This window comes from Scyliorhinus torazame, chromosome 5, assembly GCF_047496885.1.
Source record: "Scyliorhinus torazame isolate Kashiwa2021f chromosome 5, sScyTor2.1, whole genome shotgun sequence".
Taxonomy (NCBI): Eukaryota; Metazoa; Chordata; class Chondrichthyes; order Carcharhiniformes; family Scyliorhinidae; genus Scyliorhinus; species Scyliorhinus torazame.
This window is the reverse complement of record NC_092711.1, coordinates 234,904,478-234,976,566: the sequence shown is the minus strand read 5'-3', so window position 1 is coordinate 234,976,566 and position 72,089 is coordinate 234,904,478.

Below are 72,089 nucleotides of genomic sequence, written 5' to 3'. Positions count from 1 at the left end.
AAACCCGAGAGCACAGCCTCAGACTGAAGGGACAATCCTTTAGAACAGAGATGAGAAGGAATTTCTTCAGCCAGAGGGTGGTGAATCTGTGGAATGTACTGCTGCAGAAGGCTGTGGAGGGCAAGTCAAATAATGTCTTTAAGACAGAGATAAATAGGTTCTTGACTATTACGAGGATCAAGGGTCATGGGAGAAGGCATGAGAATGGGGATGAGAAACATATCAGCCATGTTTGAATGGCTGAGCAGCATCGATGGGTCAAATGGCCTAATTCTGCTCCTATGTCTTATGGTCTTATAGGGTGGTCGACGGGGCTATTAAGGTTTGGAGGACAATCTGCGTGTGGATGAGAGGTTGTAGGATGTGGTTTGGGTGGGGGAGCTATGATTGCGGGGGTGGTGGGGGGGGGGGGGGGTGGCCCGGGGGCTAACCAGGAGGGAGTCAGCTGATCGGAGTTTGGGCGGTCAGGGTGGATCGGGTGAGATGGATCAGGGAGTAGTAGTGGGAGTAAGGTGGGATAAGAATGGTTTACTGGTAACCATTCTTCTAAGAGGGTTGGGACTATCCGGAGTCCGTGCAGTGTGATTGCCATCGGAAGTTTAAACTTACAGTCAATTTCTGCACAGTCCTTGCGTGTAGACTTGTAGTTTGCAAACTTGTTGTCGTAATTGACCCAGAGATGAGCTCCCAACCTGATGCACGATCAATTATTGCGAAAGCGAGATTAGAGAATAATCGAAGGCTTTATTAAACAAGATGTGTTCCCCAGCAGCTCGTAACAGAAAATGGCTGCAGCCGGGGATGAACACCTCTTTATACCGTCCACTGGGCGGAGCCAGCAGACAGGGATTTACCCACGTATCTCCAATACAGTAGTACCTCCAACACAGGTACCGTAATACATATAATACGGTATACCACATTCACCCCCTGTTGAAAAAAGAGTCCGGCGGGGGTGGTGACAAAGCCTTTAACAGTAACAATAACAACCACAGTAATAATTACAACAAAGAAATCAATTGATCGTGGTCCTTGATGGTCCTCTGCGACCGTCGCAGTCTCGGTGGTGATGCAGGTGCCGACTCAGGCATTTTCGACTCCCGGAGTGTGCAGTCCTCTGCTTCGTTACCTCCGGGTGGAACCAGTGGGAGGACGGATCCTCCTGGGGTGGGGGCTGCGGTGAGGTGCGCTGGTGGGGAAGTGGGTGGAGCAGAGAAGAGTGGTTCAGGTGGAGGGGTTGGTGAGGGGGCCGTGGGTGGGGATCCAGCGGGTGCCAGATCCCGGAGGGAGACCGTGTCCTGGCGTCCGTCGGGACGTGTCACGTAGGCATACTGCGGGCTAGCATGATGAAGGTGGACCCTCTCAACCGACAGGTCAGACTTATGGGTCCACGCATGTCTCCAGAGCAGGATGGGTCCAGGATCTGCCAGCCATGTTGGGAGTGATGTCCCGGAGGTGGACCTCCTGGGACAAACAAGAAGACGTTCATGGGGGGTTTCATTAGTTGTGGTACACAGGAGTGACCGTATGGAATGGAGTGCATCGGGGAGGACCTCCTACCAGTGGGAGACCGGAGATTTCTAGACCATAGGGCCAGCAGAACGGCCTTCCAGACCGTCCCGTTCTCCCTCTCCACCTGCTCGTTTCCCCAGGGGTTGTGGCTGGTAGTCCTGCTTGAGGCACTGCCCTTGCTGAGCAGGAATTGAGGCAGCTCGTCACTCATAAAGGAGGACCCCCAGTCGCTGTGTACGTAGGTGGGGAAACTGAACAGTGTGAATATACTGTGGTGGGCTTTAATGACGGTGGCAGCAGTCATGTCGGGACAGGGGGTGGCGAAGGGGAACCGGGAGAACTCATCGACCACGTTCAGAAAGTACGTGTTGCGGTTGGTGGAGGAGAGGGGCCCTTTGAAGTCCATATTGATGCGCTCAAAGGTGCGGGAGGCCTTCACCAGGTGTGCTTTATCTGGCCGGTAGAAGTGCGGCTTGCACTCTGCGCAGATTTGGCAGTTTCTGGTGACGGTCCTGACCTGCTCTATGGAGTAGCGCAGGTTGCGGGTTTTGACGAAGTGGAAGAACCGGGTGACCCCCGGGTGGCAGAGGTCATCGTGTAGGGTCCTGAATCGGTCCACTTGTGCGCTGGCACATGTACCGCGGGATAGGCCGTCAGGAGGCTCGTTGAGCTTCCCAGGACGAAACAAGATCTCATAATTGTAGGTGGAGAGCTCGATCCTCCACCTCAGGTTCTTATCATTTTTTATCTTGTCCCGCTGCGTATTACTAAACATGAAGGCAACCGACCGTTTGTCAGTGAGGAGCGTGAATCTCCTGCCGGCCAGGTAATGCCTCCAATGCCGCACAGCTCCTACAATGGTCTGGGCCTCCTTTTCGACAGAGGAGTGTCGGATTTCAGAGGCATGGAGGGTGCGGGAAAGAAGGCAACCGGCCTGCCCTCCTGGTTGAGGGCGGCCGCCAGAGCTACGTCCGATGCGTCGCTCTCGACCTGGAAGTGGAGGGACTCATCGACAGTGTGCATCGTAGCCTTTGCGATGTCCGCCTTGATGCGGTTGAAGGAAAAACTGTGGATTGGATTAGTGGGCGGGCCTTGTCCGTGTAATTCGGGACCCACTGGGCGTAATAAGAGAAAAACCCCAGGCATCGTTTCAGGGCCTTGAGGCAGTGGGGAAGAGGGAATTCCATAAGGGGGTGCATGCGGCCGGGGTCGGGCCCTATTACTCCATTTTGCACTACATAGCCAAGGATGGCTAGGCGATCTGTGCTGAACACGCATTTCTCCTTGTGATAAGTGAGATTAAGGCGTTTGGCGGTATGGAGAAATTTGCGGAGGTTGGCGTCGTGGTCCTGCTGATCGTGGCCGCAGATAGTGACGTTATCTAGGTACGGGAAGATGGCCCGCAATCCGTACCGGTCACCCATTCGGTCCGTCTCCCGTTGGAAGATCGAGACCCCATTAGTGATACCGAAGGGGACCCTCAGGAAGTGAAAGAGCCGGCAATCTGCTTCGAAAGCAGTGTATTGCCGGTCGTCCGGGCGGCTGGGGAGCTGGTGGTAGGCAGACTTTAGGTCCACTGTGGAGAAGACCCGGTACTGTGCAATCTGATTGACCATATCAGATATGCGTGGGAGGGGGTACGCGTCGAGCTGCGTGTACCGGTTGGTGGTCTGACTGTAGTCAATGACCATCCCGCGCTTCTCCCCGGTCTTTACAACTATCATTTGGGCTCTCCAGGGGCTGTTGCTGGCCTCGATGATGCCTTCCTTCAGCAGCCGTTGGACTTCCGACCTAATGAAGGTCCTGTCCTGGATACTGTACCGTCTGCTCCTGGTAGTAATGGATTTGCAATCCGGGGTGAGGTTCGCAAACAGGGAAGGCGGGTCGACCTTAAGGGTCGTGAGGCCGCAGATGGTGAGGGGGGGTATGGGTCCACCGAATTTAAAAGTCAGGCTCTGGAGGTAGCACTGGAAGTCCAGGCCCAGGAGTGGGGCAGCGCAGAGGTGGGGGAGGATGTAGAGCCGGAAGTTGTTAAACTCTACGCCCTGGATAGTGAGGTTCGCAATGCAGTGCCACCGGATTTACACAGAATGGGATCCGGAGGCCAGGGAGACTTTCTGCTTAACGGGGTGTACCATGAGGGAGCAGCGCCTTACCGTGGTGGGGTGAACAAAGCTCTCCGTGCTCCCGGCGTCGAAAAGGCAGGACGTCTTGTGCCCGTTGAGTTCCACCATCGTCGTTGCGGTCGCGAGGTTCCGTGGCTGAGACTGGTCCAGAGTAATGGAGGCGAGATGCGGCAGATGCTGGGAGGCCCGGGTTCAACAGCGGTGAAGGAGGTTGCAGCAGGCGATAAACGGCCAGTCGGGTCGGGGTCCTGCGGCGCCGTCCAAAATGGCCGCCCCCATGGCAATCGGTGAACAAGATGGCAGTGACCACGGGCCACACGCGGCCTACGGAGTCCGAGATGGTGGCGCCCACAGGCTGCACATGACTTGTGAGGGGGAGAATGGTGGTGGGACCAGGTAGCCCGCGGGGTGTGCGGAGACGGTGGCGGCCAACCGGGCCTGGCATACAACCACAAAGTGCCCCTTCTGCCCACAAAAGTAGCATCTGGGCCCCCCCGGAGTTTACCGGCTGCTGCGCGGCGCAGGCTTGCGGTGAATTGGAGGATGAGGTCGGGTCAGAAGCAGGTGGGGTCCACGCTGTCCATGGGCGTGCCGCGCTGCCGGGGGCCTACGCCTGGGTGTTACGGGAGGCCAACTCTAAAGAGTTCGCGAGTCTCCTAGCCTCCTTAAGATCTAGTGTATCTCCTTCTAACAGCCGCTGGCGGATCTGTGTGGACAGCATGTCTGTGACGAAGGCATCCCGAATGAAAAGTTCAGTGTGCTCGGTAGCCGAAAATTGCCGACAGTCGCAGTTCCTATCGAGGGCTAGCAGGGCGCGGTAGAAGTCATCCAGGGATACCCAGAAGATGTCTCGCATATACTTGGTTCACTGGGTGTATATAAGGCCCTTTCAGCAGTGCCATAGCTTCAGCGTAGTTAGGGGCGTCCCTGATGAGTGGAAAAATTTCAGGACTCACCCTCGAGTAGAGGATCTGTAACTTTTGGTCCTCGGTGGGTGGGTCTGTGGACGTCCTGATGTAGCTCTGGAAGCAAGCCAGCCAGTGATCAAAGGTGGCCGAAGCGTTTGCCGCATGAGGGCTCAGTTGCTGACGGTGCGGCTTGATGCGGAGTTCCAACTTTCGATATCTTGTTGAATAAATTGATGCACCATCAATTATTGCGAAAGCGAGATTAGAGAATAATCGAAGGCTTTAATAGACAAGATGTGTTCCCCAGCAGCTCATAACAGAAAATGGCTGCAGCCGGAGATGAATACCTCTTTATACCGTCCACTGGGCGGAGCCAGCAGACAAGGATTTACCCACGTATCTCCAATATAGTAGTACCTCCAACACAGGTACCGTAATACATATCATATGGTCTACCACACAATCTCATATCTGCACCATCATTACCTGCCAACTTTCACTTTCGTAATATTGTTCAACTCAGCCTTTACCTCTAAACACCTGCTCATTCATGCCATGGTCCCTGAGACTTGACTGTTTGAATGGACTGTTGGTCAGACTTTCATCTTCTACCCTCCATAAATGTAAGTTACCCACAACTCTATTGCCCCTATCCTGTGACCTCATCGTTCATTGCCCTGTTATCGTTGACATATGCTTATTCCCACTTAATCAGTGCCTCAATTTCAAAAGTCTTCGGCGGGTTTCTACGTTCTTGAGACTACGTGTTGACGCTGGGGTGGAATTTGTGGGCATCCATAACCGCAAAACTGGTGCCGCACCTGGACCGATTCAGCAATCTCTGAGGGGCTAGCACCGGCACCACATGAAACACAATTGATTCCAATGGGAAACAGTGTCGGTCTGTGATTGACACTCAGGAGGCTGACAAACTGTAGTCGTTATGCACACTTCACTCCCCACACACACCATCCCAGCCAACAAGATGGCACTGGAACCCGTCCATCCTGCTGATGGGTCAGCAGTGGCCAAAGGGCCTCAAGGGGGGTGGCCTGGGGGGACATCCAATAGACATGTGACCCTAAATTCACAGTGGACAGTCATCGGCATGCACAGCTGCATGGTTGCCTTGCAGGCTGCGGCAATGGTGTTCCATCCTGACCCCACAACCCAGCTCCTGGCCAAACCCCGGTACTCCCCCCCGGCCCTGGAAGAAGCCGCCCCACCAGCAGCACAACTGTCAGCAAACTATGGTGATATTGGACACTTTCCGTACCGCCTCTTTCCCTCAGTATGCCTGTTTCACAATTTTTAAAAGCACAAGTGAACCTCGCCATCAGGAATTCAGCCCACTGGAGGCGGAGAATCGCAGAGGCCCCAGAGAATAATGGGTAAGGCCGGCTAATAATATGTAAACGCCGTTTACTGTCCATGCATTCTGGAATGGAGGCACCAGGTAATTGCAATTTGCCTCGAAACCGGTGCCGGCCATGATTTTGGCGTCAAACCCGATTCTCTGCCCAATCGCATTCCCGCGGATCCGCCATCGGCCGACGGAGAATTCCGCCCCTTCCCTTTGTTTTCAAAACTTTCCTTTCCTTCACCCCTCCCGTCTCACAACCTCCTGTAACCCCACAGCAGTCCTGCAAGATATTTACATTCCTCCAATCCTGGTCTCTTTCTCAGCTCCAATTTTAATTGCTCCACCATTGGCAGCCATGCCTTCGACTGCCAAGGACTTGAACTCTTTTGATCTTGACCTCTCTTTCATCCTTTACAACACTCCTTTAAATCCATCCCTTTGAAAACATTTTGATAATTGCCCTAATATCTCCTTCTTGACTCAGTGCTCAACCTTGTTTGCTGATGTTCATGTGAAGCACCTTGGGATGTTTTACTGCCTTAAAGGTGTTGCACAACGGCAAGTTATTTTTATGGTATTGTTTAGTGTATCAGTAGGCTGAATTTTGTGGTCAGTGATGAAGCTAGGAAGGGTAAAGTTAGCTAAACTACAGTGCTCATTTCTGACAGTGAAGAAAGTTGCCTGCAAAGATCGAGGGTGGAATCTTACCAGAATATGGTGAAGTGTCGGGATCAGACTGGAAATTGGTTCACAACTCTGCAAGTTGCAAGAGCCTCGTTCATGAAAAATAATGAGTGGACATGGTTTTTATGCCATCACTTTGGCACAGGGGACCGGATAGAGCTGGCAACCGGCTCCACAGAGTTCGGGTCGCCATCTTTAAAAGTTCCCCGATCAGCACCGAAATTTAACGGCCTCAGTTCCCACCACGGAGGGCAGGGCTCTTCCCTGCCTCCACACAATCATTGCCAGCATTCCCCTCCCCCCTCCCGCCCCCACCACTGTGGAAGTTCCAGCAGCATTCACCCACAGTGCCCACTCTCCCCCCTCTTGCCAAACACACAAATGAATTCCCCCCATGGGACTTCCAAAAGGGCCCACCCCTGGCACTGCCCCCTGGCACTGCCCCCTGGCATAGTTAGGCACTGTCAGCTTGGCACAATGCAAATTGACAGTGCCAGGCTGTGCTAGGAGGCATTGCCAGGGAACTACCTGGGAATTCACCTCCCTCCCCCTCTCCCTCCAGGGGCTATAATTATCTCTGTGCTCCCAGAAGGGTCCCCTCGATTGATTCCCCACCTCGGCGAGTTATGACTATTTAGTGAGGGGGAGATCATGTGGCCGGGGCTCATTACTGATATTTAAATTAATTAAAGTCTATTTAAATGAGTTTCCTACCCTTTGTAGGCATGAACCTCGTGACATCGCAGCCGAGGAAAATCGGGAACCGCGACCTCTCCGGAGAGAATTGCATTTCTCCATACGCTTCGGACTTCCCGCCCGCGTCACCAGTCCAGAGCGCTGGCTGGTGTGGGCTCAAAATCATCCCCCTAGTGATCCACATGCTATGGATCTCACGTTTCCTTATCTGCATCCAAGCAGTGTAAGCAGCCAGTCACATTGAAATATTCTCACAGACAGCAAAGCAGGAAGTGAAAAGCATAACTGTTCTTCACTTTTTATTGAATTTTTCAGGAGCTGATTTATTGGATCAAGGTAAGGCTGAAATATAATAAACATAAATATATATTTCAAAAATGTGTGGATTTTTTAATCATAAAGAACCTTGATGTTCCACCAATATAAAATTAATTTTGCAGAGACAGGACTGAGTGTTTAGCGGTGATTATAAACTTAACATGTCATTGCACCTCATAAAACAAGGTTTAACATCGATTGTTTTGGGATTGCTCTCTGGAGGGAACCTCAGCAAACACACACTCTGGAGGAATCTGAAACATTTTGCCACCTCTACCATGTAAAATCCAAGATGTGAATTTTTGTTAATGCAAGGTGGATAAAATAGACAATTACATTCCAAAGCACTGCCCAATTACACTGGATTATGCAAAATGGTACATCTGCGATAATGGAAATTAGTTTGAGTGGAATCTTGAACCATATTTTCACTTAGGAAAACCAATGCAATTTGCATTCAGGTTGACAAATGCGCCCATAGTGAAACATCAAATGTTGAACAGAATAAACTGCAAGTTAACTCTCTTAATCGCAACTGTGTGTCAATTCTAGCAAGTACGTGACATGGGAGATTTTCAGCTTTCAAAAAAGATTATGGTGACTTAGTTTTTGTTCTTTGAGAAGAATGGTAGCCAGATGTTATTGTTTGAGTTGCTCACTCAATCCTTCAGTTGCTTAATTAAAGTGAAATAAATTAATAAACAAATGTTTAGTTGAATTAGCAGTCAGCTTTGCTGGGAAGTTTTAAAATATATACTGGTACCAGTAATGCACTCACAGTGACCAGTAGATCACAATGGAAATTTAATTACTTTTGTTACCAATCAGAAATTGATGTGACTGTAACATGTGACTTGTTTACCAAATATTGTCCATTGTGCTATATAAGAAAAAATAATTAGACATGTATGGAACCAGGTGAACAAGAATAAACCCTGCAAATCAAAGGACACCTGAAACATCGGCTCTGTTCCTCTCTTCACCGATGCTGCCTGACCTGTTGAGTATTTCAAGAATTTTCCGTTTTTATTCAAGAAAATATTTTTGTGCAAACAATCCAAACCCACTCCCCTAAAGATTGAAGTTTAAATTTAAGTCTTGAAACTATGATGAAATGTACAGGGACTGGAGTTGTCCCAATTTAAAATGTCTCAATTAAAGATGGCTGGAATACACATCTGTTTTTACAATTGATGGTGATGTTTTTTTTCAGGGAGATTAGCCTAAGGGTTGGCACCCTGGGAACAGGGCAACAGTATGCAAATAGTAGTCAGTGCTCTGAAATTGATAGCTGAGGATGCTAACAAGGCACATAACGCAGCGGACCTCTGCAACAGTTAAACGTGCCAACTTAGTTCCTCGTCCGGGTATGCCTACAATATATTCCTTCTTCATGATTTGTCAGAAGTTGCAAAACATATCCTCACATGTTTGATGCCTGCAGAGAACTAAGATAATGACTTGTGCAGTAAGTTTGAGGTCGGAGGTTAGGGAACATTGCATGTTGTGACACACAGGCTAGTTCAACCTGAATCTAGCCCTTGTTGCAATTGTCAGCATTGGATTCCTCACATTGATAAAAATAAGCTCATTTTAAAATGTTGAAAAACACACGGACACATACAAATTAGCAGTGCCGAGAGGCAAGCATGTCTATCCACATCTGTGAATATTGCTTATTGTGTATTTAAGGAATAAGACCATTTCAGATTTGCTGACATCTCTGTCACACACAAACAGATGCCATTCAATTGTATGCGATTACAGTTGTGTTTCTCCACACAGATTTAGCATTGCTTGTCATTGTGTCAATAGTGTGTCAGAGCTTAAAAAGATTAATGGGAGGAGTAAGTTTTGTTTTGCAGCACAAGTGATCAAGAATGATTTCTAGGGGGGGGCGGATAAAGGAATGAAAAGCTGCTTGGAGTTCATCATAAAAGTCAACTTTTAAAACGTCAAAATAATGACCACTTAACAATGGCTTCAGGTAATTGAAATAAGTGTTTCTCGAGCCGTGAGCTGGATGGTTGTGAATTATTTCCCAGGAATATCTTCACTTTACTTTATCAACTGAATTGTATCAATTTGTATTCTGGATCCCAGGTGATGTATTGTGTTCAACCAAAACGCTCCACTTCTGGAAGGCGAGAAACCCACACATCCTGGGGCTCAATCTGCTTGAACGGCATCTCTTGATGCCTATTAGTGAAGCAGCATCAACAGTGAACGTGATGACATCTGTGGCCTAGAATTTTTAAAAAAACTTTAAAAGTCACATTATAATTGTATTTTCCAAATGCTCGATCTTCCATAATATGCAACAAAAGTTCTTCCATAGAACAAAAAGTCAGTAATTTAATACTCAAAGTTTTGACTGCCCTTCTTGTCTGCCCAGTAATATCTGTACTGATCCTTCCCTATGATGGTGACATTTATATCACAGCTTTTTCTTCAAAACCAAAATCTGTTAGACCTCCCTGATCCTTGAGATTTGCTATGGATAACCTCCACAATTAAATTTAATAGTTTTGGACTTAAGGCATATGTCAATATGACTGCTTACCAAACATAGTTATTTCCCCCTCAACTAGTTTCCCAAATGGGAGCAGATAAACATTCACAAACAACTAGTATTTCCACGTTGAGGTTTGACTAATCCTCTTTGCTCAGTTTAGTTATTGCAGAATTAGAAACTCAGCACTATAGAGTGATTGGCTCCCACACTAGGCTTCAGCTTAAAGGAAAATACAATAATCAGAGGAGCAAACAATAATCCATGAACTAATCTATCAGACGCCGAAGGAAAGTTAAAGCTTGAAATTCTTCAGTCTATCACACATAATTGTTAAACGGGCAGTTAAACTCAGCACATAGTATGTGCCTACTTTAGGGGTTCAGGATGTTATTAGTAGGTGAACGAAGTGAACTATTTAATTCGCCAGAACTTACATCCCTTACTTCAATGAATACCATCGAGGAAGATTTGCTCTGGAGAGAAGCGATGTGCTAAAATAATTTATCTCTCTTTCCCGTTTTCATTTTCAATTTAGATTCTGGACAGCATTATTTGATTACACATCGGTTGTAGCCACTTTTAGCCCTATTTTAACCCTGCCCACTTGGTGGGAATGGTGCTAATGGGAGGGTTGAAATGCAGATTAGGCATGAACTGTGTTGCACTGATACATTTGCGCAAACGCAGTAATTCAGATCAAGGAGCAACATGTGGCAGGTTGATAGGTACCCCATCTATTGTTAAATATTGGGGAATGATGACGCCATATTTGGACATTTATTTGTGGGGCAGAATGAGTGGAGTGCTCTTCCAGTTCCCACAATTAAACCATCTGCCTCCCCCTCCTTAGACTACCCCCCCCCCCCCCCCCCCACTTCCTCTCCCACTTGTCCTCCCTATTCCATTGGACACAAGAACAATCCTTCCTCAAATATCTTCTGCCAGGAACTGTTCCCTCAGGTCTTCAGTGGCAGACATCGACCACCCTAAATCCCGTTCAGCGCATCAGCCAATGATTCTTATTGAGTTTAGACAAAAGCCAATTTCTATCATTTGAAGCAGCCCTTGGGTTTATTGCATGTCCTATGTTTTTCATATATGGAACAAACTGCCTGGACTGTATGCAGAACAATACTTTTCACGGGCCAGTAAATAAATAAATCTAAATGGTCAATGCTTCATGCTGGTACATTATGCGTGCTTCTCTCCTCCACGTTATGTTTGAAATGTTTAGCTGTCTGGTTTGCACTTTTAAAGCTGATACTAAGTGAACCTCGAGAAAGGAGAGGATGTAATTGTGGGAGACACACACCGCTGCCCTGTCTTAGAGTTAGTGTGTAGTGGAATGTACTTAAGGGTAATTTTAGGTACCAGAGACAACTTCATAACTTGTCAACAAACTATCTCATGGAAGTATCTTGTTCATGAGTTTCATATGTTAGATGGAGATCATTGTCGAGAAATAAATAACTTGCTTCATGGGATTCTCCATTCCTGAGACTAACTTGATTTGTGGACTTCCATGACAACAAAACTGGCGCCGCACCTGGTTCAGCGATTGTCAAGGAGCTAGCACCAGCGCCACGTCGAGCACAATCGACTCCAATGAGAACTGGCGCCGAATTTACTGGATTCGTGATTGACACTCAGGAGGCTGACAAGCTGCAGCTGGATATACAGACTTCACGACCCACACACACGATCCCAGGCAACAAGATGGCAGCAAGACGCGTGGCCCCATGTTTCGTGTATGCCAAGTTTGAGACCCTCCTGGATGCCATGGAGGAGGGGCAGGGCACACTGTACCCCGGTCCAGCAGCTGCTGCCATTCGCCTTGCCTGGGCGTAGGTGGCAGAGGCGGTGAATGCCAGGAGCCACACCTTCCAGACCGGCCAGCAGTGCAGGAAAAAACTGCACGAACTGCTCAAGGCAGCCAGGGTGAGTAGTCAGCACTGTGCCCCTGGCACCAACCCTCATTCCACACTCCCGTAACCCCACCCCGAGGTCAGCCGAGACCACGCCTTGCACTACATGTCAGCACCCATACTGGCCGCCATGGCAGGGTGCCCTGGCCATTGAGGCCACCGGCTATCACCACCCCATCGCCCGGGCTGCATGGTTTATACTGTCTAACACTGTCGTTTTTTGTTCCTCGCCCCTCCTCCAGAAGATGGTTGCCCATGATCGGCAGGAGCGGGAGAAAACTGTAGGGGGTCCACCGGAACTGCTGCCCATCACCGTGGCTGAGCAGCGGGCCCTGGAAATGGTCGGCGGGCCAGAAGAAAGGGAAGTCACCGGGGTGGAGGTCGTCCATGGGCAAGCACCCCGCCTAGTTGCGCTTCTCCGTGAGACGTGTGTCAACTTCCCCAACACCAGCTTTACCAACCTCACTCCCACCCTCACCCCACACCACGCTTACCCCCATACCAGCCTCACTGCCAGTCTGTGGTCTAATCATGCGTCTTGTCTTGTTTCTTGCAGGACCTGCTGGTGTTGGGATGTGTCCATCTGGTGACCTCCGCCCCTAGCCAGTGCCACAACTGTAGCTGACCAGCGACGAGGATAGCAGCACGGATGGGAGCCATATTATGCAGGACACCACGGAGCTCGAGTCCGGGGATGACACTGATTTCCCATTATAGCTGTATATCCAATACCCTCCACCATCCCAGAGACACTCGTCTCGGTTGGGCACCTGAGTGAAGAGGCTCCCTCTGGTACACACCACAAAGCAGCTCCGGTACATCAGGTGGAGGTCAGAACTCCCGAGGGATGGATGGTCGGATGCCGTCTTGACCCTACAAACTAGCTACCATCCAGATGGGTTTTGGGCTTCTGGAATGGACAGTCCCATTTATAGTAGCGATGCAGTTGCAGAGGCAGGGATTACATGAGGGGTTGTTGGTGAGCACCCAGCACCTGCAGGTGCAGTTGGAAGAGTCCAAACGCCTGCAGGAGCAGGAAGTGGTGCCACCCAGGCAACAATGCATGGGTGGTGTTCGCAGTGGAGGCATTGGGGGCAAGGGCATTTGTGGTAAACAGCACTGGTCACACACTACGTGTATTACTGTATTGCCACTGTGCTACAGTTAACACAGTCAATTCCAGCCTTCTGGCTCCTCCCAGCAGGCGATGTATAAAAGTGTATGCTCTCCTGCACTGCTTCCATTCTGGTTCCAGCTGCAGGAGGCTCAACATCTAGTGCAATAAAGCCTCAATAGTTTCACCATTTCGTCTCGTGGCCATTGATGGTACATCAATTTATTGCACTAGAATTTTAGAGATGAACGTCTTAATCAAGCCTGATCGCCTGGAGCTGAACCCTCATGCAGCCGATGCCACAGCCACCTTCGAGCCCTGGCTAGCCTGCTTTGAAGGATACCTCGGAACATCCACAGAAGCCCTCTCAGACTTGCAGAAGCTCCAGATCCTCTACTCACGGGTGAGCCCACAAGTTTTCCCCCTCATTTGGGATGCACCCACCTACACGGATGGCGCTACTAAAAGGACAGAACATCAGGACTGTGAATCAGGTGTTCGCCAGGCACCTCCTGGCCACGAGACGGCAACTCCCGGGGGAGTCTCAGGACGATTTCTTGCATGCTCTGCGGATACTTGATAGGAACTGTAATTGCCAGGCAGTGTCGGCAGTCCAACACACAGAACTGCAGATCAGAGACGGCTATGTCACGGGGATTAAGTCCAATTACGTTTGCCAGCAGTTATTGGAAGGGGTACGCTCAACATTACAGAGACTGTGCAGCTCGCTAACTCCCTAGAAGTAGCCTCCCCCAATCTAGAATCCTACACCTTTGACCACGTGGCACACTTGTGGGCATCATGGGACCCACCATCTTCTGACGGGGTATGCTGCAAGCCTGCGCCACACGGCAGCCAGCCAACTCCGGAGGCCCCAAATGCTACTTTTGTGGCCAAAACAAGCACTCCAGACAACGCTGCCCAGCGCGGAGCACGACCAGCAATGTGTATGGCAAGAAGGGCCACTTCGTTTCCGTTTGCCAGGCCCGATCGGTCGCTGCCGTTTCCAGGCCCAGCATGGCTACACCCCCCATGTGCGATCCAGGGGCGCAGCCATCTTCACCGCCGCCCGCCACGTGCGGCCCATGGGCGCCACCATCTTCGATGCCATCTTGGACCGCGCCTCAGGACCCCTGCTCGCCTGGCCGTTCGCGGCCCGCCGATACCTCCGCCACCGCTGATCAGCCTAACAACTCCCAAAATCGTCCGCAGCTCGCCTCCATCACCCTCGATCAGTCTCGGCCCCACAACCTTGACGACTGTAAGGATTAACGGGCATGAGACAACCTGTCTCTTTGACTCCGGGAGCACAGAGAGTTTCATCCACCCTGCGACGGTAAGGCGCTGCTCCCTCCCGGTCCTCCCGTCACCCAGAAAATCTCCCTGGTCTCCGGATCCCATTCCGTACACAGGGCGTAGAGTACAGCAACTTCAGACTCTCGGTCCTCCCCCACCACTGTGCTGCCCTGTTACTAGATCTCAATTTTCAGTGCCACCTCCAAAGCCTTGCTCTTAAGTTCGGCAGACCCCTGGCCCCCCTCACCGTCTGTGGCCTCACGACCCTTAAGATCCATCCGCCCTCACTTTTTGCAAACCTCACGCGGGACTGTCAGCCCGTCGCCATGAGGAGCAAACGGTACAGTGCACAGGACAGGACTTTATCAGGTCGGAAGTCCAACGGTTCCTGCGGGAGGAGGTCATTAAGGCCAGTAACAGCCCCTGGAGAGCTCAAGTGGTGGTAGTTAGGACTGGGGAGAAACACAGGATGGTCATCGAGTACAGTCAGACCATAAACCGGTACACGCAGCTCGATGCGTACCCCCTCCCATGCAGATCTGACATGGTCAATCAGATTGCGCAGTAGCGAGTCTTCTCCACAGTTGACTTGAAGTTCGCCTATCACCAGCTCCCCATCTGCCCGGAGGACCGCCAATACAATGCATTCGAAGCAGATGGTCGCCAATATCACTTCCTCAGGGTTCCCTTCAGATTCACCAATGGGGTCTCGGTCTTCCAGCGAGAGATGTACCGAATGGTTGACCAGTACGGGCTGCGAGACACGTTCCCATACCTAGATAATGTCACCATCTGCGGCCACGACCGGTTGCCTTCATGTTTAGCAACACACAGCGGGGCAAGATCAAGAACGACAAGATCTTGAGGTGGAGGATCGAGCTCTCCACCTATAACTACGAGATCTTGTATCGCGCGGGGCAGCTCAATGAGCCCCCAGATGCCCTATCCCGCGGTACATGTGCCAGCGCACAAGTGGACAGACTCCGGGCTCTCCACAATGGCCTCTGCCACCCGGGGGTCACCCGGTTCTTCCATTTTATCAAGGCCTGCAACCTGCCCTACTCCAGCGAGGAGGTCAGGATGGTGACCAGGGACTGCCAAGTCTGCGCGGAGTGCAAGCCGAACTTCTACCGGCCAGACAGAGCGCATCTGGTGAAGGCCTCCCGCCCCTTTGAAACCTCAGCATGGACTTCAAAGGGCCCCTCCCCTCCACTGACTGCAACGTGTACTTTCTCAATATAATTGATGAGTACTCCCGTTTCCCATTCGCCATCCAATGCCCCGACATGACGTCTACCACGGTCATCAAGGCCCTACACAGCATCTTCACATTGTTCGGTTTCCCCACCTACATCCATAGCGATCGGGGTTCCTCCTTCATGAGTGATAAGTTGCTTCAATTCCTGCTCAGCAAGGGCATCGTCTCGAGCAGGATGAGCAGCTACAACCCCTGGGGAAACGGGCAGGTGAAGAGGGAGAACGCGATGGTCTGGAAGGCCATCCTTCTGGCCCTTCAGTCTAGGTATCTCCCGGTCTCCCGCTGGCACACGAGAACGCAGTCAAACAAATTGTGGATAATGTTAAAACAGCTCAGCTAAGCAGCCGCAGTGAAATTGGGCACAAGAAAGAAACAGAGCAAGGCCTGGTTCGATAAGACAGTGCATGCGACTGAGTTCAGTGCAGGACAGCAAGTCATGCTCTCCGTATACAACCCCAGCACATACCTGTCACCAAAGTACTCGGGTCCGTACTCCATTGCGGACAAAGTAAGCCCTTCCGTCGACAAAATAAAGTACTCCAATGGAAAGACTGCGTGGTTCCATAACAACCAGCTGAAGGCATATGGAACACAGTCTAACCACGCACACCACGTCATGCTCGACGCAGCACACTACACCCCGCCCACAGCCAACGTAACCCTACCATCCCCCAACACATCCAGCCCAGCCACGGACTCGATCTCGACTCCACCCCCAAAATATACACTCCGCCCCGGAACGCCCACCGACTGCAGCAACAGAGACAGCGACTGTGACTCGGACGATAGCCACAACACGCCTCCCTACTATCCCCATGCAACAGGACCCACATCCAGCGAATCTGACCACAATTCAAGTGATCCCTTCATGATCATTTTCCTAAACAAACCCCACCACCGACCACCGACCTACAATGACGACCCCGATTCCGTCCCCACACAACTAGACACCACCTATTGGCACAGAGACAACTCATACAGACTCGTCCGAAACGACGAGAGCGAGCCCAAATCACACCATGCAGCCCTATCAACCTTAATACATTCAAGAGTTTGGAATCCAGGCGAAGATGACGACCTGGAGTCTGACTCCCAAAACGAGAACCCCTTTGCGACCCTGTTCGCAACCGATAACTGAGGTGTCCAGATGATGTTTTAAAAGGAACTGCTTGGGAGAAAACGGTGTCCTTTCTGATGGAACCTGCCCGTTCGTAACTGCCCTTCTGGTTCGAGGGAAGAACCACTACGGCAGCCCCCCCACGATGACTACATTTCTTGCCCGTTCTTGTCGGTTGCTCAGGCAGTGGAGAAACGACTTGGGACCCCCCTGCCTGGGAAGCCCCCTCTGATCAGCTACGCTCGGGTAGGGGAGACACGACATTGGTAGCCGTCCTACCGGGGGACTCCATCCAACTCTTACCCGTCGCGGCCCTTGCGCACCTCATTTTGGAAATCTTCAGTTCAAGAAGTTTTGTTTTGTTTCAGGTAACCCTTAGGTTGCCTACCATATGCTATTTACATCCTGAAACATTTGGATGGTAAACCGCACAGTCTGCGAGACGGCTCGCACTGGTTCATTATTTGAAACTGTGTCTTGTCCTAAAATTCGTTTTTTGGAGAAAAAAAAATGAGGGAGTCACACATTGTGACCAATTATAAAGGGAGTAATTGGCACTAAAGGACAGACAGACTATCGTACGAGATGTTAAACCAAGAAAGTTACAGACACTATGCTTTATTCCACAGAATTCCAGAGGCTCCAGGACTGGGGAAGAGAAGGGAAGAGAAGAGAAGAGACGTGGAAGAAGACGCACCATGAGGACATCCTCCGGATTGTGCATCATGATAACGGACATTTGATTGCACGTGAACGCGAACCCCATGACCTCAAGCCCCCCCAGCCATTAATGATTCACTTCCCCACAGTACCCAGAGCCCAGTCACCAGCGACACCGCACCATCTTGGTGTGACAGGTTTATAACCTGGTATTCCCTGTCCTACGTGATAGAATCCTTGTTGGTATTGGTGATACTCTGCTGCATCGTGCAGACTATTCGTCTGAGAAAATGGAGAAGGAGAGCCTACCGCGCTCGCACCCCGGTATATAGGATAAGATCCCCTATTTTCGGATATGACCAGACCCCCGACCCCCACGATCTATAATAAAGAGCATTTATTTGCGGTTTCTTGTAAATAAAAAAATGTTCAGAATGTTCATGAGCGATTGTACAATCCTGAGCTTGACTGCCAAGCCAGGAAACATGTGTATAGACTGCTTTGATTTTATTTGTATGGTTGAGGAAGTTAGAGTGATGAAATGTTTGAGTGAGAGTAGTGTATTAAGAATAGTTAGAGGTTCCCATTTTTTTTGTTTTGTAATGCATGTCCCTGTTTGACATAGCGCCCCTTAGAATTGTCAGTTAAAATTTTTTTTGCATAGTTATGGTCAGTGTAGAGGGGGAGGGGGGGGGGGGGTGCTTGGTGGCCAGGGTAGGGGGGTTGGGGGGGAGGTTGGGATACAGTGTCCGTGCCCCTGGCCAGTGCCCCCTCACCTCTCCAGTCAGTGAACCTGGACGCGATGAGAGTGCCCTGTGTGCGTTAGCCCCGGCGCACACTTCGAGCGATCTCCCGTGTCTGCCTGGGCCCATGTCCTGCCCATCCTCACTTTCGACCTGCTCCTTGAAGGAGGCCTGGTGTTCATCCGACTCCTCCAGCATGTCGCCCCTCTGCTGCATGATGTTGTGGAGGACGCATCAGGCCCCCACGACGCGGGCAACCGTTTCAGCATCATAATGGAGGACCTCTTCAGAGCGGTCCAGGCACCTGAACCGGATCTTCAGGAGGTCAAAGCACCACTCGATTATGCCCCTGTCACTGCATGGGCATCATTGTAGTGGGTCTCCACTTCAGTCTGTGGCTCGTGTTCAATTTGGACCTTGGGTGACTTTGTGGCATTTGTACATTCTCGCCGTATGTCATGCTTGAAAATGTTTGCAGGTTTGAATTTAGATTATGGTCATAAGATTTTAAAAGCATCCCAGGGCTTTTTGCAGTCACTGTCCTTGTAACATCTGTTTTTTTTATTCGTGTTTATAGAATCATTGCAGTGCAGAAGAAAGCCATTCGGCCCATCGAGTCTGAACTGTTACTGATCGTGTTTCTACATGTTTGTCATAAAATACATTAAAAAAAGTCTGCACTGACACTCCGAAAGAGCACCCTACCCAGGCCCACACCTCCATCCTATCCCCATAACCCCACCTAACTTCTGGACACTGGTACAAAAGGTGAAGTCACACGGGATCAGAGGTGAGCTGGCAAGATCTATACAGAACTGGCTAGGTCATAGAAGGCAGAGAGTAGCAATGGAAGGGTGCTTTTCTAATTGGAGGGCTGTGACTAGTGGTGTTCCGCAGGGATCAGTGCTGGGACCTTTGCTGTTTGTAGTATATATAAATGATTTGGAGGAAAATGTAACTGGTCAGAGTAGTAAGTTTGCGGACGACACAAGGGTTGGCGGAATTGCGGATAGCGATGAGGACTGTCAGAGGATACAGCAGGATTTTGTTTGGAGACTTTGAAGGCAAGATGGCAGATGGAGTTCAATCCGGACAAATGTGAGGTAATACATTTTGGAAGGTCTAATACAAGTCCACAGGTCACTGAAAGGGGCAACACAGGTGGAGAAGGTAGTCAAGAAGGCATACGGCATGCTTGCCTTCATTGGCCGGGGCATTGAGTATAAAAATTGGCAAGTCATGTTGCAGCTGTATAGAACATTAGTTCGGCCACACTTGCAGTATAGTGTTCAATTCTGGTCGCCCCACTACCAGAAGGATGTGGAGGCTTTAGAGAGGGTGCAGGAGAGATGTATCAGAATGTTGCCTGGTATGGAGGGCATTAGCTATGAGGAGAGGTTGAATAATCTTGGTTTGTTCTCACTGGAATGAAGGAGGTTGAGGGGCGACCTGATAGAGGTCTAAAAAAAATAATAATAATCGCTTATTGTCACAAGTAGGCTTCAATGAAGTTACTGTGAAAAGTCCCTAGTCGCCACATTCCGGCACCTGTTCAGGGAGGCTGGAACAGGAATTGGACCCGCGCTGCTGGTCTTGTTCTGCTTTACAAGCCAGTTGTCTTGGACCACTGTGTTAAACCAGCCCCATGGTGTTGTGAGGCAGCAGTGCCAACTCGTGTGTCACCTTTTAAATATTTAAATTATGAGGGGCATAGACAGAGTGGATAGTCAGAGACTTTTTCCCAGGGTAGAGGGGTCAATTACTAGGGGGCATAGGTTTAAGATGCGAAGGGCAAGGTTGAGAGGAGATGTACGAGGTAAGTTTTTTTACACAGACGGTAATGGGTGCCTGGAACTCGCTGCCGGAGGAGGTGGTGGAAGCAGGGACGATAGTGGCTTTTAAGTTTAGAAGTGTAGAAGATTTTAGTTTAGACGGGCAGCATGGTTGGCGCAGGCTTGGAGGGCCGAAGGGCCTGTTCCAGTGCTGTACTTTTCTTTGCTCTTTGATGTTTAAGGGGAAATTTAGCAAAGCTAATCCACCTAACTGCACATCTTTGGACTGTGAGAGAAAATGGAAGCACCTGGAGTAAACTGTGGCAGCACGATGGCACAATCGTTAGCACTGCTGCTTCACGGCACCAGGGACACTGGTTCAATTCCGGCCTTGATTTTGATTTGATTTGATTTGATTTGATTTATTATTGTCACATGTATTAGTATACAGTGAAAAGTATTGTTTCTTGCATGCTGTACAAACAATGCAGACCGTACATAGGGAAGGAAGGAGAGACTGCAGAATATAATGTTACAGTTATAGCTAGGGTGTAGAGAAAAGATCAACTTAATACGAGGTTAGTCCATTCAAAAGTATGATGGCAGTAGGGAAGAAGCTGTTCTTGAGTTGGTTGATACGTGACCTCAAACTTTGGTATCTTTTTCCTGACGGAAGAAGGTGGAAGAGAGTATGTCCGGGGTGCGTGGGGTCCTTAATTATGCTGGCTACCTTTCCAAGGCAGCGGGAATTGTAGTCGATGGATGGAAGGTTGGTTTGCGTGATGGATTGGGCTACATTCATGACCTTTTCTAATTTCCTGAGGTCTTGGGCAGAGCAGGATCCATACCAAGCTGTGATACAACCAGAAAGAATGCTTTCTGTGGTGCATCTGTAGAAGTTGGTGAGAGTCGTAGCTGACATGGCAAATTTCCTTAGTCTTCTGTGAAAGTAGAGTCGTTAGTGGCTTTCTTAACTATAGTGTCGGCACGGGGAGACCAGGACAGGTTGTTGGTGAACTCGACACCTAAAAACTTGAAGCTCTCGACCCTTTCTACTTCGTTCCCATTGATGTAGACAGGGGCATGTTCTCCACTACGCTTCCTGAAGTCGATGACAATCTCCTTTGTTTTGTTGACATTGAGGGAGAGATTATTGTCGTTGCACCAGTTCACCAGATTCTCTATCTCATTTCTGTACTCTGCCTCGTCATTGTTTGAGATCCGACCCACTACGGTGGTGTCATCAGCAAATTTAAAAATCAAGTTGGAGGGGAATTTGGCCACACAGTCATAGGTGCATAAGGAGTATAGTAGGGGGCTGAGGACACAGCCTTGCGGGGCACCGGTGTTGAGGATGATCGTGGAGGAGGTGTTGTTGCCTATCCTTATCGATTGTGGCCTGTGGGTTAGAAAGTTCAGGATCCAGTCACAGAGGGAGGGGCCGAGGCCAAGGCCACGGAGTTTAGAGATGAGTTTCGTAGGAATGATGGTGTTGAAGGCTGAGCTGTAGTCACTAAATAGGAGTCTGACATAGGTGTCTTTGTTGTCTAGGTGTTCCAGGGTAGAATGCAGGGCCATGGAGATGGCGTCTTCTGTGGACCTGTTGCAGCAGTAGGCGAACTGTAGAGGATCAAGGCAATCTGGGAGGCTGGAGTTGATTCGTGCCATGACTAATCTTTCGAAGCACTTTGTGATGATGGATGTCAGAGCCACTAGACGATAGTCATTAAGGCACGCTACTTGGCTTTTTTTGGTACAGGGATGATGGTCGTCTTCTTGAAGCAGATAGGGACCTCAGATTGTTGTAAAGAGAGGTTGAAGATGTCTGCGAATACCCCCGCCAGCTGATCCGCACAAGACCTGAGTGCCCATCGGGGTATCCCATCCAGGCCAGTGGCTTGCCGTGGGTTGACCTGCGAGAAGGCTGATCTGATGTCTGCAATGTTGATCTCAGATACAAGTTCATCCGAGGCTTCTGGAGTGGAGGCTTGCCCTTGCTGACCTCTTGTTCAAAGTGTGCATAGAATGCGTTGAGCTCATCGGGGAGGGGTGCAATGGAGCCGGTGATTTTACGTGCCTTCATCTTGTAGCCCGTTATGTCTTGCAGACCTTGCCATAGTTGGCGGGGGTCCGTGTGGCTAGCCTGGGACTCGAGCTTGGTCCGGTACTGTCTTTTGGGTGACTGGCTTCGTGGAATGTCTGTGTACATTCTCCCTGTGTCTGCGTGGATTTCCTCCTGGTGCGCTGGTTTTCTCGCACAGTCCAAAGTTGCCCAGATTAGGTGGATTGGCCATGCTAAATTGCCCATTAGTGCCCAGGAATGTACAGGATCTGATTTGGGGATAGGGCGGGGAGTGGACCCAGGTGGACTCTTTCAGAGGTTCGATGCAGACTTAATGGGCTGAATGGCCTCCTTCTGCACTGTAAGAACTCTATGGCTCTATTTCATGGTTCTAGGAGACCCATGCAGACACGAGGAGAATGTACCAACACCACACAGTCACTCAGGGTCTGAACTGAACTGGTGTTGTGAGGCAGCAGTGCCAACTAGTGTGTCACTTTTTAAATATGTTTCTGCCTTGTTTACTTCAATTATCTTATTCATCTATAATTATCTGAATTAAATGTTGTGTTCTGATGTTTCAGTAAGACATTTGTAGAAGCTTGTAAGGTTTATATAAAACATTTATTAACAAAAATAATATTATAAATACAAAACTTTGAAACCTGTTGACATTTAACTTAACATTTAACTTTATCAGCTGAACAATTGCATAAAACTACCTCAACTTTTACAAATTTCTTGCAAAAGAAATGTTTTCTTACTTAAACACAATGGTCCTGTCTATTGTAAATGGGAGGGAGGGAAGGGAGAGAAGGGAAGAAGGGAAGGGGAGAGTTTGGACATTGATAATTGACAGGATCAACATCCAAAAACCGCAGCTGCTGAAGCACTGTTCCCTGGCACACATCTCCTCTGACATCATTTCAGAATGTCTTTGGCAGTGCACTCTTAGGTGTGAGTGGTTGATTTGCTGCAATACCTGTCAGACAGATAGCTCACATTAGCTTACACGAGGCTTGCAAATATCAACTAAGGCATTAAACTTCGTTAAACCATTTGAAGTAATCACTGAGGTTTCTAAGGATGAACATTACATTAGGGAGACTCTGAAACAACTCAGCCTAAAATACATTGCCAAATGCACTTTAGCTCTAAATCAGCTGGGAGGACATGCATGCTAACATTTGTGCCCTTGAAGGAGTCAAGAGCACCAGTGTCGAGGTCATGATCATCTGAAACTAACTCCGCTGTGCCCCCCATATGCTTAGGATGTCAGAGTCCTGACTGACAAATAAAATCTTCTTCACCCAGCTGACTCAAGGAAGGATCTTGAACATGAGGAGGACAAAGAAAGTTCTTCTTAGACAGCTTTTAAGCTTACCTCAAGAAATGGAACATAGATGTCAATGCCAGGGTGCCTTTGCTCAGAAGATACCTACTTGGTGGAACCTCCTGATTGAACGGTCACAATTCTTTAGAACACCTGACGTCAAGAGGAGGCCTGTAAAAGGAGCCTGAGAAAGGAATACTTAGTGTCCAAGGACCGATCCAGCCTTTTGGAAACTCCTGCCCAGTGAGTGATTGAAGATGCACATCTAGGATCTGGCTCATCAGCCACACAAGGACCCACAGAAACCATCACCAGCAACATGGAGGATCTTAGGTGGACAATCATATCCATTAGCGAGTAATCACTGCATTCTATCCATTATCGTTCTTTTAATGGAATAACATCCTCATGCCAAATCAAAGTTTAAAAAAATATATTTTCCTTTTATTTTATTCGCATTTTACACATATGTATAAATGCTAAACACTAATAATGTAAAACATTAACCTACCAAAAATATGTCTCCCGATGTCTCCTGCTTCTGCTAGGCTGAAAAATTTCCGTGCAAATAAAAAGATGTCAAAACTCACCAAATACCAGGGTAAGTGATCCAAGTTCACGCTGTAGCTGGATTTTTCATTTAGCAGCACGGAACTTCAAGCAGTCAAAAATAAAATGGCCAGGAGTTTAAACACCGCGCGCTTCCAGCACGCATGCCTGAACGCCCGCACTTCCAGGTTGCCATGCCACACGTATGTGCAGCGCACCAGCGACTTAAGCCGCGAATGATGCAGGAAGTTTAGGGCCAATGTCTTCTGCTGTTCTGAACCGATGAGCCTTTGTTTGTTGTCACAGAAAGACACAGTTATTCAAAAAGCTCACAAAATCATTCAGTGTAAATGGTCGGGATATAATTGCAGAGCTAATTTGAAAGCTAACCTCTTGGGATCATTAAAAATCATTTATTTGTTGGAGATGTTAAACACCTGGAGGTCTTGCAAACATTCATCAAGCTCCTCCACAGAATTGGTATATTTGTTCTCATTTTGAGTCAGAATTTTCCTGAAGGAAAGGTAGAAACAAAATAATTTGAGCGGCATTGCCAATTTATCAACTCCTTCAATTAGATCCTGAACTATAAGCCATTAGAATTTAAATGAAATTGTTGCAAGGTGAATCTATTCATTCACATGCTTCAGCATAAAATGTTAGATTTACTTCATATTCACCTCTTTCTGGTAAGTAAAGCATGGCATGAACTGATGTAAGTGAATTTCAGGCACAGAGAACCCCACTGACATGATTTTTCAATCAATAATCGCATCAGGTTTACAATAAGTGGCTCAATATTATGTTCCATTAGTCTGAGATCTATCTTGTCAGTTGTGTGGGTGGCTGACCCCAGTTATATTGCTGGGACGCTATTCAGCCATTGCGTTGCATCCCACGTACACCCTGGGGCGACAGGTGAATTCTGGAAGAGTCCCAAACTGGGCTTTGCAGTACGCACACCACGGTGGCCAATTGCAAGTCACCTGTCTCGCTACTTCTACAAAGAAAGAACAATGCATTATTCCTTAGAAACCTCTGTTGGGGTTCGACTTTTTGTAAAATAAATTTAGAGTACCCAATTCATTTTTTCCAATTAAGGGGCAATTTAGCGCGTCCAATCTACCTACCCTACCCACGCAAACACAGGGAGAATGTGCAAACCACACAGACGGTGACCCAGAGCCGGGATCGAACCTGGGACCTCGGCGCCGTGAGGCAGCGGGCTAACCCCCTGCGCCACCGTGCTGCCCTGTTTTGGGTTTGACTTAATGAAGCAAACCGATTTGAATGTTTTAAGTCAATAATGGTTGGAAGCTTTTTCAGAAATGTAAAAAGTAAGTTGCTAACAAATGCATGAATTCTCTGCCCACGTTTAAAATGTAGCATCTCTGTGGTATGGAGTTATGCTGGACAAACTGCAAAACCCAAACTGTTATTTATCAGAGATGGTTTTACAAAATTTTGGGTGAATTTGGAGTCAAACTGTGTGGATACATATTGTAAATACTCTGGAGCTGAGCTCAGGGGCATGATTCAATGGAAAAATTTCAAGGTGTGATCTTGGGCACAATTGGCGGGTTGTTTTACAACGGCTGCAATGTTGAGATGGAGACCGCTATTCAATGGTAGAACATAGAACATACAGTCCAGAAGGATGCCATTCGGCCCATCGAGTCTGCACCGACCCACTTAACTCACTTATACCCTCACTTTCACCCTATCCCCGTACCCAATAACCCCTCCTAACCTTTTTTTGGACACTAAGGGCAATTTATCATGGCCAATCCACCTAACCTGCATGTCTTTGGACTGCGGGAGGAAACCGGAGCACCCGGAGGAAACCCACGCAGACTTGAGGATAACGTGCAGACTCCGCAGAGACAGTGACCCAGCGGGGAATCGAACCTTGGACCCTGGCGCTGTGAAGCCACAGTGCTATCCACTTATGCTACCGTGCTGCCCATTAGAATGGTACTTAACCATTCTTTTGGGCCTTGGGGCGGTTTCTCCCTGGTAGAGGCCACACTTTGAATTTTTTCCAGCAATGGGGAGATGAACATATCGGCGAGACCAGTTCCTCGGAGATCAGCGCGCCATTTGAAAGGCTGGCCCAATCTCCACACCCACCACCAATTCAGGGCCCCCCCTTTCAGATCCCCACCCTTCAGCCCCCAACCTTTCTGCAGCCCCTTCATTACCCCCCTCACTCCATTTCATGGGCATTGCCCCCTCAGGTCCGAACCTTGGTTGTGCCAACCTGGAACCTGGACACCTTGACACTGCCAGCCTGGCACCTGGGCAGTGCTGTTGGCACCCTGGAAGTGCCAATCGAGCACCCTGACACTCCCCGGTTGGCACTGCCAAGGTGCCCGGGTGCCAATGATGTGCCAGGGTAAAACCCTGCCCTCTCCCTAACCACCTGGGAGATTCTAATGGCATCCAAGGACTCCATGTTGCCATCACGCTTGGTCCATGCTTGCGGAAACCAGTACTAGTCATCACCTGCTGAGGCCTCGCATGTGTGGCTTGGGGATTTTTAAATGAGCCATATCATTATCTGGATTTCTAAAAAAATAAATGTTCATTGTTTATGAGCTTGAAGGATGTTGCACCAATGCCTCAGGTTAATATTTTCAGCTTTGTGTTTAAATCCCTTATATGGCCACACCCCTTATTACCCTGTAACCTCCGGCACTTCAACTCTGGTGCCTAAAGTTTTCAATCCTCCGCCTCCGCGCCATTTGCATTCTCCCACTTTGTTCCACTACTGACATTAGTTCATCTCATTGAACATCTATCTCTCTCGCTCTCTCAACCTTTCCACAACCTGACAGTCATAGGTCAGACTTTCGCCTTTTTCATTAGCTAATTATTCCTGGAACAGGTCGCTAGTCTGTCACCAGGGGCTTATAGCTTGAGAGGCATTACACCACATCAAGCTTTGCCACACTCACAAACAGAAACTCTAAGGGGTAATTTAGCATTGCCAATCTACCGAACCTTCATGTCTTTGGACTATGGAAGGAACCCGGAACACCCGGCAAAAACCCACACAGTCACGAAGAGAACGTACAAACTTCGCACAGACAGACCTCAGGCTGGAATCTAACCCGGGTCCCTAGCACTGTGAGACAGCAGCGCTAACCACTGAGCTACCGTGCCACCCCTCATTGAACATAGTAAATGTTAAATTTATCTAAATAAAGTCTCACATTTTATTGCCCCTTTCACAGCCTCAGGGTATTCCAAAGCACTTTACAGCCAGTTAAGTAATTTTTGAAGTGTTGTCACTGTTGCAATGTAGCAAACATAACAGCGATTTTGTGTGCATCAAGTTACCACAAACAGCTCTGAGATGAAAACAAAATGATTTGTTTCTTAATGACGTTGATTGAGGGATAAATGTTGGACAGGCACTGGGGAAAAAACTCCCCCGCTCTTCTTCACAATAGCATAACAGGATTCTATTTTATGCCTCTGAAAGGGCAGGAGGGACCTTCACTTAACAGCTCCTGCAAGAAACAACACCTTTTACTGTGTACCTCCCTCAGTGCTGCACAGGGATGTCAGCCTAGATTATCCGTTGAAGTCTCGGGAGTGGAACTTGAGCATTCGCACTTCTGACTCAGAGATGACAGAGCTACCATTGAGACACAGCTGACATGCATTTTTTTTAAAATGGGCTGCACAAATTGTGCAGAGTCTGTCAACTTCTGTGAAGTCAGACAATCTCAAAATTCATCAGTGTCTCTAACAATTAACGTAAAGGATCGTGAAATTTATTGTGCATCACATTAAATGATCTGAGACTGGTGCCTGTGGTACAATCACAGCTTAACTCTGCACCCAAGCAAAAAACTTTTAAAGGTTGTGTCAAGTCAAGGGTGACTATCTATGAGAGTTGGACTCACAGATCTTGCTTCAGTAATGTCATGAGTTGAATTGCTGATTCAACCTGACTCCTAAGTCACACTGTCATTTTCAGAGGGATGTGAATCAGAACCACTTCGCACCAATGGACAAGTGTATTGGCAGACCTAAATTGAATACCTGAACATGAAGGATTCACAGAGCTATGAGAGCTAACTGTGATTTGGAGGCAATTAGCCTCGGGGCCTTGTGACCCTGCTAACCACCACTTTATAATGAACAGGGTACTTTTTGATGTATGAGGTGGAATTTTCTCAGACTAAGGAAGACAGATTTGGGCATACACAGGGAGTCAAATCCCCTAAAAGTAATTTCAGGTCAGATTCCAACACTATTTTATCAACTTCCAGGTTTTGCCAGGGCAGGATTAAAGGCAGTTGGTAAACCCCAAGTGCAGCTGTTGGCTCAGGCATTTCAGTATTATCGTAGGTGCTGATCACTTTTGTAACCTAACATTCTGGCTTCAACAGCTAACATATGTGTTTCTCAGCCTGTTGGCAACTCCACAGTGCCATCAAAGTGAGTGCAAAGTATGAGAACTTCTTCAGTGAAACTGAAAGGCTGGGAAGCCTTTAATCAGTGAAACTGAAGAGCTCTAGCCATGGCCAGGTGAGAGCAGCTGCTCACAGCTGATGTGTTGGGTGTTCTGGATCACAAACAGGTCACCAACACTGGAAGTGGTGCAGCTCTATTTTATTATAAGGTTAACTATATTAACATACTTGAACTGTGGGTAAATGCAATACCAGCTTTAACTGTTGACCCTTGCCTAGTCCTAACCAGGTGATGCACTCAGCACATGGTGAATGTCTGTGTTGCAGGCTGTGAGCTATGTGGTCCGAGCTGGCTGCTACTAGAATGAGCCGGAACTCTCCTGTCCCCTGTCATTATAGTGTGTGTGCTCTCACTGATGATTGGCTGCGGTGTTGTGTATGCTGATTGGTTCCACTGCATGTCCATCAGTGTGTGTGTGTGTCTGCACCATGATATACTGTATATTATGACATCCCCCCTTTTATATAAAGAATATGTGCCTGCATGACAATAAATATCGTGGAGTGAATGTACCTGACTATCATAGAATATCATAGAATATCATAGAATTTACAGTGCAGAAGGAGGCCATTCGGCCCATCGAGTCTGCACCGGCTCCTGGACAGAGCACCCTACCCAAGGTCAACACCTCCACCCTATCCCCATAACCCAGTAACCCCACCCAACACTAAGGGCAATTTTGGACACTAAGGACAATTTATCATGGCCAATCCACCTAACCTGCACATCATTGGCCTGTGGGAGGAAACCGGAGCACCCGGAGGAAGCCCACGCACACACGGAGAGGATGTGCAGACTCCACACAGACAGTGACCCAAGCCGGAATCGAACCTGGGACCCTGGAGCTGTGAAGCAATTGTGCTATCCACAATGCTACCGTGCTGCCCCACGGCTATGTGTGTGCGTGTTATTTTTTTAAAAATATATATTTTATTCAAGTTTTTTTGGCCAAACATAACAATACGTAGTGTTTCTTTTACACAACAATAAAGCAATATAAATAACCGTGGCCAGTTTTAAACAAACAAATAAGTAATATATAAACAAAAACAAAAAACAAAACTAAATGGCAACTGCCTTGTCCAAAATAAATACTCTCCAAAAATACAATCCAACAATCCAATATACAATGACATATACCAAATACCTATACATATACAATAACATCCCTGAGAGTCCGTCCGATTCCTCCCCCCCCCGCCCTTCCCCCCACCCCCCCTCCCCCCTGGGTTGCTGCTGTTGTCTACTTCTTTTCCATTCCCTCTATCTTTCTGTGAGGTAGTCGACGAACGGTTGCCACCGCCTGGTGAACCCCTGAGCCGAACCCCTTAACACGAACCTAATCCGTTCTAACTTTATAAACCCTGCCATATCGTTTACCCAGGTCTCCACACCCGGGGGCTTGGCTTCCTTCCACATTAACAATATCCTGCGCCGGGCTACAAGGGACGCAAAGGCCAACACGTCAGCCTTTCTTGCCTCCTGCACTCCCGGCTCTTCTGCAACCCCAAATATAGCCAACCCCCAGCTTGGTTCGACCCGGACCCCCACCACCTTCGAAAGCACCTTTGCCACCCCCACCCAGAACCCCTGTAGTGCCGGGCATGACCAGAACATGTGGGTGTGATTCGCTGGGCCTCTCGAGCATCTCGCACACCTATCCTCTACCCCAAAAAATTTACTGAGCCGTGCTCCAGTAATATGCGCCCTGTGTAGCACCTTAAATTGTATCAGGCTTAGCCTGGCACACGAGGACGATGAGTATACTGTACGTAGGGCATCAGCCCACAGCCCCTCCTCAATCTCCTCCCCCAGTTCTTCTTCCCATTTCCATTTCAGCTCATCTACCATGATCTCCCCCTCGTCCCTCATCTCCCTGTATATGTCCGCCACCTTACCGTCCCCCACCCATGTCTCTGAGATCACTCTATCCTGCACTTCCTGCGTCGGGAGCTGCGGGAATTCCCTCACCTGTTGCCTCGCAAAAACCCTGTGTGCGTGTTATTTACATGACTATGTACATGAGGCTAATCTATTTACACGGGAAGGTGCCTGGTGCCGAGAAATAGGGTGTCACACCAACAACAAAATGAACATTATATACAAACTACTGGAACGATGAAACAGGATAAAGAACAGATCAAAGAGTCCAACATCGTAAAACCCATAAGTCAAGTCTCTGAGGTGGGCGACGAATTCTGGTTGACCGCCTCAAGGGTGGGTCAGGAGCCACCAGCTGAGGAACGGGCTGGGCCACGGCAGAGTGAGGAGGATGCAGAGTATTCGGAATCTCCACATAGTCCAGGTTGGGGACAACAGGAGGGCGTGGCATCAGTGGAGGATCACGTAACGAGCGTGGAACGAGACGAAGGGCACGCCGATTGCGGCAGCGAATGGAACCATCTGGCAGACAAACCAGGAACGAGCGGGGAGACACCTGCCGAAGAACCACAGCAGTTGCAGACCAGCCACCCTCCGGAAGATGGATGCGGACGTTGTCATCCGGTGCCAGAGCAGGGAGATCAGTCGCCCGAGCGTCATGCGCCGCCTTGTGTTGTGCACGAGACTGTTGCATCCGCTGAAGGACCGGTCGAGGTCTGGGACGTGAATGGACGGCACCGTGGTCCTGAGGGTGCGACCCATGAACAGCTGGGCTGGCGACAGGCCCGTGGAGAGTGGGGCCGAACGATAGGCCAGCAAGGCGAGGTAGAAGTCGGATCCCGCATCGGCAGCCTTGCAAAGGAGCTGTTTGATGATGTGGACGCCCTTTTCCGCTTTGCCATTGGATTGGGGGTGCAGGGGACTGGATGTCACATGCACAAAGTTGTACCTGCTGGCAAAGTTGGACCATTCCTGGCTCGCGAAGCAGGGGCCATTGTCCAACATCACAGTGAATGGGATGCCGTGACGAGCAAAGGTCTCCTTGCAGGCACGGATGACCACTGATGATATGATGTCGTGCAGGCGTACGACCTCCGGGTAGTTCGAAAAATAGTCAACAATCAGAACATAGTCCCTGCCGAGTGCATGGAACAGGTCAACACCTACCTTAGACCAAGGGGACGTGACCAACTCATGGGGCTGTAGGGTCTCACGTGGTTGGGCCGGCTGGAACCGCTGACAGGTGGGGCAGTTGAGCACTGTGTTGGCGATGTCCTCATTGAAGCCGGGCCAGCACACAGCCTCTCGGGCCCTCTGTCGGCACTTCTCCACGCCAAGAAGGCCCTTGTGTAGCTGTTCCAAAATGAGCTGGCGCATGCTGTGCGGGATCACGATGCAGTCCAGCTTCAGGAGGACACCATCAACTACTGCCAGATCATCTCCGATATTGTAGAACTGCGGGCATTGGCCCTTGAGCCACCCGTCCGTCATGTGGCACATGACACGCTGTAATAGGGGGTCAGCCGCAGTCTCGTGACCAATGTGGATAAGGCATTCATCTGTGGCCGGCAGACTGGAGGCCGTGAAGGTCACATGGGCGTCAACCTGGCAGACGAACCCCTCTGGGTCACATAGGGTGTTGACTGCCCTGGACAGAGCGTGGGCTATGATCAGGTCCTTGCCCGGGGTGTATAGGAGCTGGAAATCGTACCGCCAGAGTTTAATCAGAATGCGCTGGAGGCGAGGGGTCATATCATTCAGGTCTTTTTGTATAATGTTGACCAGCGGGCGATGGTCGGTCTCGACAGTGAATTGGGAGAGGCTGTACACGTAATCATGAAATTTGTCGACCCCAGTCAACAGGCCCAGGCACTCCTTTTCGATCTACGCGTAGTGCTGTTCCGTGGGGGTCATGGCACGTGACGCATATGCAACGGGGGCCCATGTTGCAGGAGCACCGCCCCAATGCCGGATTGGCTGTCAACCATTGAAATTTTTGTTTCCTTCGTGGGATAAAAAAATGCCAATACCGGGGCCATGGTAAGCTTGGTCTTAAGCTCCTCCCATTTGCGCTCGTGGGCGGGAAGCCATTGGAAGTCTGTCGTCTTCCTGACCAGGTTCCGGAGAGCTGTGGTATGGGAGGCGAGGTTGGGGATGAACTTCCCCAGGAAGTTGACCATGCCCAAAAATCGGAGGACCGCCTTCTTATCCGCTGGCTTCTGCATGGCCGTGATGGCTGCCACCTTGACCGCATCCGGCCGCACACCCAACCGGGAGATGTGGTCCCCTAGGAACTTGAGTTCCGTCTGCCCGAAGGAACATTTCGCTCTGTTGAGGCGAAGGCCTTGGTCCCGTATTCGTTTGAAAACGTGCTAGAGGCGACTGATATGCTCCTGCGGGGTGGTGGACCAAATGATGATGTCATCAACATAGACGCGCACACCCTAAATGCCCTCCATCATTTGCTCCATGATTCAGTGGAATACCTCTGATGCCGATATAATCCCAAATGGCATCCTGTTCTAGCAGTATCTGCCAAACGGTGTATTAAAGGTACACAGCTTTCTGCTGGACCTGTCGAGTTGAATTTGCCAGAATCCTTTCGAGGCGTCAAGTTTGGTGAAGATGTTGGCCCGAAACATCTCGCACATGATCTCCTCGCGCTTGGGGATAGGGGAATGCTCCCTCATTATGTTGCGATTCAGATCCTTTGGGTCAATGCAGATCCGGAGCTTGCCGAAGGGCATCTTTACGCACACCATGGAACTGATCCAGTCGGTTGGTTCCCTCACTCTGGAGAGCACTCCTTGGTCCTGGAGGTCCTGCAGCTGCTGCTTGAGGTGGTCCTTGAGGGGTGCTGGGACTCTGCGAGGTGCATGAACCACAGGCTTGTTTGAGCAGGATTTTGTAAGTGTATGGAAGCGTGCCCATGCCTTCGAAAACGTCACGGTGCTGGTCGATGATGGCATTGAGTTGATCCCTGAAGTCCGCATCCTGGAAGGTAGACGTGTCGTCTGGAGAGAGTGTACTCGTTGAATGAGGTTTAGGAGTTTGCACGCCTGTGCGCCTAGCAGAGAGTCCTTCGAGGAGCCCACGATCTCGAAGGGAAGGATGGCTTTTCGCGAGTTGTGCGTCACTTCGAGTTGGCATGAACCAGTAGCAGGAATGACGTTGCCGTTGTAGTCCACTAGTTGGCAGTTTGACGGGAGAATGGTTGTTTTAACCCCAAGGGTCTGAAAGGCTGACCACGCTAGGAGATTAGCGGAAGCACCAGTGTCCAGGCGGACTCGTATCTGAGATCGGTTGACCGTCAGGGTGGCACACCACTCATCGTCTGGATCAATGCTGTGCACCGACAGCGGCTGGTGGTTTTGATTCGGGGACAGCCTGTTCTTTGTTATAACAGTGACTCGAAAAGGCTCCCTTGGGTCCTCGGTGTCACTGGTCTGCGGGAAGTCGGAATCAGACTCGGTTTGGGGGTAGGTAACTGCTTGTTGCCGGGTTCTTCGGAGGTTTATTTCATTTCCTGGTTCAATTTGAGGCATTGTGCTGTCATTCCAGGTGAAGGAAGGTTGTTTTACAGCTTTAAAAGATTTTTTCTTTGATTTGGGACGTTTCCCCTTTAAATGGGCGTGGTTCAGGGCCTCTGATGTCATGACGCGCATGACGTAGCACGCAGGAGGCGTTTGCACATGCGCATATCGCGGTTCCTTTACTGATGGCCGTTTTCATGATTGCGCATGCGTGGCGTCGCGCAACTGCGGTCCCTTTAGAAAGATGGCCACCGACCAAAATTGTTCTCTGCTCCGGGATTTCGGCCTCGTGGTGAGTACTGGCGCTTCTCTTACCTTCCCTTGCTGGTTGGAGTGTGTTTTCCTCACAGTATTTGCTGAATTTGTCCAGGACTGCCTGGAAGTCGCTCCTGTTTTGCTCCTTAGATAACTTGAATTTTTAAAAGATTTCTTCTGCTCTGGCACCGGCGATGGTGAGGAGAAGCTCAGTTTTTTCAGGATCGGCCAGGTCTTCTAGTTCAGCTGCCAGCAGGAAGATTTCAAACTTTTGCCGGAATGCCCGCCAGTTTTCGCGGAAATCACCGTGGCACTGGAGCTGCTGCGGAACCCGGATCTTGAACATCTTGCCTGGGTATCGTTGCTGGTTGTCACTGTACGCTGAGGTGCCGGCGATGCGGAGCGGCGGCGGCTGGTTGATGTTCTCCATACTTCAGGATGCCGGAATGCTGATTAGTTGCCGGTGGGTCTCAGAAATGCTAGTATGCAACCACTCCTTGTACCATGATGTGTTGGGTGTTTTGGATCACAAACAGGTCACCAACACTGGAAGTGGTGCAACTCTATTTTATTATAAGGTTAACTATATTAACATACTTGAACTGTGGGTAAATGCAATACCAGCTTTCACTGTTGACCCTTGCCTAGTCCTAACCAGGTGATGCACTCAGCACATGGTGAATGTCTGTGTTGCAGGCTGTGAGCTCTGTGCTCTGAGCTGGCACCTACTAGAATGAGCGGGAACTCTCCTGTCCTCTGTCTTTATAGTGCGTGTGCTCTCACTGGTGATTGGCTGCAGTGTTGTGTATGCTGATTGGTCCCACTGCATGTTGTTGCTCTTTTTAGCCTTAGTCTATTTGCTCTGATTACGTCACCTTTGCTCACGAGTCGCCAGGTATCTTTATGATACCGCCACGTGGTTCAAGTTCAGGTTATGATTAAAAACACAGCACACCGCTTAGTAAGGATTAAACAACGGTCATTTATTATATACAACAAGCAATATTAATACACTAATACTACTATCTATATAATAAACCTATCACTACTGGCCAATACTTAACTTAGGAAGAGCCCACCAGGTCAGGGAAACAAATGGCTTGTCCAATCAGATCTGGCCCGCGGGATTCAAAAAGTCTGCTCCAGGTCGGTGGCTAGGTGTCTCTACCGGATAGCGATCGCTGGATTCAAACTTACAGTTGCCGATTGCTGTTCTTGCGAAGGTTTCGAGCAGGCGAAGAGGACAGAGAGAGAGATCTGAACTTGGCCCCTCACTCTTATAGGGCCCAGGGGCTTCCCGCCTCCTGGGGCGGCCCTTGACCCTGAGTCCCAAGTCCCTGGGGTCATGTGTCCAATGGTGAGGCGATTCCTCGATCGGGGGGTGGTCATTCACCTGTCTTTGTTTCGGCCACTGTAGGCGCCGACAGGTCTGACCCGGTATTCAATTGCTAATATGTTGCAATTGTTCCCGGGGATAGCCGATTTAACTGCAGCTGTCTGGATAGATGGGCTGCTAACAGTCCTGAATGTAACTGCAAATATCTGGGTTGATGGGCTGTTGATAGCCCTGGGTATCGATCTGGGCCAACTTCCCCAGAGCCGAATATGCAATACTGTCTGCAGCTGACTGCTTGTGTCTTGTTAGCTGCTTTTCCCAGCAGCCTTTCGGGTTAGCCATTTCAAACTGGGTTTTGGCCAGATTAATCAGGACGCAGCCATTTTACGTGGCTACAATGTCCATCAGTGTGTGTGTGTGTGTCTGCACCATGATATACTGGTGTATATTATGACAGTCTATCCATGGCCAGGTGAGAGCAGCTGCTCACAGCAGTCCTTCTCAGAGAGTGCCTGACTGGGATTGTCAATTTCTTGGAGGTCACTTCACCTGTCTTGCACTTCACTCACCTTCAGCTGTGCTTTTCTCGTGCCAGCCTTCGCCATGGCATGGGGACTGTTAATGCAGCTCTATCTTGCACCTCTAATGACAAGAAGGAGGAGAAGCAACACCAAAAGCTGCAGGAACAACTCCAGCAGCAGCACCGGTAGTCCTCTCCTCATGCCATTCTAAGGGGAAGAGGAGATAGTCAAAGAGAAAAGTTGGAAAGTGATGAAACACCCAGTAAAGGGTCTATTAGGAGAAGATCACCTCTCTTAACATGCCTGAGCACCAGTGCTTCAGAAGGCTCAGGCTTTCATGGCATTTGTTGCCAATATCTGCAATTTCCTGGAACAAAACCCCCTTCCCGGTGAAGCAGGTGGGCACACTTTGTCATTGGTTAACAAGGTGCAGTCATTGGATGTTTACCCTCAACCCTGGGTCTCAGCCTCCTCCCTGGTTGTGCACTCTTTTCTCTTACAAGGAGAAGCAGCAGAGAAGTATGCATGTTTGTAATGGCTTGCTTAGATTGCATGGAAGGGCAACATTGGTGAAAGTTGACTGAGACATGGGTGCAAGAAAGATGTGCGCTACACTATTCAGTATAAAGCTAAGGTGCAAAACTTGGTTTTACAGAACTCTAAACTGACAGCAATATCCATTCATCCACTTGTCCTAATATTCACCTACCTTCCTGTAAAAAATAATAAATCTCTGCGTTGCATAGTCACATATGCTTGAAATTTATGTCACTTCAATAAATATGGCTAGCAAAAGTACTACTTGTAAAGTCACCACTATCATTGTCACTAACAAATTGAGTTAGGCCACCTTTTAGACCAGGGGATTCTTCTAAATACCGGTACTCCATTTTCTCGTAAACCCATTGCTGACGTTGTCAAAAAGGTAGCATTACTAACTTCTAGTCTTGGAAGTTATGATGTTACTTGGCATAGCTTTCTACCTTCATGTTTGAACCTGGATGAATTGCACAACATTCATCCAGCACTGCAGTTCTTTCGTCTGAAGCAAGCTGAGGAACTTAATGTCCTCTGTATCTCTGCTCATCATGTAATCACGAGAATTATCAAAAATTGTTATGAAATCGGTATATTCTGTATCATTATATGCTACGTAAGCTGTCTGGAAATTGTAACATTTAAGGTACAGGATGTTCCATTGCTTGTTACATTTATTCCTGTCAAGTAACAAGGGTGGGATTGTCTTGGAGTGTTTCGATAAGTCAGCAGATCAGGTCAAGAGTCAATGAACAGTCAGTCTGACTCAGTTGTCAGTCAGTGTTAATCAGAAAAGAACTGTCCAAGTCAAGGGACAACAGTGGATGGCCCCAAATGGAGGTTCCAGATAGGGAATGAAGACAGGTTCCAGTTAAGTTAAGAAAATAGAAAGGAGCAGAGGAACAGGCCCCAGGTTAAAGAAAGGGCTGCAGGAGCAGACTTTAACTAAAGAGGGATGTCAGGGAAAAGGCACCACTTTGGATTTGTGATGTTACTTGGCATAGCTGAAGACCTGAAACTGTGCTTGTATATTGCTGATTGAGTGTATTCAGAAATCCAGGGGAACATGAGCTCAGAGTATGAAATTGTAGCCCTGCAAATTGGGCCATCATTGAAGCTGTCCACATTCGACTGATTTTTGGAGGGAAATTCAAGGCGCGATCTTTGAAGGTGAAGATTGGAGGCCCTCGGGGGAAAGATGGTGTTTCAGTGAGATGGATTGACTCAATCATAGAATCATAGAAGTTTACAGCATGGAAACAGGCCCTTCGGCCCAACCAGTCCATGCCGCCCAGTTTTTACCATTAAGCTAGTCCCAGTTGCCCGCACTTGGCCCATAACCCTCTATACCCATCTTACCCATGTAACTATCTAAATGTTTTTTAAAAGACACAATTGTACCCGCCTCTACTACTACCTCTGGCAGCCCATTCCAGACACTCACTACCCTCTGAGTGAAGAAATTGCCCCTCTGGGCCCTTCTGAATCTCTCCCCTCTCACCTTAAACCTATGCCCTCTAGTTTTAGACTCCCCTACCTTTGGGAAAAGATGTTGACTATCTGCCTTATCTATGCCCCTCATTATTTTATAGACCTCTATAAGATCACCCCTAAGCCTCCTACGCTCCAAGGAAAAAAGTCCCAGTCTATCCAGCCTCTCCTTATAACTCGAACCATCAAGTCCCGGCAACATCCTAGTAAATCTTTTCTGCACTCTTTCCAGTTTAATAATATCCTTCCTATAATAGGGTGACCAGAACTGCACACAGTATTCCAAGTGTGGCCGTACCAATGTCTTGTACAACTTCAACAAGACGTCCCAACTCCTGTATTCAATGTTCTGACCAATGAAACCAAGCATGCCGAATGCCTTCTTCACCACCCTGTCCACCTGCGACTCCACCTTCAAGGAGCTATGAACCTGTACTCCTAGATCTCTTTGTTCTCTAACTCTCCCCAACGCCATACCATTAACTGAGTAGGTCCTGGCCTGATTCGATCTGCCAAAATGCATCACCTCACATTTATCTAAATTAAACTCCATCTGCCATTCGTCGGCCCACTGGCCTAATTGATCAAGATCCCGTTGCAATCCTAGATAACCTTCTTCACTATCCACTGTGCCACCAATCTTGGTGTCATCTGCAAACTTACTAACCATGCCTCCTAAATTCTCATCCAAATCATTAATATAAATCACAAATAACAGTGGACCCAGCACCGATCCCTGAGGCACACCACTGGTCACAGGCCTCCAGTTTGAAAAACAACCCTCTACAACCACCCTCTGCCTTCTGTCGTCCAGCCAATTTTGAATCCAATTGGCAACCTCACCCTGGATCCCGTGAGTTTTAACCTTCTGCAACAACCTACCATGCGGTACCTTGTCAAAGGCTTTGCTAAAGGCCATGTAGACAACGTCTACTGCACTGCCCTCATCTACCTTCTTGGTCACCCCCTCAAAAAACTCAATCAAATTTGTGAGACATGATTTTCCACGCACAAAGCCATGCTGACTGCCCCAAATCAGTCATTGATTCTCTAAATGCTTGTAGATCCTGTCTCTCAGAATACCTTCTAGCAACTTACCTACTACAGACGTTAGGCTCACCGGTCTGTAGTTCCCAGGCTTTTCCCTGCTGCCCTTCTTAAACAAGGGCACAACATTCGCCACTCTCCAATCTTCAGGCACCTCACCTGTGGCTGCCGATGATTCAAATATCTCTGTTAGGGGACCCGCAATTTCCTCCCTCGCCTCCCACAACACCCTGGGATACATTTCATCCGGTCCCGGGGATTTATCTACCTTGATGCGCTTTAAGACTTCCAGCACCTCCTCCTCTGTAATATGCACACTTCTCCAGACATCACTATTTATTTCCCTTAGTTTCCTGACATCCATGCCTTTCTCCACCGTGAATACCGATGAGAAATATTCATTCAGGATCTCACCCAACTCTTGTGGCTCTGCACATAGATGCCCTTGTTGATCCTTAAGAGGCCCTATTCTGTCCCTAGTTACTCTTTTCCCCTTTATGTATTTGTAGAATCTCTTTGGATTCTCCCTTGCATTATTTGCCAAAGCAATTTCATGTCCCCTTTTTGCCCTCCTGATTTCCCTCTTAACTCTATTTCGACAATCTCTATACTCTTCAAGGGATCCACTTGATCCCAGTTGCTTATGCACGTCATATGCCTCCTTCTTTTTTTTGACCAGAGTCTCAATATCTCGAGTCATCCAGGGTTCCCTACTTCTACCAGCCTTACCCTTCACTCTAAAGGGAATGTGCTTACCCTGCACCCTGGTTAACACATTTTTAAAAGCCTCCCATTTACCAGCCGTCCCTTTGCCTGCCAACAGTCTCCCCCAATCTACCTCTGCAAGTTCCTGTCTGATACCATCAAAATTGGCCTTGCCCCAATTGAGAATTTTAACTCTTGGGCCAGATCTATCATTCTCCATAGCTATCTTAAAACTAATGGAGTTATGGTCACTTGTCCCAAAGTGATCTCTCACTAGCACTTCTGTCACTTGCCCTTCCTTATTTCCCAAGACGAGGTCAAGTTTTGCCCCCTCTCTAGTCGGTCCATCCACATACTGAATGAGAAATTCCTCCTGTACACACTCAACAAATTTCCCTCCATCCAAGCTCCTAATGCTATGGCTGTCCCAGTCAATGTTGGGAAAGTTAAAGTCCCCTACTACTACCACCCTATTATTCTTGCAGCTATCTGTAATCTCCTTACATATTTGCTCCTCAATTTCCCGCTGACTATTTGGGGGCCTGTAGTACAGTCCTACCAAGGTGATCTCTCCCTTCTTATTTTTCAGTTCCACCCATATAGACTCAGTGGGCGAACCCTCGGATATATCCCCTCTAAGTACTGCTGTGATGTTCTCCCTAATCAAAAACTCCACTCCCCCTCCTCTCTTACCTCCTGTTCTATCCTTTCTATCGCATCTGTACCCCGGAACATTGAGCTGCCAGTCCTGCCCCTCCCTTAGCCATGTTTCAGTCATAGCTATAATATCCCAGTCCCATGTGCCCGTCCATGCCCTGAGTTCATCCGCTTTGCCCGTCAGGCCCCTTGCATTGAAATAAATGCAGTTTAATGTAGACCTTCCTTGCTCTCTGCCCTGCTTTCTCAGGTCATGCTTTACACACTCTCCCTTCCTGCCTTTTGTTTCTGTCCCCACTGACTTCCTACATCGGTTCCCATCCCCCTGCCACATTAGTTTAAACCCTCCCCAACTGCACCAGCAAACACACCCCCGAGAACTTTGGTTCCGGTCCCACCCAGATGCAGACCGTCCGATTTGTACAGGTCCCACCTCCCCCAGAACCGGTCCCAATGTCCCAGGAATTTGAAACCCTCCCTCTTGCACCATCTCTCAAGCCACGTAGTCATCCGAGCTATCCTGTTATTCCTACTCTGACTATCACGTGGCACTGGTAGCAATCCTGAGATTACTACCTTTGAGGTCCTACTTTTTAGTTTAACTCCTAACTCCCTAAATTCAGCTTGTAGGACCTCACCCCGTTTTATACCTATATCGTTGGTGCCTATATGCACCACGACAGCTGGGTGTTCACCCTCCCCCTCCAGAATGCCCTGCAGCCGCTCCGAGACATCCTTGACCCTTGCACCAGGGAGGCAACATACCAACCTGGATTCTCGTTTGCGTCCACAGAAACGCCTGTCTATTCCCCTTACAATTGAATCCCCTATCACTATAGCTCTGCCACTCTTTTTCCCGCCCTTCTGTGCAGCATAGCCAGCCACGGTGCCATGAACCTGGCTGCTGCCACCTTCCCCTGGTGAGCCATCTCCCCCAACAGTTTCCAAAACGGTAAATCTGTTTTGGAGGGAGATGACCACAGGGGATCCCTGCACTGCCTTCCTACTCTTCCTCTGTCTGTTGGTCACCCATTCCCTATCTGCCTCAGTAATTTTAATCTGCGGTGTGACCAACTCACTGAATGTGCTATCCACAACTTCCTCAGCATCGCGGATGCTCCAAAGTGAGTCCATCTGCAGCTCCAGAGCCGTCAAGCGGTCTAACAGGAGCTGCAGTTGGACACACATCTTGCAGATGAAGGAGTCAGGGACACCAGAAGGGTCCCTGACTTGCCACATCTCACAAGAGGAGCATGACAATGTGAGTAACATGTGGGTGGATTGTAAAGAAATCCATGGACTCTGTGTTGGTTGCATCTATCATTTACTGTGTAGTGTGGTGTGTCTGACCACAGTTTGCTTGTTAATTCACATGTACATCATACTTACCCTGAATGTTAGAATATAAGGCAAATATTGTATATTGTTTTATCTTTCTGACCTTGTATGGTCCAATTTATTTCTCAAAACATGTTGAATCTTGTGGCTTTCTTCACTTAGTAGGTGTCTTAAAATTCAAACTTTGTCTACCTTAAACAAAATATTATCAGTCACTAACGGGACATCACCAACAGCTTGGGGTCTGGACAAGGAGAATAACAATGTAAATAATTCAAAAAGAGAATTGCATTTTCCAAACTCTTGTTCCATTGGTCCCTTGCTAAAGTTGACTCCTGAAAACTTCCTCCATTACTTTATTATGTTCCAGCATTCGATCACAATAAAGCCTTATTCCAACTCAATAACCCTGATGCAATCCTTGCCATTCACCTAAGAAGTATGCATCCAAAACCATCCTTTGCCAGATTTTCAATCTCTCTTAATCCCTAACCTCCTTTACTTCTCTTTGAAAATGTGTCATGATTTGCCTGTATCTAAGAAAAATTGTGTCTCTAATCCGTCCAATGATCATTTTATTTACCTCACTTTTTTTCATTTTCCACAAGTATTTAAACTATTGTTAATCCTAAGGCTGCAGTGATAATCCACTTGTTGCAAACACAACTGGTGTAAAGCAGTCTACTACAGGGGTACTTATACATTTCTTGGCTCTTGAATTAGACATCTTACAATGAAGCTCTCGGTAGCACAGTGGTTAGTACTGTGCTTCACAGCGCCAGGGACCCAGGTTTGATTACCGGCTTGGGTCACTGTCTGCGGGGAGTCTGCACGTTCTCCCCATGTCTGTGTGGGTTTCCTCCAGGTGCTCTGGTTTCCTCCCACAAGTCCCGAAAGACGTGCTGTTAGGTGAATTGGACATTCTGAATTCTCCCTCTGTGTACCCGAACAGGCGCGGGAGTGTGGCGACTAGGCGATTTTCGCAGTAACTTCATTGCAGTGTTAATGTAAGCCCACTTCTGACAGTAAGAAAGATTATTGTTATTAAATTGTCCAATGCCTTCAACCAGCTGTTCACGGCAGCAGAATTATCCGGTCCCATGGATGGCACAGACCCACCATGGGTTTCCCGCAGCAGGAGGCAGATTCAATAGGAAACCCCATTGACAGCGGCAGAACCTGAAGATCCTGCAGCCAGCCAACAGTGGGCCACCTCCCACCGCCGAGAAACACATGTCGGAGAGGCCAGAGAATCTTGGCCATTATCTAATGGCCATCAATCTGGTTTTAAAGGCATCTAAGTCCACTGCTGATTATACCTTTAAAATTATGCATCAAGTAGTTTAATAAACTCTAAATCAGTTACAATTAGTCTTTAATCAAAATTATGTCCATGTATATTTAATTTCCTCTTAAAAAGCTCTGATATTTCTCCACCCACACAGGATGTTTTCTATGTCTCTGTTCTTTCTCTTTATCAATAATTTTGACTCATCCGCCAACTTTTGTCACGATTTTCTAATGATCGAATTGCGTATTTTCCAATTTCCTTGAGATAAATCTCTCAGCAGAGAGAACCTCCGTTGGCTTTCCAAATTTATGATTAAATTGTTATAGCCAGAAATTTCCTCAGCCGCCCCGTTCCACCACCGTAATCTTGCTGCAAATGAGATAGAAATTTCTAGTCTATATAGGATCCCTAAAGTGCAGAAGGAGGTCATTCGGCCCATCTAGCCTGCACCAACGCTCTGAAAGAGCACGCTACCTAAGCCCACTCCCCCACCCTATCCCCGTAACCCCACCTACCCTGCACATCTTGGGACACTAAGGGGCAATTTTAGCATGGCCAATCCACCTAACCTGCACATCTTTGGGCTGTGGGAGGAAACCGGAGCGCCCGGAGAAACCCATGCATGCCCGGGGAGAATGTGTAATCATCACACAGACAAGGCCAGATTCAAAACCAGGCACTGTGAGGTAGCAGTACTAACCACTGTGCCACCGTGCTGCCTCTTTTCATTAATTTCACAGTCCTGAGGTAAAAAAAAAATTTTGTTTAACTTTTGCTGGTGTTGGAAACAAAAGCAGGGAATTGATGTTGAATCTGTACAAGACACTTGAATAAGCTGAAAAAATACAAGAGCAAAGTACTGTGGATGCTGGAAATATGAAATAAAAATGGAGAGAAACAGAAATTACACTTGAGGTTGATGACCTTTCATTAGAACAGAATAAGCTGTGGTTGGGCTACCGCATGCTGTCCCGATCATTCATTATAGGGTTCTAATTAGACTCATGGAAATATCTGGTGAAAAAAACAATAAAATTATACCAGGGATGAATGGTTATATTTATAAAGGGTGCCAAATATTGTTTTTTTAAATTACTGGAACAGAGAGGGTAAGCAAACATCTAATAACGATTTTCAAAATTGTAGAAGACTTTTGAAAAACTAAACAGTTAAAGCTTGTCCCTTCTGAATTTCTAAAAAGTGGGAATAAATTCAGGATCATCATTAGAAAAATGAAAGAAAAAAATCAGATGACTGATTTATCTTTGAACATGGAATGTCATTTTGCATGTTGCCATAACATAACTAACATAATTGGGCGGCACGGTGGCACAGTGGTTAGCACTGCTGCCTCACAGCGCCGGGTTCCATTCCGGCGTCGGGTGACTGTCTGTGTGGGGTTTGCACTTTCTCCCCGTGTCTGCATGGGTTTCCACTGGGTGTTCAGGTCTCCTCCCACAGTCCAAAGATGTGCAGGTTAGGTGGATTGGACACGCTAAATTGCCCCTCAGTGTCCAAAAAGGTGAGGTGGGGTTACTGGGTCATGAGGATAGGGTGGAGGCATGGCCTTAAGTAGGGTGTAGACTTGATGGGCTGAATGGCCTCCTTCTGCACTGTAGATTCTATGCTTCTACAAATTGGACAAATAAAGTTGGACTAAGACTAAGAAGGAGGATGCCAGCATTAATTAGATAAAGAAAATAGGGTAGGGAAACCAGCTTTTTTAAATAATTTCTGAAAATATATATTTGTCATCAACTCGATTTGAGTATGACGTTTACTCATCATTATGTCATTTGTCTTCATGTGATTGAATCAGCTGACTCTCAACCCACCAGAGCTTTGACACCTGGGACAGGAATTGTCTTCTTTTCTTTTCTTCTCTGCCTCGTCATTAAAACATTGTGATTCAAAGCGTGTCGCCATTTTGAATGATTGATAGCAAACTCCTCCCACTCATCAATATCAATGCTGCTGTAATTCGAGAAGAGCTGCGGACTGTCACTGCAGCATTTATTTTTCCTCGCCTGGAATGTGGACCACTTTATAGTTGGGAAAACAGGATGTGTTGGAGGAGTTGTGTTTCAGTCATCAAAGTTGATTTTGCCTGGATGCTTGGGAAGCAGGTTTCCAGAAGGGTACCAGTGTTTGTTTGATGGCCCTCCCATTGAATCTAGAGGATGAACTTCCATACGAAAACTAAACTGTCCATTGCTGTCAATGTAATCAACACCCACTTAAAGAGACACTGCCCTGCAAGAGGTAGGCGATGTTTAAACTGCGGTAAGCCTGGACACTATGCAGCCTTGGGCAGGTCTGCACCACCAGTCAGAGGCCAGCGCTCCCAATTCCGACGACGGCGCGTCCAAAATGTGCAACGACGATTACAGGATTCTGATTCTGGCAGTACAACGGATCCAGAGGACGAGTACCTGGAGTCCGCCTACCGAGTGGGCACCATTACCACACGTGAACATGCCACACCTAACTCATCTCACATTCAGTCCCCCCTCGCTGTGGATTCTGCGGACGAATGGCGTGTGGTGATGCAGGTCAACCGCTGCTCCATCCAGTTCAAGCAGGACACAGGTGCTTCTGCCAACCTCCTCTCACAGGCAGAATTCAAATGCATCAAGAAGCCCCCCAAGGTCCTTCCAGCAGCCTGCCAGCTCCTGGACTATAACGGTAATGCCATCACGGCACTGGGGTCCTGCCAACTACTCGTCTCCAACTGGAGCACCCATGCACGGCTAAGGTTTGAAATTGTCCAGCCGGACAGGGCATTCCTACTGGGTGCACATGCCTGCAAAAAGCTAAACCTGGTGCAGCAGGTTTATTCAACGACATCCTCCAACGTGGATCTTCAAGCTGGCATTGACGACATCCTTGCTCAGTATCCAGTATCCAGGGGCTGTTTAGCACAGGGCTAAATCGCTGGCTTTGAAAGCAGACCAAGGCAGGCCAGCAGCACGGTTCAATTCCCGTACCAGCCTCCCCGAACAGGCGCCGGAATGTGGCGACTAGGGCCTTTTCACAGTAACTTCATTTGAAGCCTACTTGTGACAATAAGCGATTTTCATTTCATTTTCATTTCATGTGTTTGACAGGATGGGCACTTTGCCATATCGGTACAAGATACTACTGCGACCTGATGCCAAGCCAGTGGTCCATGCACCACATTGGGTCCCGGCTCCGCTGAAAGAGCGCCTGAAGGAACAGCTCAAGGAGCTGCAGCAGCAGGGGATCATTTCCAGGGTAACCGAACCGACTGACTGGGTCAGCTCGATGGTGTGTTAAAAAACCCTCTGGAGACCTGCGCATCTGAATTGATCCCAAGGATCTCAACCAAAATATAATGCGTGAACACTACCCCATCCCAAAGTGGGAGGAACTCACCAGTGAGATGGCACATACAAGGTTTTTCACGAAGTTAGATGCGTCACATGGATTCTGGCAAATCCAGCTGGATGAGTCCAGCAGAAGGCTCTGTACCTTCAACACACTGTTTGGCAGGTACTGCTATAACCGTATGCCGTTCAGCATCGTCTCGGCATTGGAGATATTTCATCGCATCATGGAGCAGATGATGGAGGGCATCAAAGGGGTTTGTGTGTACGTGGACGATGTCATCATATGGTCCACGACTCCTGAGGAGCATGTTTCACATCTCCAGCAGGAATTCTGCCATGTCGATGCCAATGGCCTGAAGCTGAACAGGGCCAAATGTTGCTTTGGCATGTCGACACTCAAGTTCCTAGGAGAACAGATCTCTCAGCAGGACGTGTGCCCCGACACAGACAAGGTCAAGACCATCGCAGCCATGAAGGTCCCAGAAGTCAAGAAGGCGGTATTGTGCTTCCTGGGCATGGTCAATTTTCTGGGCAAGTTCATCCAAAACATGGCCTCACACAACACGGCCCTATGAAACCTAGTGAAGAAGTCCACTGCCTTCGAGTGGAAGGCGGCCCATCAGGCAGAGTGGTTGGAGCTGAAAGCCAAGCTCACCACTACACCTGTATTGGCATTTTTCGACTCAGACAGGGAAACAAAAATCTCGACAGATGCGGACCAGGATGGCATTGGTGCGGTCCTGCTGCAATGCAATGACACCTCATCCTGGTCACCGGTTGCCCATGCATTAAGGGCAATGACACCCACCGAACAAAGGTATGCACAAATAGAGAAGGAATGCCTCGACCTCCTTACTGGAATTCTCAAGTTTCACGACTCTGTCTACGGCCTGCCAACATTCACAGTCGAGATGGATCACAGGCCCCTGGTCCGCATTATCCACAAGGACCTTAATGACATGATGCCTCGGTTGCAGCGCATCCTCCTCAAACTCAGAAGGTACGACTTTGACCTGGTCTACACTGCCTGGCAAGGAGCTCATCATTGCCGATACACTGTCCCGCTCCATCACCGTGCCTAGTGAACCACTGAACATCATTCGGCAAGTTGAGTCACAGGCTGAGTCACAGGTGCAGCTGTGTGCTAGCACCCTCCCGGCATCTGATGAGAAGGTGATTCGTATCCGTGAGGAGACACCCCTCTTGCAGTGTGTTATGCAACACCTAGCCAATGGCTGGCAAAAAGAGCAGTGCCCTCAATTTTTCAATGTAAAAGACGACCTGACGGTGGTTGATGGTATCCTCCTCAAACTGGATTGGATTGTAATTCCTCACAGTCTCCAGAGCTTGGTGCTCCGTCAAATCCGTGAGAGCCACTTGGGTGTGGAAAAGTGCAGACGCAGAGCCAGGCAGGCTGTCTACTGGCCCGGGATTAGCCAGGACATCGCAAACATGGTCCTTAACTGTGCGACCTTTCAACGCTTCCAGCCAGCGCAGAGTAAGGAGACACTTCAGCAGCATGAAATCGAAACCTCCACGGTCCAAGGTTGGTATCGACCTCTTTCATGCAAATGGTCGTGATTACGTGTTAATCATTGATTATTTTTCCAATTACCCTGAAGTCGTGAAGCTCTCAGACCTCGCATCTCGGACCATCATCAAGGCCTGTAAGGAGACGTTCTCCAGGCATGGTATCTCACTCACTGTCATGAGTGACAATGGCTCGTGCTTCAGCAGCCATCAATGGTCTCTGTTTGCCCAGTCGTATCAGTTCAAACACGTCACTTCCAGCCCACACTATCTGCAGTCAAACGGAAAAGTTGAGAAAGGGGTGCACAAAGTGAAGCAGCTCATCTGCAAGGCCGTGGATTCTGCGTCTGACATTCACGTTGCGCTGCTTGCATACAGGGCGACCCCACTGTCCACTGGCATGTCGCCGGCTCAACTCTTGATGAACAGGGACCTGCGAACGACACTTTCAGCCATACCTTGCCCAACCTGGATCACCTCCCGGTAACTCCAAGACCGGCAAAAACAGGGCTATGATGCTCATGCCGCCGATTTGCCCGTGTTATCTCCATCAGATACTGTTTGAGTCAAGATCCCTGATGGAGACTGGTCAGCTCCAGCTGTTGTTGTTTGACAGGCTGCCCCCCGCTTGTATGTTGTGTGTCTGGCTGATGGTTCTGTTGTGCGACGAAACAGACGGGCACTGCGCAAAGTTACCTGCCAGCAACCAAATTCTTCACCATTTCCTTCTGTTGTTTTGCCACCTCCTGATACCTCGACTCACGAGGCCACCAGTCAGGCTTCAATCCCGCCCATCAAGGCGCTGTCGTCCCCACTACCACCTCTCTGGCGGTCGACCAGGATCAGACGCAAGCCACAGAGACTGGACTTATGAACATTTGTTCTGTTTGCTATGTTCTGTGTTCTCGCATTAGACAGCTGTTTTCACATGTACATATGTTCACATCCACTGCATGTATATATGTTAATATTGGCCTATTCTTGTAAATACGTTCACATATGTCATCCAAACATAACAAAAAGGGGAGCTGTCATGATGTGCAGACACACACATAATGATATACAGGCAGGCACAGACAAGCAGCAAATGGACAAAGAGAACAGGACATAACCAATAAGCAGGCAGGACACTCAGGGGTGGGATCTCTCTATAAAAGACACGAGGCACTCACACTCCACCTCTTTCCACTGGTGAACATCTAGAGAGTCAGTCAAGGGTGTTGTTACAATCTCACACCTCCACCACGTGGCTAAGAGCTAGTCTGGTTCAGTCAGACAGAGTAACCACACTTAAATTAGCAGAGAGTCGAACTCACAGAGAACTGTGCTAACTGTGCTATTAGTTCAATAAACCTGATTGAACTAACTTCAAGGTCTGGAGTATCTTTTTGATTTAAGCTGCATCCAATTGCAGCCAGTGTTATACCAGTGTACCTAACACGACACTTTCAGCACAGACTCTGAATGATAGCGTGACTGATCTTCCGTAAATGGTGTCTAGCATGGGCCCTGCTGGAAGTCTACTTGCATGGTGGGGATAGCAAATATAGCACTGAAACTAAGGGGAGCCAAATTTCTAGCCTACATGCTCGAATGATTTGTGTTAGGTGAAATGATGGGGACAGCAGTACCGGGGAACATCTGTAGACAATCAATTGATCAAAAATATAATTTCTTTATCTAAACAAAGCAGGCCTAGATTCGACAAACAAAAAATGCTGAAGGGAGTGCATCAACAATTTAGTAACTGTCATGTTGATTGCCCATCACTGGCACTCAGAAAAGTACTGCCATAATACCTAAATATTCACTGATTTCTTCATCTCTAGTTTGTACAGCCCGTAATAGCCTGGAGCATTAGCTGCCGTACTGTGAAAACTACACGTTCTTTTGAGCACATCCCTGTTATTGATTGCAGTTAAGGGCCGGAATTCACTGGCCTTGCGATTCACTTTTCCCATCAACAGCGCATCCGTGTCCGCCGGTTTCCCGGTGGTGTGAGATGGCTTCAATGGGAAATCCCATTGACAAGCAGTGGGAGCATAGAATCCTGTTGCCAGTAAACGGCGCGCCACCAAGAAACACGCGGGTGGGGGGACCGGAGAATCCAGCCCCATGAATCAGGGTATGTAGAATGGTGTTCTTATCACTATTTCTGTAATCAAAGATATTTTTTTCTAATGTTTTTCAAAAATAATGTCAAGAGTACAATAAAGCAAATATGAACAGTTGGTTCTGAGCATTATTTTAACCATTCCTGCTTGGGTTGTACAAGTGACCTGAAATATGCAGCATTGTCTTCAAATTTCAATCAATTTTGGCCTTTAAAGAAACAATCAATGGCTTATTTTCCAGTCTGCACACTCAAATGTAATCATAGCTTTTTCAGCACAGAAAAAATGATTTTCAGAAGTGTGCATGTAATTTAATTAAGCATTGCATACATATGATTTGTTGCTAAGCATAGCCTCAACACTCCCTATCTGTAAACACCTCCAGTCCTATAGCGACCCCTCCAGCTGCTCATTGCTACGACTCTAACCTTATGTACATCTCCCACTTCATTAGTAGTTGTGGTCTCATCCACCTAGATCCCAAATTCTGGAAATACTTCTCTAATTCCCCCTCCTCCTTTAAAACTCTACTGAAAAACAAGCTTTCAGATGTGACAATATCCTTCTTTGACTCAGTGCCTGTTATAACCCCCACGAGACCCCAAGGGAATGACCCAATTGATTTCCCCGTGTTGAGGGGCGTAGGCCCAACAGCAGGGCTCGTTAATTTCCCAAGATAAAAGCCGACCCTGGAAGGAGCCGGCATTTCAGAATGGTTCGGCTGGAACTTGGATTGTTGCTTAGTTGCTATATTTTCCAGCTGCGAGTAGGAAATAAACTACTTTTGACTCACTTTTTTGGACTCTTCACTGACTTCAATAATGCCCAATTGTGTTTTGATTGTGTCTCTATAAAGTACGTTGGAATATTTTATCTGTAAGATGTTAAATAAATGCAAGCTGTTGTTAAGCAGAGGAAGGCATTTGCACTATTTGCTATTTGATTTTCCAATGTCATTTTTTTTTAAAAAATCACAAAGGCATATTTTCACATGGTTCCTGCACGGAATAGAGAATATTTCTTGATGTAAATGATGTAAAGCAAAATGCATAATTCACTTACATAGATGATTTTCGCATAACTCTTTTCATTCCATCACCTGACATTGGAGAAAGACTCATGTTTAAATGTTAAAAGCAGTCTTTCGTTCATTGTTTCCTTTGCGGGAGGAGAAATAAATAATGTGCTGAAGAAAACAAATGTTCCTTTGGCAACCGCATTGACATCAATGCACAGGAGACAAATATTAATCAATGAAACTATACGAGTCCCTAATGAAATTAAAGCCAGAAATATTTTGGCTGCTTTGCGAAAATTTCAGCTGTTCTCTCATTCTACTCTCCCCATCACATTTCCTAACAAAATAACTGCAAATAAAATAAATAACAGTAAATCACTCTGCTCCAGAATTGAAACCTAATAACTTTTATTTATTAGCGTTTTTAAATAAATGCAGTTAGATTCTCTAAGGTTACACTTCAGCATTGATTGTGTTTAAAGTGTTATTCATAGCTTAGCTAATTTAATGCTGTTGCTGCTCCAGGTGTCAATGCATTTTGTACATGCAGTGGTATGCCAGTGCATTGTTCACTCAGACAGTTAAGTCACATTAGTATGCCGTACACCAATGTTATTTTTCGCTTAATCAATAGAGGCACTAAATACCCAATGTCCATTCTATTACTTACACCAAATGATTGTGGTACAAGCAGTAGTAACATGATTGCAGCCTATTTTCATTGCATGGATAGCAAATTTCAAATTGAAGAATAGTTTTCCTGGCGCTATCTTCACTGCATTAAAGAAAGGCAAACACTTCTCAGGCCCTACACAGAATGGATAACTTTATATTGATTGCTGTGCTTTTCCTTTGGAGATGCAGATTAACTAACCGGGGCAGCTTGACCTGTGTCTGGAATTCAGAGATTTAGGGCACTAGGAAGCCACAAATTGGACTCTTCGGGTGTCTATGCAGATGATTAAACGCCTCTGCTTATTAGGCTTCAATGTAGGTGTCAAATTACTCTGCGATATTCAAGTAAATTTCCATCAGTTCACTGCTATGTTGATCAGGAGGACGCATTTGTTATATTAGCTTCTGTATATGGTCACAGCAGTAATTATCACAAAAATACGTAGCTTAAACTGTTCACGTTTCCTTTTCTATTTCAATATGCAGATTGAATTGAGCTTTCCCAGTGTGCCGTAAGTTACAGGCTTGTCATTCCAACTGCGTTCATTTTAATGGACCATTTTCACCAAGGAGCCAGTGTTTTACAAAAAGAGAGCTCCAAACTGCTGTGACTGAAAATAATGTATGAAGAATTCATAGACAATGGATAATTTTGCTCGGTTAGAATGAATCCTTTGAAAGCAAAATTGTCTCAATTTCCATCTGAATGCCCCGGTTCAAATTTGAATGCTGATTATTGAGCCGCAGAAATTCTGTTCAGTTTATCTCTCCAAATGTATAATTAATAGCTGAAGTGGGTGGATAGAGATTAATATCATTTAAACAGGCTTTGAGGTGCAGATCATTGTTTTTGTCACAATAGCTTTGTAAAATGAATATGGTATCAGAATCAACAGCAATGGAGACAAAAGTTTCATATTGTGAAAGCCACAAATGAGGCAAAATCAGAATTTCTCCCATCACAAACCTTGGACAGAAGGGACCACTGATTGTATCTAATATTAACTGTTGTACCATGATAATACACTTTGCTAACAATGGTACTGATTCTGAGTTATATGAAGGCATTCTTCCTGGTTCGATTTCATGATGCTATGAAATGCTTCTTGTTCCTAGCAGGTATTATCGAGCCTTATGGAAAACAAATTAGCTCATCATACTGGGAACCATAAATAAAGGCAACTAAAGGATAGCAACCCTTCTCTGAATAGATAATGAGAAAATTCACCTTTTATTTGTATATTATTAGGAATTCATCGTGGCATTGCTGTCCGAGAGTGTAATAAAAATGAATAATGCTGGAAATACTCAGCGGGCTTGGACGTCTTTATTCAGAGAGATACAGAGATAATGGCCGTGATCGAACCCAGAGTCCGTTCTAGGCGGGATTAGCGGGTTTATTCCCGGTGCTTATAGTGCCGGGAACATCCCCCTATCTAATGGCACTCTGGGCGTGATTCTCCACTCCCACGCCGAAGTGGCCGTGCCGCCGTGAACGCCGTCGAGGTTCACGACGGCGCGGAACGGCCCCGGTCCCGACCGATTCAGGCCCTGACAATGGGCCAGGATCGGGGCCGCGTCATCTACACGCACCAGGCCTTGTCGCCCGCGTAAAAGCAGCGCCGCCTAGATGACGCGGCTGGAGCTGCATAACGGGCGTCATCCGCGCATGCGCGGTTGCCGTCCTCTCTAAGTCCGCCCCGCTAGAAGATGGGGGACGGATCTTGCGGGGCCGCGGAAGGAAGGAGGTCCTCCTTCAGAGAGGACGGCCCGACGATCGTTGTAAAGCCCGATTTCAGGTAAAGCCCGGTGCAGGATCCCCCTCATCCCCCCCCCCTCCCCCGCAGGCCGCCCCCCCCCCCAGCGTTCACGCACCGCCCATGACTGCAGCGACCAGGTGTGGACGGCGCCGGGGGGAACCCGCAGTTTTGGCCTGGCCACTCGGCCCATCCGTGCCTCAGAATAGCGGGGGTGCCGGAGAATCACCATTTTCGGTGTCTCCGGCGATTCTCCAGCCTGCGGCCCGCGAAACCCGACCGGGCCGTTTCCACTGCTTGGGAGAATCGCGGGAGGGCGTCGGACCGGCGTTCCCAGAAATTTTGGCGGTCCAGGCGATTCTCCCAACGGCGTGGGAGTGGAGAATCGCGCCCCTAGTCTTGTTTTCATGCCCAGACAGAGAACGGCCACCCCGTGGCAGCACTTAGCATAATTTCCTGCACCGAAGAGCTCAGACGAACAGAGCTCCTCAGTGCAGCAAGAGGGATCTCTTGGCCCCCAACGCAACTCCCGGAATGTCCCAATGCCCCAATTCACCTATAAGGGGGGTCCTCGATTACCCCCCCCCCCCCTTGCACTCCACCGCGTACTGGCATGGCACCCCCGGGACCGATTCCCAGCAGGGGAACAATGCCAGCTTGGCACCTTGGCACTGAGCCTAGCACCATGGCTGTGCCACAGCCAGCCTGACTGTGCCACCTGAGCATCCTGACAGTGTCAGGGTGGCACTGCCAAGGTGCCAAAGTGCTTGGGACCATTGTCGTTCACTTCAAGTCCCAATGGTCATGCGCATGGACCTGACCAACATAAGAAATCCAAACCATACATGTGCGACTCTTTCCCAGCTAGCACATGCGCGGGAGGCCCAAGATTCGTCAGATTGTGGAGATGCCAACCACATCACTGAAGACGAAGGTTAGTTTTAGTTTAATCACATGAATTTTGAATCTTTTTGAATCTTCTTTTGCAGCACACTTGGGGTTTCTTCATGGCACACCTGTGAGCCATGGCTACACTGTTGGAGGAGACCGTTCTCTCTGTCCTAAGACAATGGCAGGTATTGACTTCTCACTGGTGGTATAGTTCTTTGCGAATACTTCCTGACCTTTCTGATAAACACTACATTTGGCCCTGCTCTCACCTCGCAAACCCTGACATTGCTGTTTCCTCTCAACAATTTCTCTTGTCTTATGGTGTCTCTTGGAACCACACAGGTATGGGCGTGCTGCTAAATGGAAGCTTTTTATTTTAGAATATTTATTCATGTGTCAAGATTGTTAACTATTGTTGTGAATCTACTCTAAAGGCTGTTAAAATAGACTGGCTGCTTGCCTGCGTAAACAGCCAATGTCATCATCAATGCTCCACGTGATCGGACTTTTAAAGTGACCATGTTCTAACTAGAAACAAACCTGAATACATAACAATTCCTTCTAAGTTAATCCTACAACTTCCCAGTGACTCTCTTGGCATTGTCTGAATGGGTCCATAGAGGCATGTGATGTTTATCTATTTGTGCAGCAATCCCAATTAACCTCATCCTGCTCATCACACACATTACTCATTACTCCCAGTGCTGATTTACTGAACGCTGCCAGTGGATTGGCTACCAATACCCCTCTCTGTATCTCTTCCCACAATACATGCTCACTCATGAACAAAGTTCTTGCATTTGTGAACTTCTTGTGGATAATCACATCTACGTCAGAGCCTTGACCAGTACTTGACTGACCTTCACTTCAATGGAGCTGCCCCACCTGGCAGTACCTAACATGACTTGTTCTTTTCCAAACCTCACTGTTGCAGTGGAGCTCTTTTCATGAAATCATAGCATGATCCTTCTCTTTACTCCTCTGGCAAATTCTGTTCCTTTGAACATCCCACATTTTCCATCTGTAACATTCTTCCTCTTTGATGCTCGACCAAGTTTCTCATGGAGATATCTTTTCTACTTTCTTCCCTAAGATTTTTCACTGAGTAACTTCTTATCTTTGGTGATTTCTACCATCATTCAAGTCATCATGATCCTTCTCCTCTGAGTTCACTGCCCTTATTTCCTTCCTAAGTCTCCAAGTCCATACAAACTCACCTATCCATCTCAACTTTGCAATATCACCTGGCTTTGCTATTCCAATCGTAGTAATCACAGGTAAGGCCGTCATTGTATCCCTCGATCAACTCAGATTCCCCTTCCCAATCCCAAGCCCATTTCCTTCTGTGCCGACCTCTGGAAAAACTCTCCCTCAAGCCACATGTAATTAGAATTTCAAATTCCCAACTGTCTAATCATTGGCCTTCCATTCATCATGACTTTTCTGCAGCTATGGATCTGCTCAATCTCATCCTTACTTTCACTTTGATTCCTTTTTTCTCATTAAAACCAGTAGTTTATTTCTCACCCTGATTATCCTCCATTGTATGGTTTTTATGCCCAATCCCTTAATTCCAAGAGATGCAGACTTGACTCTCTATAGCAGACAGTTGACTTAAACATTCATTGTCACATCTTGGCGGACTACATGATGCTCTATTGGACCCTGCTCTCCAATTTCCAAACTTGCATACTGTTCAAAGATCATCCTACAGTGCAAATATACTTTTGGTTTCACATCTCCACTGCCGCTTCCATTCCACCTCGAATAACAAGTGCAAGAAGCTCAAGAATGACTTCATAAGTTGGTTTCAACTTTAGTCTCTGAGTTTGGGACATCAGGTAAACTCCTTCAAAGTATTGTCTTGTACCAGACCCTTGGCTATCTTCTATTTTGTTGTCTTTCATTTATTCATGGAGGTGATTGTCTCTGTTAAGTTCAGTTATTGTCCCTCCATAATTGCACTTGGGAAGACGATGGTGTTCTGTCTTCTTGAACCTTTATAGTCCATATAGTGTAGCTGTATTCATAGATAGTGTCATCAAGAAAAGAGTTCAGGATTTTGACCCAGGGTGGTATGTGACTTGGAAGGGAACTTAGAGGTGTTGGTGTTCCTAGGTACACCCTTGTCCTTCTTGATGGTAGATACTGTAGATTTGGAAGATGTCATCAAAGGAACTTTGGTAAGTTGTTGCAGTATATCTTGCAGACGGTACACACTACTACCATGTCCAGCAGTTGTGGTGGAGGTAGAAAATGGGATGATGTCCCCACAGATGATGGGGTGACAATGAACCAGGTGACTTTGACCTGGATGATGGTAAGCTTTTTGAGTGTTGTTGGAGCAGTGGTCATCCAGCAAGTAGGGAGAATTCTATCGTACTCCTGATTTATGCCTTGTAGATGATGGACAGCCTTTGAAGAGTCAGGAGATGAGCTCTCACTGTGGAAGTCCCAGTCACTGGATTGCTCTTGTGACCGTAATATTTACATGGCTGATCCAGTTAGGTTTTGGTTACTTGTAAATCCTGTGTTGATGGTGAGGGATTCAGCAATGGTAATGCTGCCTAAAATCTTACTGATATCTAAAATCTTCAGCAGCTTGCCAAAAATCTGTGTTTGTTAAACATTTTTCCTTGGATGCTCATATCGTTAGCAGAAAGAAACCTGCATGAAGTGTAAATTCAACTTTGCAATGTGTTACTGTTTATATTATTTTAATTCATGGGATATGTTCACTTTGGGCACTTTTACTTGAAGTGTTTTAAGTGTTTTAATATTTTAACAAGGAAAATGTGATAAAGTTTAACAGAAGTACGTAATGATTGAAACATACACTGTTAAACCAAGTGAATGGAATTGGTTACGCTGTATACTATTGTTTATCTTGTCAGTTCCCGCACATACCTTTAGTCACTTGCATGACTATTAATTACATGCTAGGTGGTAGAAATGTAAATGACCTGCAATGCAAAACTACATCTCAATTTCCACAGAATGGAAGATATAATTCCCTATTAAAGCAAGACAGTTAGTTCAATTAATCATGAATTATAAAGTACAAATTCTCCACAATTGTTCCTGCCAGAAGCAAAAATAAGAAAAGTTACAACTGTTGGGGTTAAGAGCACAGGATATCACACCTTGACCATCAAATGTGTTTCCTGTGCATATATTCTCGCAATCCTTTTCTACGACAAGACTGTTCTGTTAATGGTGAACATTTCACTTCCATCCTTGCTATTCCTTAAACAACATTACTTTTAATGCAGTGACATGTAATGGGGGAAAAGCAATCAATTTTGACAAAGATTTTTGACAATGAATAATGGTTGAAGTTTACATTGTTGAACCAAATGAACATTGAATCTCAGTAATGTAAATTGATTATCTCCTGCAGACATTTTGGCTTGATGACCTTTCAACAGAGCTGGAAGAGGCTTGAGATTTAACAGTTCTTAAGCAAATGCTAAATGGTGGACCTGGTCCAGTGGATTGAATGGGGTGGTGTGGATGAAGGAGGAGAGGGCACAGGGAGGTAAAAAGAACAACAAAAGGGAAGACCGATAATATGGAAGGCAGGAGTGATTAAATGCTGGTGCAAGACAAAAAAGGGTGGTAATGGGATAAGTAAAGAAACAAAAAGGAAATATTCTGGAAGAGCTGCAAATGTTTACACTGGAACTGTTATCAGCTCATGCTGTTCATGGGAGTGTTGGTTATGATCTATTTATGAAGGTAAGAAAAGTGGTACTTCAGCCAGTAAAAGAGAGTTGGACAGGGAGAAATTTATGATCAGCAAGAGCAGCACAGGTTTCAAAATCATAGAAACATATAGAAACGTGATTATTTGTCAACATGACAAATATTAAATTAGATGGTATTTGAAACCAAAAGGGGCATACCCGGTGATTAACACCTGCCAGATCCTGCTGTTGAGTATACCTTCCAGATTTTCTCACACAACTAGTTAGTTGTTTAGCCAAAACAATTAGATGTAGAGAACAAACAACAAAAGCTTTAGGTGGATGCAATTCTGTACATTACTTCAGATAGCTGTTCGATCTTCCACTAATCCGAAGTGGTTTAGAAGGGCACATCCTGCAACACAGCAAAATGTATTGATGACATCAAGCTACATGGCTAAAGTTGATAAGTGCAGTGACATTTAAAGGGATGTGGACCAGCTGTGCATGTGAATATAATTCAATGTAATGCTCTACACAATGGCTCATGGAGTTTTTCTGGACAAAATAGTTGGAGGAAGAAGCATGCAATTTTCTCATATTGGTCTGATATTTCCTGACAATCTACCATAGTAATGGTGCATCTGTTAGTACAGAACTTCTGGAAAAGAATGACATGAGATTTATTCTTGGTTTTACACACTGCCATTTCCTGTGTCATTTGCATGATTCCCATGGCGCCATTGCTGAAACCCTAGAACAAGGGGCGCGATTCTCTGCTCCCACGCCGGTTGGGAGAATCTCCTGGCGTGCCATTTTTTCCCGCGACGCCGGTCCGACGCCCTCCGGCGATTCACCCAAGCGGCGAGAATGGCCCCGTCGAGTTCTGCACGGCGCAGGCCGGAGAATCGCCCGGGACACCCAAAATGGCGGTTCTATCCCCGCTATTCTCCGGACCGGATGGGCCGAGCGGCCTGCCCAAAACGACGGCTTCTCTCCGGCACCATCCACACCTGATCGCTGCTGGCGTGAACAGCGCGGGAACGCTGGGGGGGGGGGGGGGGCGGCCTGTGGGGGGGGGGCGAGGGGGGTTCTTTCACCGGGGTAGGACTCAAAAGGGGTCTGGCCCGCGATTGGTGCCCACCGATCGGCGGGCAGGCCTCTCTGAAGGCCGACCTCCGTTCCTCCGTGCCCCGCAAGATCCATCTGACATCTTCTTGCGGGGCGGCCTCGGGGAGGACGGCAACCACGCATATGCGGGTGATCCCAGTTACGCAGCGCCGGCCGCGTCATTTACAGGCGCCGCTTTTACGCGGTGCCAATGCCGGTGCGTGCTGACGACGCTGCTTTCGCGACTCGCAGCCCCGATCCTAGCCAATTTTCGGGCCCTGAATCGGTCAAGATCGGGGCCGTTTCGCGCCGTTGTGAACCTCGATGGCGTTCACGACGGCGAGGGCACTTAGTCACGGGAGCAGAGAATCGCGCCCAAGGATTACGCAAGCCTGCCAGTTTACATGATTACATATTTGAGTGAATTTTCTACATCCAAATCCAAAGATCCAAGTACATTACACCATCATAGAATAGAAAGTGTTATTAATAAAGTGCTTCTTGTTGAGTCAATTAGATTTATCTGCGCTCATTAACCAGTATCCATCAATGTAAAGGGTCACCCACAAGATTAAGCAAGCACAGGAAACTCATAAAACTATAAGGCTGTTAATCACAATATTATTTGCAAAGCCATATTTGTAGAAAAGTGTAGTTTTAGGCATTGATGACACGGCATGCAATAAAAGAAGCGCAGCCAGGTAGTCAGGCATGTTATTAGCCCATCGCTTATTCGCCATTGGATCCATTTTTCCTTCTGGCCATCTTTAATCTTTTCACTGTCTGGCAAATTTGATCTGTTGGTAGGTGTATACAGTTTCAGACCAGGCAGTTTATGGAAGATTATGTTATTAACATTCCTCATGATTCTTAATGCACATTTTATCTTCTTCATGACTTTCTTTTCTATTCCACCCATGTTCCTTCACAATCTTTGGTAAGAAATTTTGGAAGGATAAAGGAATAAGTGGTAAATGCAGAATTGTTTCATTGAATTAGATCTATTAGAATTAGAATTAAACTAAAGGGGTGAATTTCCATTCATTTTCTCCAGCTCATCCACCTTAACCCTAGAGGAGGAGCTGAGGAAACCGTGGAAAACCTGTATATACTCCTTTTTATTTATTTAACACCCACCATTTTATCATGCATACAATAATGTTTAACAATTGAGTAGATGGTCTTGCATTAGATTTTATTCTACCTTCGTGGCAAGACAGACTATGAACATAGGAAGGGTATTTGTTTGCATATTTGTATTTGTCTACAATTCACTGCTTCTGCATGTTTATAAACTGGTCAAAGGTTACTAAAATTGTTTGAACAAATCCGCCTTACATCCCATAATTTTTCTGCAAGTTAAAACTCTTTCTATTTTGAGTAATCACACCTAAATTACAATATAAATGTTCTGGGTTCTTTGGGGGAAGAAAATTAATGTCGGTAAATATTTCAGACGATAAATAAACAACATATCTAAGAAAAGGCAGGAGAATGGGACTAACTGGTTCACGCTACTATTCTCTAAGTATAAATTCTATCAGATCTGTGATACTTGGAATTCTGGAGTCTGCTTTCGGGTGGGGTTACAATAGAATCTAACTTGACTGATCGGCCTGCACTGAAAGGCAAAATAAACAGGATAGCATTCAATTTCTGTTTCAGACTTAAATTTATGGTATTGTTTTTAACTTGGGGAGGGATGCGTGACGAGTGGGAACTTGGGCATAGGGGGCTCTCACTATAATCTTGCCAGAATGGTTCCCAGCACAAGGTGAGAACCGGGGAGGGCTCTTGGAAGGGGAATCCCCATCAAGGGACAGGAGGATGGTCATGGTGTACCTTTCGGGCCCAAAAGAGCAATCTACAATAATAATAATCTTTATTGTCACAAGTAGGCTTACATTAACACTGCAATGAAGTTACTGTGAAGAGCCCCTAGTTGCCACATTCCGCCACCTGTTCCGGTACACAGAGGGAGAATTCAGAATGTCCAAATTACTGAATAGCATGTCTTTCGAGACTTGTGGGAGGAAACAGGAGCACCTGGAGGAAACCCACGTAGACATGGGGAGAATGTGCAGACTCCGCACACACTCCAAGGCGGGAATAGAACCTGGGACCCTGGTGCTGTGAAGCCATAGTGCTAACCACTATGCTACCGTGCTGCCCTTCTGCTCCAACTGGCCCACAATGAGACTAAAAACATAAGTATTAAATCTTACCTGGAAGGGATTTTTCTAGTCCTGTTTAATGTTGTCAGCTGGTCTGACCAGGAGAGGCATCCACTACTGCTCCTTATTCAGGCCTCTGTTTAAAATGGCAGAAAAAAACCCAAATTAATTAAAATGTAAAATCCGAACCTACAAATTTAAAAAAACCCTGTTGACTTGCGGCCATTTTACAATTGCCAGATTGAGGCAGGAAAGGAGTGGATAAGATTCAACCACATCTACCCCAAAGGATTCCAGCTGGGAGGAATTCAAATCAGGCCTATATTTTCATTTTACCTTCAATCAGGCCTCTCTATTATTTAACTTTTTCTTTTAGTAATTTACCATCTATTATTATTAACAACTAAAAGAATGAACAATACTCTTGTTGGGAGAAATTGGATTTGCATCCAAGACAATTCCTTGGTATGTCAAATCTGAGATCAGAACCAAATCAGACACTGGGTCTTATTTGAATGGAACTGGTGAACTGCAGGCAAGAGGTAAGCGTCCTAATGAAGTTCAGTTGCCAACATCTGACGCACTCCAACCAGCCCTGACACTAAGATGTTCTGCAGTTAAGTCCGATAGGTCCATGGGGAGCCAGGGCAGAGAGAGGTGTGCTTGGTCTAATGGTGGCTGGCAGTATTCTTGTGCAAGAATCAAACTATTAAAAGGATTTGTAACCATATCTTGAGCAGCTTATATCGATATTGTTAAGGTTCACTGGTTAGGATGTTCAAGGCATTATACAGCTAGATAAAACTTGCTCAGTGCCAGACATTTATCCCAATATTCCTCAATTATATCTGAATTTTTGATTGGTGAGGGGAGGGTGGTTCTTATAACTGGCATCCAGATGTTAATTTACAAGACTCATATATATTTCAAGTGGCGTTCCTGGACAACTAAAAGGCGGCAACTTCAAATATCACCACGGGGTTACTCAGGACAGATCAGGTGCGGGAGGACACAATCTAAAATTTGCAGGCCCTGCAATCAAATTACACTCGAAAAATACACAAAACATATTTATTTCTTAGCCCCCTACCTTATTGGGTTACCCAGCTGTTTACATATTACGTTGTCTATAAACCGTCACATCTCTTGCCATGTATTTTAAATTTGGAGACCAAGAACTTAGAGAGTTGGAATAGCATGTTTACTCTCAAGAGGTCAAATGCAGCTCAAAGCATTAAACAGGACAATTGGTTGTGTTTGATGATTAGTGTTCAGGAGAAAATTGATTGAAAACATATTGTGAAATAATGAGAAGCAAATGTGACAGCCATCAGATATTGTCCATTTCAGTATAGAAGTGCAAACATGTTTAACAGTTTGCCCACATTTGTCTTTCCAATTCTGCAATTAATCCACCCACATCTGTCCTCTGTCATTTAGAGCAATGGCAGAATTATGCATCCTCCCTGCAAAGTAAAATACATTCAATGCCAAGACTATACCTGAAACTGTTTTCAATATGACTGCATGTTACTGTTTCTGAAAATAGGTTAACAATTCATCAATACTAGTGAATTGTGCATCGTCTATAAATCATAAGGGACCAAATCCTGTTGGAGCAGAACATCTCGGGCTTTGTGCCTAGTTAGGTTTTTTCCTATACCTTTCAGCTTGAAGTGTGAACTGATAATAACACACTCAGGACAACAGGGCATCTGGGATTTTAGTAAACAGTAGGACCAACTATGCATTGCCTTAACTAATGAGGCCTAATAATTATGAAAGAAACAGATGAAGGATAGAGAAGAAGGCTGGATTAGAGCCAAAGCAGGTACAGAAAGGGAAATAAAGAGATAGAAAGAAAGATAAAAAGAAAAGAGAGAAGAGACAGAAAGGAAGAAAAAAATCACCATAAAATGTTTTCAGTCCCTGAGAAGAAAATACTACATGCAGGATTGTGACTCAACAGTTTAAATTGTTCCCTTTCTATGTGAGAGGGATTGATTGGTATTGCATTAATAATGATCACATTGCTAAAAGGGTACTTATAGTGTCAATTATTAGCCCTAACTTTCTGCGGACAATTTAATAGGCAATTAATGTGCAAATTCAGAAAGCCCTTAAAAATAACGGAGAAACTAAGGGTGAAATGTCAATTGCGCAAAGCTAATGATAGACTGGCACATAACAACAAGCAAGTTCTGGAAATTTTTCTTTTTCCATGAGCTTGCTCTCTGATTTGTGCATTAATAACAGCAAGGACTGTGAATTCACTGTTACATTTTCAGAAAGACTAGGCCCAATGCGTTAAAGTGTGTCCAGGCGGAGGTACAGAGTGCAATCTACCCCTGTAGTTATGAATTTAAGGTGGACTTGTGAAATTGCTCAAGGTGTTAATGTGCACAACGTAAGTAAATGTTCAGATGAAAGTCATGGCCGGAGGTTTGATGGATAATTTAAAATATTACCATACATAGAACTTTTAGGTGTTTTTCTTTGGCAAATTCCTTGTGGTGAGTGTCATTTAGATGCCCTACTGTCAATACATGTTCTTAATTGCTAAAGTAGTTCTGTCAATAGCCTGGCAATTTCTTTTTGAAGCTGAATCTCAATTAATCCTTCCTTGAAGCAGCAAATTGTTTCTTTTTATTACAAGGGGTTTTCTTTTTACTTTTTTTTGTGAATAATGATGTATTTTCTTGACTTAACAATGTGTTAAGTTCCTCTCTCAATATAATACATGGTATTTGGTTAATATCATATTTGCTCAACGTTGTGTTCATACATTCCTTCTATATAATGACCTGGATTTTCTGGTCAGCATCAAAGTAATTCAACAATTTGATAACTGATGTGGGCATCGCTGGTGACGCCAGCATTTAATGCCAATCCCTTGTTGCTCTTGAGAAGGTGGTGGTGAGCTGCCTTCTTGAACCACTGCAGTCCCTAGATACATCCACAGTGCTGTTCGGGAAGGAGTTCCAGAATTTTGACCCAGCGACAGTGAAGAAACGGCGATATATTTCTAAGTTAGAATGCTGAGTGACTTGGAGAGAACTTCCAGTTGGTGGTGTTCCTGGGTATCTGCTGCCCTTGTCATTCTAGATGATAGTAATCACAGATTTGGAAGGTGTTGCCTAAGGAGCCTTGTGGTGTTTCTTGTAGATGGTCCACACTTCTGACCCTGTTCCTTGGTGGTGGAGGGAGTGAATGCTTGTGTAACAGGTACCAATCAAGTGGACTGCTTTGTCCTGGATGTTGTTGGGCTTTTGCAGAACTCCAGTCATCCAGGCAAGGAGAATGTATTACATCCCACTCCTGACGTGTGCCTTGTAGATGGTGGACAGGCTTTGGGGAGCCAGGAGGTGAGTTACGCTACAGAATTCTTAGCCGCTGACCTGCTTTTCTAGCCACAGTATTTATACGGCTAGTCCAGTTCAGGTTCTATGAATTCCCCAATGGTAACCCCTAGGATGTTGATTGTGGGGGATTCAGAGATGGTAAAGCCATTGAATCTCAGTCATCAGCAAACAGCCCCACGTTTGACCTTTTATTTTTAATTTTTCCAATTAACGGACAATTTAGCATGGCCAATCCACTTCTGAAGGGAGGTCTTTAATGAAACAGCTGAAGATGGTTGGGCCTCGGACACTACACTGAAGAACCCCTGTGTGATGTCCTGGAACTGAGATGTTTGACCTTCAACCACCACAACCATCTTCATTTGTGCCAGGTATGACTCCAACCAGTGGAGGATTTCCGCCTGATTCGTATTGACTCCAGTATTGCTAGGATTCCTTAGTACCATACTCGGTTAGGGGAAGTCACTCTCACCTCACCTCTGGAGTTTAGCAAAGTAATGGCAGTAATGAATCACCCTTTTCTGTGGTTCTGTCATGTAAGACAGCAGGAAAAGCAATAGCGTTGCTCTTTAACCATTGAAGGTTAAAGAATCTTCACAGAGATACGCAGGACAAAACATTATATCTGAACAGAGCCAGATCCATACAAAATGAGGGGCAGCGGGAGTTTGGTTGTGGGTGAGGAACTTAATTGTTGAAGCAGAATTAGCCATTGGTGACAGTGTTACAATTCGACATCCATATTTCTTGACCAATCAGAGAGGGAGGAGAGATGACACACAAAATCTGTCAAAGGAAGAATTTCTAGCTAAAGGGAACGCAGAGAGGATTGGGATTGATGAAATGTCGGTTTATTCCTAAAGATTCAGTAATCACAGGAATTGAAAGGAGACTCCAAAAGGTTGGCCCACTGAGTCACAGATTCTTACATGGAGGTTCTTCTGTGTGATCTGAGGGACTGAAGCGAGATTATGTTTGTCAAAGGCAGGAGGAAGAGCTAGCCTCTCAAACCAAGTAGATGTGGATGGAAGTTGCCCGAGATGTGAGCAGTAGGAGTCTGGTCCCTCAAACCAAGAGTCAGTACATCAAGACGTTCAAGTATCTAAGGAGGACAAGAAAGGTGAATGGCTGAACACTTTACAGTGTCAACCTTTATCTTGACTTTCCCACTATGCTCCTGCACAACCATACCACCCAGGACAAAGCAAACCCGTGCAGCGATCCCCTTCGGGCAAACTTGATTTTCTCGAGTCTGAGAAACCCCGCCATGTCGCTAAACAATCCCCCCTACTTCGGGGGTTCCGAATCCATCCATCCTGGTAGGATCCGTCTCCGGGAAACCAGGTAGGCAAAGGCCAAAACAGCGGCCTCTCTCACACCCTCAGCTCCCGGATCTTCCAACACGCCAAAGATCGCCACCTCTGGACTCGGCACCACCTTCACCTTTAATACTTCTGATATGATATCAACAAACCCTTGCCAAAAACCTATCAACCGCAGACATGCCCAAAACATATGGACATGGTTCGCAGGTTCCCCAGACAGCACCCACACCTATCCTCCATCCCCTCAAAGAACCTGCTCATTTGGGTCACAGTCATGTGTGCCCTGTGGACCACCTAGGACCACCTAGAATTGTATCAGGCTGAGCCTGGTACATGACAAGAATGCCTCAGGGCATCCTCCCATAATCTCGCCTCCAGCTCCCCACCTAGCTCTTCTTCCCATTTTCGCTTCACCGCCCCAATGGGGCTCCCTCCCACTCCATCAGTTCCTTGTAGATCTCTGAGTTACCCAGAGTTAGCCACCCCCAGAGTTAGCCTCTATACATCCCACTTCAAATGCCACCCGCTTGTCAATCAAAATCGCCACCCCCCTCGGGTGCCCACCATCATCGATCCTCCTCCTACCACTTTTTAGAAGCCCCTCCCCTGTCAGCAGTTCACCCCCCCCCCCACCACCATGACCCAAAACAACAACCCCAGCCCTCATCCGCCCACTGACCACCTGCTCACCCCCCACTGTGCTTCTGTGAACTAGCCCGCCCAGCTAGCCTGGAAGACCCCGCCCATGGCACCTAGCATTCTACCCCCCACTGATTCCCCTTCCCCCCTGCTCAACCATCTACTAGGGCAAACAAAACAACCCCACCCCAATCGAAGAGAACAACTCCCCCATCTCCCACCAAAGAACAGAAACAAACCCAGAGCAAAACAATGGTCCCAAACCCAGTATAACAGTGACCCAACCCCAGAAACACAGCGCAAAAGCATCTCCACCAAAGTTCAATGTCCTCCTTCCCCTGCCAGTGCATTGCCTCTGACAAACTCTGTTGCCTCCTCCTGCATCCCAAAATACAGTTCCCGGCCTTCATAGGTCATCCACAAGCGCGCTGGGTACAACATCCCAAACTTCAACCCCTTCTTGATGAGGGCCTCCTTGACCTTATTAAAGCTCGCTCTCCTCTTGGCCAGCTCTTGGCCGCATGTGTCAGGATCTATCCTGAAAATGCGGATTTCACTGCCCTCCCAGGTATAGTACCTCGTCTGCCTGGCCCACCTCAAGATCCATTCCTTGTCTAGGAATCGGTGCAATCGCAACGCAATCACCCACGGCAGCTCGTTCCCCTGCGGCTTCCTCATTAGCGCCCTGTGCGCTCGATCCACTTCCAGAGGTGTGCAATGCTCCCTCTCCCAGCAGCGTCTCCAACATCTTCTCCACATACGTGCCAGCGTCCGCTCCCCCGCTTCCCTCTGGGAGGCCCACGATTAGAACATAGAACATAGAACAGTACAGCACAGTACAGACCCTTCAGCCCACGATGTTGTGCTGACCATTTATCCTAATCTAAGATCAACCTAACCTACACCCCTTCAATTTCCTGCTGTCCATGGGCCTGTCTAAGAGTCGCTTAAATGTCCCTAATGACTCTGACTCCACCACCTCTGCTGGCAGTGAATTCCACACACCCACCACTCTCGGTGTAAAGAACCTACCTCTGACATCTCCCCTGTACCTTCCTCCAATCACCTTAAAATTATCTCCCTTCGTGACAGTCATTTCCACCCTGGAGAAAAGTCTCTGGCTATCCACGATATCCATGCCTCTCATCACATTGTACACCTCTATCAAGTCACCTCTCTGCCTTTTTCGCTCCAGTGAGAAAAGCCCTAGCTCCCTCAACCTTTCTTCATAAGACATGCCCTCCAGTCCAGACAGCATCCTGGTAAATCTCCTCTGTACCCTCTCCAAAGCATCCACATGCTTCCTATAATGAGGCGACCAGACCTGGACACAATATTCCAAGTGTGGTCTAACTAGAGTTTTATAAAGCTGCAGCAAAACCTCGTGGCTCTTCAACTCAATCCCCTTGTTAATGAAAGCCAACACACCATATGCCTTCTTTACAACCCTATCAACCTGGTTTGCAACTTTGAGCGATCTATGTACATGGACCCCAAGATCCCTCTGTTCCTCCACACTTCCAAGAATCCTGCCTTTAACCATGTATTCAGCATTCAACTTCAACCTTCCAAAATTAATCACTTCACATTTATTAAGGTTGAACTCCATCTGCCATTTCTCAGCCCAGCTCTGCATCCTGTTAATGTCCTGTTATAAACTGCAACAACCCTCAACACTATCTACAACTCCACCAACCTTTGTGTCATCGGCAAACTTACTAACCCACCTTTCCACTTCCTCATCCAAGTCATTTATAAAAACCACAAAGAGCAGAGGTTCCAGAAGAGATCCTTGCGGGACACCACTGGTCACCGATCTCAGGCAGAAGTGGATCTTCCATCCACTACCACTCGCTGTCTTCTTTCGGCCAGCCAATTCTGTATCCAGACAGCCAAATTTCCCTGTATCCCATGCCCCCTAACTTTCTGAATGAGCCTACCATGGGGAACCTTATCAAATGCCTTACTGAAATCCATATACACCACATACACTGCCCGACCTTCATCAATGTGTCTCAATGTGACCTGCCCCTCACAAAGCCATGCTGACTATCTTTAATCAAACTATGTTTTTCTAAATAATCATGAATCCTATCTCTCAGAATCCTTTCCAATATTTTGCTCACCACAGACGTAAGACTGATGGGTCTGTAATTCCCAACGATTTCCCTATTCCCTTTCTTGAACAGGGGAACAACATTCGCCTTCCTCCAACCATCCGGTACTACTCCAGTCGAGAGTGAGGACGCAAATATCATCGCCAATGGCGCAGCAATCTCCTCCCTCGCTTCCCGTAGTAACCTTGGGTATATCCCATCAGGCCCAGGGGACTTATCTATCCTGATGCTTTTCAAAATTTCCAGCACATCCTCCTTTTTAAATCAACCTGTTCAAGTTTATTAACCTGGTTCACACTGTTCTCATGAGCAACAATGTCCCTCTCTCTAGTGAATACTGAAGCAAAGTATTCATTTAGGGCCTCCCCCATTTCCTCAGACTCTAGGCACAAGTTGCCTCCACTATCCCTGATCAGCCCTACTCTCACTCTGATCATCCTCTTATTTCTCACATAAGTGTAGAACGCCTTGGGGTTTTCTCTAATCCTTCCCGCCAGGGCTTTTTCATGCCCCCCTCTAGCTCTCCTCAGTCCATTTTTGAGTTCCTTCCTGGCTACCTTGTACCCTCGAGAACCGAGTCAGATCCTTGCTTCCTCAACCTTATGTAACCTTATTTCGTGCTCTTGACTAGAAGCTCCACTTCTCTTGTCATCTAAGTCTCCTTCACCTTACCATTTCTTCTTTGTCTCAGTGGGACAAAACTATTCAGCACTCGCAGCAAGTGCTCCTTAAACAATCCCCACATTACTGTTGTGCATTTCCCCAAGAACAATTGTTCCCACTTTATGCTCCTCAGCTCCTATCTAATAGCAGTATAATTTCCCCTCCCCCAATTAACTACCTTCCTACACTGTGTGTTCCTATCCCTCTCCATGACTATGGTAAAGGTCAAGGAATTATGGTCACTATCACCGAAATGCTCTCCCACCGAGATATCTGACACCTGGCCTGGTTCGTTGCCAAGCACCAAGTCCAATATGGCCTCCCCCCTAGTTGGCCTATCTACATATTGAGTACCTGTGCACACAAAATCTGCTCCATCCAAACCATTTGCACTAAGGCTGTTCCAGTCAATATTAGGAAAGTTGAAATCACCCATGACAACAACTCTGTTACTTCTGCACTTTTCCAAGATTTGTCGTCCAATCTCTATCTCTCTGCTGCTATTGGGGGGTCTATAGAAAACTCCCAATAAAGTGACTGCTCCTTTCTTGTTCCTGGCTTCCACCCATACTGACTCAGTAGACAAACCCTCCTCAACGACCTCCTTTTCTGCAGCTGTGGTGCACTCCCTAATTAACAGTGCCACTCCCCTCCTCTTTTACCTCCCCCACTATTCTTCTGAAAACATCTAAACCCCGTAAGATCTATCAACCATTCCTGCCCCTGTGAAATCCATATCTCCGTAATGACCACAACATCGTAGTTCCAAATACTGATCCATGCTCTAAGTTCATCTCCCTTATTCCTGACACCCCTTGCATTGAAACAGACACACTTTAACCCATTCCACTGAGTGCAACTTTGCCCTATCAACTGTCTATCCTTCCTCACAGACTTACTGCATACTATTTCTACCTGTTCAACAGCTATCCGATCCTCTGATCCATAGCTCTGGTTCCCATCCCCCTGCCAAACTAGTTTAAACCCTCCTGAAGAGCTCTAGCAAAGCTCCCACCCAGGATATTGGTGCCCCTCCAGTTTAGATGCAATCCGTCCTTCATGTACAGGTCCCACCTTCCCCAGAAGATATCCCAATGATCCACATATCTGAAGCCTTCCCTCCTGCACCAGCCCTGTAGACACGTGTTCAGCTGCACTCGCTCTCTGTTCCTTGCCTCACTTGCATGTGGCACCGGTAGCAATCCTGAGATCACTACTCTGCTTGTCCTGCTCTTTAGCTTCCAACCTAACTCCCTAAAATCACTTTTTAGATCCCTTTTCTTAGCTATGTCTTTGGTGCCTATGTGCACCACGACTTGTGGTTGCTCCCCCTCCCCCTTAAGAATCCAAGACATCCCTGGCCCTGGCACCCAGGAGGCAAAATACCTTCCGGGAGTCTCGCTCGCGACCACAGAATCTCCTATCCGTTCACCTAACCATCGAGTCTCCTGTCACTATTGCTTTTCTATTCTCCCACCTTCCCTTCTGAGCCACAGAGCCAGACTCAATGCCAGAGACCTGGCAGATTCTTAGATTCTGCCTACGCGACCTGTTCTCCAGATCCTCAACCTTCTCTTGCAGCCGCCTCTGCTGATCCCGCATCATCCCCATCTCCGCAGGCATCGAGGCGAATGCTCCTCGTGTTCCCCCACCACCTCCTCCATCTTCTGGATCGTTTGACCTTGGGCCTCCAGCCTCGTCTCCACGCGGTCGATCACCGCCTTAATCGAGTCCACCGCACTGACCAGGTCCACATGGACTGCAGTGGTTCAAGAAGGCTGCTGGCCACCACCTTCTCAAGGGCTGTAGTGATGGATGAAAAATGCTGGCCTTGCCAGCAATGCTCACAACCTAGGAATGAATACAAAATGATCCAAGTCAATGATGATTTGAAATATGTTCATAAAATTCATAATGAAGTTACTGGAAAGGGCAAATATTTGACATCAAAGCTATTCAAAGAAGTAAAATTTAACATATTAGAATTATTGATGATAGAGAATTTCCACGTAATATTAAGAGTCATTGCTGCATTATTGATGGTTCAAATCATAAGTGAATGTTACTGGAGATCAAAAGGACATATTATGATAGAATCGTATTTGAAAATTTGTCATGCATCCATTATCATCTTTAATCACATCTATTAACTTATGTTTAATTTCTATAATTTTTATAATAATGTTCAAATTAGATCGGCTAATCTTGACTGCAGAAACTGAACAGCATCATGTATCCTTTAAATATGTAAATTGAAGTTTCAAACCACATATTTTAGGCCATGTAGAAGAATGTGCAATTCCTCATTTGAGGGGAGATGGTGATGTTGTGTTAATGTCGCTGGGCTAGTAAGTCAGTAGACCCAGGCTGATGATCTCAGGACATCGATTCAAATCCCACCATGGCAGCTTAATAAATCTGGAATATACAGCTACTCTCAGTAATGGTGACCATGACACCCATCATCAATTGCAGTAAAATCCATCTGGTTCACTAATGTCCTTTCGGGAAGGAAATCTGTCGTCGTTGCCTGGTCTGAACTACATGTGACTCCAGACCCACAACAATGTGGCTGACTCATAACTGCGCTCTTAAATGGTAGCACAACGGCAATTAGCGATGCCCACATCCCATGAAAGAATAAAGG